This window comes from Lolium rigidum, chromosome 6 (assembly GCF_022539505.1).
Source record: "Lolium rigidum isolate FL_2022 chromosome 6, APGP_CSIRO_Lrig_0.1, whole genome shotgun sequence".
Lineage (NCBI taxonomy): Eukaryota > Viridiplantae > Streptophyta > Magnoliopsida > Poales > Poaceae > Lolium > Lolium rigidum.
Genome location: NC_061513.1, coordinates 156,349,484 through 156,421,572, shown reverse-complemented (window position 1 = coordinate 156,421,572; position 72,089 = coordinate 156,349,484). Strand labels below are relative to the sequence as shown.

Here is a 72,089-nt window from a genome sequence, read left to right as displayed (position 1 = left end):
TTGCCATGTCATGCATGCCATCTCGATCTTGCCGGTTCTTCATCCGTAGTAGTAAGATTTGCATCCGTTGTGTGTTCCAGCATTTGCTTCTTCCCGGATAGGATCGCGAAGTGGTGTTGTGAGATACGACAAGTCCGCCGGATGTTCCTCGGCAATCTTAACAGGCAAGCATTTCCTAAGCTCCTGTCTCTGCAGGAGTCACTCACCTATTTTATTTTGCCTTCTCTCTTATGCTAGCCTTGATTTGCATTCTTGTCACGTGTCTTACCCACTTGTTACCTCAAGCAGCCCATATTGCCTCCACCACCCTCCTACAGCTGTTGTTTGGTTATCGGGTCTGCCTTGCGAGTCGTAGTGCATGCTAGTTCTATTATATATCGTTCGTCATCGTTATCTTATCGGGTTATCTGTTGGGGAATCATGACCCTTGGTTTATGGATATATTTGTTGGACATACTCATGCTTTGCTTAATTGTTAACAACTAAAATTGTAAGTAGAGGCATCTGTGTGCCCCTTTGCGAAAGCATCAGAACTTTGACTCGCTAGTGTCCCCTATGACACGAGTTCTTGTTATCTGTTCCGAGATGGAGCGCTCTACCCGTACGTGGGGATTACTATTGGGACCCCGCTCACCCATTACCTTTTTTCAAGTCTGTTGAAAAGGGGGCCACAACCTTGGTTTTATTTGCTCTTATGCACGATTTACTTCATGTTGCCTTCGGGTGTTTATATTCTATATTGTACTGCATAATTGCTAGATGACTTATGTAGTGCATGGCTGTTAGTGCCCGCCTAGACGCCTACGCAACCCTGAGTCCGCTTCGGAGTACGGACGAACTTCGTTACAGATAGCTTAGTGGGGTGGCCCCCCTAGACTTTCTTGTTGAACTGAGAACGGTCTTGTTGTGAGACTCCGCCGTAATTAAGCAAGTTCGAGCATGCGTATGGTTACATTTGGGCAACCCCTGCAGGGTGTACATCTTATCGATAAGCCGTGTCTGCGATTATGGACGACTGGGAATTGTATAGCTCGATTATAGAATAACTGACACCTTTATGTTGCTGCTAATAATATGTTAATAACTTGCGTAGTAATTTAGCATTACTGTAAAGGTTACTTAATAAAACTTGTCCAACCGTGTGAGTGCCTTTGTCAGTACTTCCGTTGCGAAGGGGGTAACGCATCGGTTGGGTTATGTTTGCAGAGTATAGAACTGTTAGTTTATGCGCCCTCTCAACTCCTCTGATAGACGAATGTTGTAGAGTGTCTCTATAGGTTTTTAGTGCTTGGGCGCTGCCGCTTAACCCCACCATATTGCCTATGACGTTCCTCTTGCGTCCTCTAAGTCCCCAGCGTGCCTCAAGTATAAAGGACGACTGGTTGACGAATGCTTATACGTCTCGAAGTCTTGTTAAGTACGAACCCGTACTTATTAATGCTTTGGGACATAACCGGGAAAGTATGAAGACATGTTCGATGAAGACGACGTTAGCAATGTTACCCTTTCGGCTTGGCCTGGGCAGGGTTATGGATGCCACTGGTTATCTTCAGGACTCTTAGTCCAATTTGTATCTTGTCCGTACTCGAACGTATTTGATCTTCTGTATTGATTTGGACCTTTGTATTGTATATTTGTATTTTCACTCATTGGAGTCGTTGTTGTAATATATGTTTCTTGTGGGCTCTATTGTAATCCTGTTGTAATGTTACCGCTCGTGTTAATTCCTCTGGCATCACGTGTGTGATTCATCGCGCACGTCGTGTCGGAGGGTGTCTCAGAATCGATATCGTGCAGATTTCGGCGGGTTCGCTGGGATCCTCATGGTACCGGTTCCGGGGCGTCACACCTGGCATGTTATATAAAGTCCAGGAGAGGACCTGCCGAACAACAACACATGAAACCCCCGCAATCTAGCATACACAAACCCTAGAAACCTTGCCTCCCGGCGAGTTCACCATAGAAATCTATTGGCTGCCCCATTGTAACCTATTTTACTCGATCAAACAAGATAAGACAAGCAGGAAGTAAGGGTTTTACCCTCATCGAGGGCCCTGAACCTGGGTAAATCTCACTCCCTGTTCGTTTGGTGTCCGATGTCTCGTGTTAACCTGCAGGATTCCATCAACCCTAAGCCCCTTATGGTGGGCATTTCCGAGGAGCTCCCTCCTTAATTTGCGTCGTCTGTGAGAAACCTGCTGGTACAAGGCACTTCATCGTCTATTTCGATCGTGTCGGCTACATCTTCGCCGGCATCACCACCATCATCGTCTCCATCATCGCCAAACTCGGGGAACTCGATTTGTTTCGGGTCCTCCGAGTTCACTCGGCACACTGACGCGTCGTGTTCATCCTTCTCGGGACTGCACAGCGGGATGGACATGACGTTCGGGAGTGTCCACTTCCGCGTCGACTCTGGTGGCGTTCTTCGGCTCCCGGACCCGATCGCTTTTGGCGTGGCGAAAACCACGACTTCATCGACATCTACGTCTACTTCTTCATCATCAACCGCAGTTGATCCATCGACTGCACCATCGGTGAAGGCTCCGGCATCTCCATCATCATCATCATCACCGCGCCATACCATGCCCACCATGTCTGTCGTGTGTGATGACTCCAAAACATCGGATCTGACATCATATTACTGCCTTGACTATGACAACAGACACAAACTCGGTTCTGATGTTCCTCGCTTCATCTGCAGCATTGACAAGGAAAGCATCGGCAAGCACACCATCTCTCTATCCAGGACTCGACCGGTGCATTACCAGGTCTGCGTTGGTAACATTGCGCACGTAGAAAACGATCATCATCAGGATGGAAACGCTACTGATAGCGCCACCATTGAAGTCTCCCAAACAGAGTGGGATACAACTCAAAGGTGCGTTCGGCTAGTCAGAGAACAATCGGGTCTCAACCGACGACGATTGGTGGCTAATCGGTCAAAATCTATCACCAAACTAATGGAAACCACTAACAGCTGGGCTGATGGCGAATATCGCGCAAGAAAATCACGTCCGCTTAGTGACAACGATGAAAGCAATCGAAGGTACCCGCGTAACATCGGGAGCAGACATGAGCTCCAAAAAGGAGAAGAGATTTTAATGACGAAACAATTGATTGCACCGACAAAACCACCACCAGTCGCGCTTATCAGTGGAATGATCAGTATGACGAGCAATGTGGCGAGCGACGGGCTAGTAACCGTAATGGACCTGGGAGTAGCCGACATAATTTCTTCCCTCGGGTACCCAACCTACCAGCCATGGAGCAACTAAATGCCCCCTGTTATTTGCACGTTTACATCGATCCAAAAGATAACATCAAGAAACCAACTCACTTGCTCAAAGGTTGTCGACAATTCCTCGAGACCCAAAATATGTACGAAGAATTGAGGTCCTACTTCGACACATAGGAGCACCCGACAATACAGGGTACAACTGCCTCCAGTCAACCGCTCGAGCTACAGGAACATCCTCGCGTCCCAGCCGAAGTCTTTCCTCGAGATTCAAAAGGCTGGCATCTCTAAAAGGGAGTCTAAGAAGTTTACGCGCATCGAATGGTCAGAGCAAAGCATCTTATTTAGTAGGGCCGATCATCCGACGGTTGTACCCAGACCTGGTCACGCCGCCCTAGTACTCGAAGCACAGATTGGTGGGTTCAACATGAGTAAGGTGTTCATGGATGGTGGCAGCGGTTTAAACCTTTTGTTCGCAAACACAATGAAGGCAATGGGTATTACAGTCGATATGCTACAAGAATCTGACATAGGTTTTCACGGCATTATCCCGACCCTACCCGCATATCCCCTTGGCAAAATCTCATTGGATGTTGTTTTTGGTACACCCGACAACTTCAGGAAGAAGAGACTCAAGTTCGAGGTAGTGAATTGGGAATCACAGTACCACACTATTCTTGGCAGACCAACATTCGCTAAGTTCATGGCAGTTCCTCATTATGCGTACCTGAAACTCAAGATGCTTGGCAATAATGGGACCACTATAACTGTTCATGGAAGTTTCTCTCGTTCCGATAACTGCGACAAAGCCTTCCATAAGATCGCCTCCAAATTCGGAGTCAGCGAAGAGCTCAATGCACTAGACGTACTCACCGATCACAAGCAGCCACCTACCGACAATCGGAGTACAAAAGCCGACGAGTTTGACGCTGCCAAAGAAGCAAAGAAGCATCAAGTGCATCCCTGTGACCCGAAGAAAACAATCAACGCGTCGGCCGACCTCACTCTCGCATAGGAAGGCGCGCTCATTGAGTTCCTCCATGAGCACTGGGAAATATTTGCATGGGAGTCATCCGACATGCCAGGTATTCCCAGGGAACTCGCTGAGCACGCCCTCAATGTTGACCCTAAAGCTAAACTTGTCCAACAAACATTGCGTCATTTTTCGGAACCAAAGCGTAAAGTCGTCGGTGAAGAAGTTAATCAGCTCCAGAAAGCTGGGTTCATCCGAGAACTTAAGGAAGCCAAGTGGGTAGCTAACCTAGTAATGGTGCCGAAGAAGGATACAACAACTCTCCGCATGTGCATCGACTTCACGAGCCTCAACAAGCATTTCCCAAAGGATCACTTTCCGATGCCACGTATCGACCAAATAATCGACTCCACGGCGGGGTACGACTGCCTCTCTTTCCTCGATGCTTATTCTGGATACAACCAAATCAAACTCAAGGAAGAAGATCAAGAATTAACGGTGTTCATTACACCGCATGGTGTCTACTGTTACAACGTCATGACCTTCGGATTGAAAAATGCAGGCGCAACCTATCAACGAAGTATGCAAGCCTACCTCGGGGAACATATTGGCAGGAATATCGAGGTCTACATCGACAACATCGTCATCAAGACCAGAAACGCCGCCATGCTCATCGACGACCTCCGTGGACCTTCAACAATCTCGATCGTTACAAAATCAAGCTGAACCCGAAGAAATGTTTCTTCGGGGTACCCGGAGGCCAAGTACTCAGGTACTTTATATCTGCTCGGGGGATCGAAGCCAACCCCCTTCAAATTAAAGTTGTCCTTGACATGGAACCACCAAGAAACTTACAGCAGGTGCAGTAGCTGGCAGGACGGGTGGCAGCTCTCAACAGATTCATCGCTAAGTTGGGAGAAAAGGCGCTACCCTTCTATCAATTGATGAAGAAATCAGAAAAGTTCGAGTGGACCACAGAAGCACATGAAGCTTTCGATAACCTCAAGAAAGTTCTATCGACTTCCCTGATTCACGTCACCCCGCATGATAGGGAACCAATGCTACTCTCATCGCCGGAACAATTCGAGTGGTCAGCACCATGCTAGTAGTCGAACGTGAGGAAGAAGGGAAAGTCCACGGCGTATAGCATCCCGTCTATTATATCAGTGAAGTACTCACACCAGCTAAACATCGGTACCCACATTATCAGAAGTTGGCATATGCTGTATGGATGACAACACGAAAGCTGCATCACTACTTTGCGGAGCATCTGATTATCGTCGTCACCGAGGCTCCGCTAAAGAACATACTCACCAATACGAATGCTACATGTCGGGTATCTCAGTGCGCCATAGAGTTGGCACCACACGATATTTCCTATGTCAATCAAGCATCCACCAAATCCCAGGTCCACCCAGGTTTCTTCGTAGATTGGATTCAGTCACAAACGCTGGTTGCTCCCGATATGTTGGGTTCATGGACCATGTACTTCGGTTGGCTCAAAGCGAAACATGGGTGTTGGCGCAGGAGTAGTACTCATATCACCTCAAGGCGACAAGATGAAGTATGTATTAAGGATGGACTTCCCGATGCCAACAAACAACGAACCAGAATATGAGACATTGTTGCATGGCATGCGTATGGCCAAAGCATGCGGCGCCACACGCTTGGATATTTACGGAGATTCAAATCTCGTTGTCCAGCAGTCGATGAACTTATGTGATGCGGTCAGTGACAATATGATTGCTTACCGCCAAATGTAACAATCGATGAACCTATGCGATGCGGTCAGCGATAATATGATGCTTACCGCCAAATGTACCAGTCGATGGAAGCCAAGTTTGATGGTGGCGAACTGAAACATATCGGTAGAGCCAACAATGAAGAAGCCGACACTCTGGTAAACATCAGTTCCACCTGCTGCACGATTCCAGACGGAGTTTTCTACGAAGTAATCAATCAGCAATCTATCGAAGTTAAAACCTCGGCACCCCCCATACAGTCGGCTACCGACTCGGGGGTTGCGCTTCGAACAATCGATGAAAATATCACTACTGGCCCAATCTAGCAAGTTATGCTCCTTGAGCCTCTCTGGACCAAGATTTTCCTTGCATATTTACTTCGCCATGAACTGCCTGATGACCCGGCAGAGGCACGGCGTATTGTGTGCCGCTCTAAGGCGTATATAGTGGTAGCAGGCGAACTCTACAAACAAATTATATCTAGCATATTTCAACGGTGCATCGCGAGGATGGAAAGGCCTTATTGCGATAAATACACGAAGGCACGTGCGGCCATTATGCAAGAAGCTGGGCACTTATAGCTAAAGCCTTCAGAGCTGAGTTCTATTGGCCAACAGCAGCACCAGACGTCATGGAAGTGGTCATGAAATGTGATCCCTGTTAACGCTTCGCACCGAAACCGCATGCCCCAGCCACAGATCCTATGACAATACCTCTTGCGTGGCCCTTTGCGCAATTGGGACTCAATCAAGTCGGGCCAATGCCAAAATTTTGCCAGGAGGACATACTTACCTATTGTTTGCAGTCAACAAGTTCACCAAATGGATCGAAGCTATACCAGTCACCAATCAAATAGTCACGACAGTTGTCAAGTTCTTCGATGGTATCACTTGTCGTTTCGTTGTACCTCGCAACATCATCACAGACAACGGAAGCAACTTCGCCTCTGACGAGTTTCACAAATTTTGCAAAAAGCTCGGCATCAAACTCAGTTTTGCTTCGGTTTCGCATCCTCAAACCAATGGACATGTGGAGAGGATTAACGGTCTAATTTGTGATGGAATAAAAAAGCGTCTCACAAAGGCAGTTGGTGCATGGTTCGAAGAGTTACTATCGGTACTTTGGAGCCTGCCTACCAACACCAAACAGATCGACGCAATATACTCCTTTCTTTCTGGTACTTGGAGCTGAAGCTGTTCTGCCTGCTGATGTCCTTTTTAAAGCACCTCGGGTTGTTGCATACAACGAGAGTGCTTCTATTCAAGCACTTCAAGACGTTGTGGACCTAGTAAACAAAGCTCGAGACATTGCTTTTGCTAGGATAACTGTGTATCAACATGCGATACAAATCTATCACAGCCGAAGGGTACGCACCCGAAACTTTAACGTCGGGGATCTAGTACTGCGATTGAAACAAAAGGGAAATCTGAAGCTAGAATCTCCTTGAGAGGGACCTTACATCGTCACCGAAGTCATCCCAGGAGGCGCCTATCGTATCAAGAATACTTCAATAGGATTGGTGGAAGGCAACCCATGGGATATTGCGCAATTGCGACAATTATATGTTTAGGCCTTTTTTTGCCTTCCTTTATTTCATTCAAATAAGGCTTCTTAGCCATACTCAAGACAATGTATACCTCAGTTGCATATTATTTATAAAACTTCTAGTTCACACACTTATTACATCGATTACTATAGACATACCTGCAAAATTGTTCGGGAGTTAATGGAAAATCTTCGGCTACTAAGTTTACTCCCATCGGGAGCGCTGGAGTACAAAGAAAATACATCATCCACACGATGATGATCTCAAAATTTCTCTTACATATACTGTCAAATATGGTAAGCATACCCGAAAATACTCGGGGGCTGCAGACAATAGTTTTTATCTTATGATTTCCATCAAAGCCTCATGGAGCATTCGAGTGCTGCGATTGATGGAAATAGCATACATAAAAATATGAACGTTTCCACAAAGCCTCACGGAACATGCGAGTGCCGCAATTGATGGAAATTATACAAATCAAAAGGCGCACGCTGGTACATCGTACTTATGATACATAAGCTACAAAGCCAATCGTGCACATGCTTCCCTCGTTGACTCGGGGGTTGCTGCCGATATAAAATCAAAACACATACATACGGCTCAGCAAAACATATTTGCGATTACTACAGGACCGTCTAACGCACAAACTGACTTGATGACTCAGTTGCCTTCGACATCGTTCAAATAAAATTTCCATCTTCGAATCAAGTGGACTTACGGTCCCTTTGAATATTCACAAAAGTCATCGACTGCACCCGATGTTATAAAAGAACATCTTCAACATAAATTGATGTTATAAAAGAACATCATCGACGGTGGTGTTAAAAGAACATCTTCATTACAGTAGAAGATTATCTTTGATTGCAAGTATGACTTGTAAAGGTCAAAGACATTTGTAGTAATTACAATGCAAATATCGCACCAAGTGTGTAAGCATTCGACGTCTCCTTCAAATCATGACCCCTTGATCAGGTCGAGTCCACAAGCTTCTTTCAGTACCTGCCTCCATTCTGGCAAGTATAGTTGAAGATGGGTGCCTTGCGATAGGGTAATATTGTTGAAGTTCCACATCGGCTTTAGCAATTAATTCTAACTTAAGCGTTGGGTAATGAGCCAGCACAAAGGCAAATGCAAGCTCGGCTCCAGTGAGGATCTCCCTGCGTACCAAAGCCTGAACTCTAACAGGATTCTTGAATCTAGTCATCAAAGCCAATAGAGTTGAAGGGGACGGATCAAGAGGAAACATGGTTTTCCACACCATGGCCAGGTTTGCTTGACATTTGTCAAAGAAACCATGCACCTACTCCACCCGATACTTAAATTTGGCCACACTTGCAGCTTTTGATCTATTGGTCCATATTGTGCTCTGCGGTTGCGATAAGTCAGTCATGGCTTCAATCTTATCATGAACACGCTTATTTTCTTCCAGTGCGTTCAAAGCAATGACTGTCAAAGACAAAGGACAATCAAGTCATAAGAAGGCTAAGAGCATCAGAAGAATCTAAAGGACAAGAAAACATCGATTGCTTACAATTTAGGCTTTCGGTGGCTTTCTACAGCTCGGCTAAAGCATATTGCTCGACTTCTGCAGCTAGCTCACCTTTCTTTTTCACCACCGCTGCCATAGCGTGAATACCAACAAGGTCTTCTTCCATTTGGGATATTCTGCTGTGTAATTGATGCACAACTTCAGAGTCATTACCTGCAGCATAACTCAGAGAACTTTCGGCATGAAAAACAGTCGAAGTCACCTGCAAAAATTATTGGACATACATATTCAGAAAACCAGCAAAAAGTTCATCAATATCAATTCCCATCGGGAGCATCAAAAGCATTCCATTCAGAAATATGTTCACAAAAGTAGGTACTGGAAACAGAGCCAGCATGTTTCATTACATGATGATGGTTAAAATGGTATTCAGATTACAATTAAGGCATCATATAATTAAGGCGCCCGAGTTTGCACAGATGAGGTTGGGACAACTTCAGAAGCAAATTGTTTCTTCTAATATTCTACCAACTTGAGGAGCTGGCGTGCACATCTGCGTGCCAGATCACTATAAAGACCAAGGTCGACAGTTGAGCCATCCTCGTTCTTCGGGAGTGCCTTTGTCAAGCGCTCCTGTCGGCTTCAAAGTCATATCCCATTAAAAGTTGGAACGCAAGAAGCGCTCCATAGATACGTGAATGACGCTTCAGTACCTCGATACTGATGTCGGTGTCGATAAAGAAAGCGTTCACCAGCTCCTCCAAAGTTCTCTCCTGATCCAGCTTCCGGAATATCAATCAAAATAACTTTGACAGAGCTCCCTTGGCCTTCTTCAGAAGTTCTTGAATTTGGTCGCTGGAGTCCACGGCAAAAGAGATGGCGTCCAACATGGAATCCACCTGAATCCTGTTGGTGCGGTCGATAGGTATGTCGACAGCACCTAAAGCATTACGAAGAATAAGCATTATAAGATGAAGAGAATTTGGCGAAGAAAGGGGGATAAAGGAGTCGAAGAAATTTACCTAGCGGGCTATCGATAGATTTACGGAGATCGCCCTCCTTCTTGTCTGCTTGGGCTTGAGCCTCAATCTTCTACTGCTTCTCCTCCCTTATCTTCGCCTTCAGCAGATCTAGCTCTTTCTTCAAATTCGCGGCTTCTCCTTGAGCTTCAGTTGTCAGTTGTTTTGCTCTTTCAAGTTGATCAGTCGAAGACTTGGCAACCTCTCAGAGACGGGCATTTTGAGCTTCAAGGTGGATGAATTGGGCAGCAAAGTCCACCACCATATCTACTGCAGCCTGAATAGGCCGCAATAATGAAACAAAGTGTTTATCAAAACAAATTTCAAGATCATCAAAGCCAACACTCGGTTGCAACCAGCCAACTATAGGCTCGTGGACTACTCGAGTATGGATTGTTAGAAACAAAAGGGAATATGCAACAACACTTAGTTGTCCATCCGAAGACGATGGAATAGGGCCATCTGCTAAAGGAGTAATCGGAGGAGGGTTTTCTTTAACCTTCCTCACCGCCCTTCTCGGTGCAGGAGGAAGGATTGGCGCTTCCTCAGAAGACACCGACACTACATCCTTTGTCGACACCGTCCTTTCGGAAAAGATCTTCTCCTTTTTCGAGGGAGGAGGATCTATGTCTCCGTTAGAATTGATGAAAAGGCATTGATCAAATCAACTGTAGACTACTCAAAATTTCAACAAGACGTACTCAAAATTCCAACAAGACGTGAAGAAAAAAATACTTACGAGTCAGACATCAAATCATCTTCGTTGGCATAGAAACTCGATGATCTTTTGGATGCCGGAGCTGCCGAAGCTCCGGGAGCTGCCACATCAGGAAGATTATGATTAGCATCATCGTCATTTTCCCCGCTAGGGCTTGACTCCGTTGTATCAACTAATTCATTGACAGCCGCCTTTCGGCGCCTGGCAATAAAAGGCGCGTCATCATCTTCTTCTTCCTTTTCTCCTTCGGAGGCGTCACTATCCTCGACTACCTTGGTATTTTCTTCGATATCCTCAGAGAGGTCATGATCTTCGGGAGATGCTCCACTCTCGAGTGAAGGAGGAAAGCACCTCACGACAGTAGATGCCTGACAAGATAAGGAAAAATCATCAGTATCGAATGAATAATAAATCGCGTATGAAACAGTCAAGCAATGAAAGTCACCTCAGCAGGAAGATGACGAAACTCAAACGGGGACTGGATTGATGTTAGGGATATGGAGTCTTCTTGGTTGAAGTACTTCAAACGCCTAGCTTCGCCTAGAAGCTCTTTCTCTGTGAGATCTGTCAAGTTGATCCGTGTTACATCCTTGGGGCCAGTGTGTTGGAGATATGCCCAAGAGGCAATAATAAAGTGGTTATTATATATCTTTATGTTTATGATAAATGTTTGCATACTATGCTATAATTGTATTAATCGAAACATTGATACATGTGTGTTGTGTAAACAACCAGAGTCCCTAGTAAGCCGCTTGTATAACTAGCTTGTTGATTAATAGATGATCATGGTTTCGTGATCATGAACATTGGATGTTATTAATAACAAGGTTATGTCATTAGATGAATGATATAATGGACACACCCAATTAAGCGTAGCATAAGATCACTTCATTAAGTTCAATTTGCTATAAGCTTTCAATACATAGTTACCTAGTCCTTCGATCATGAGATCATGTAAATCACTTATACCGGAAGGGTACTTTGATTACATCAAACGCCACTGCGTAAATGGGTTGTTATAAAGGTGGGATTAAGTATTCGGAAAGTGTGAGTTGAGGAATATGGATCAAGAGTGGGATTTGTCCATCCTGATGACGAATATATATACTCTGGGCTCTCTCGGTGGAATATCGTCTAATTAGCTTGCAAGCATGTGAATGGTTCACAAGAGATGATATACCATAGTACGAGTAAAGAGTATTTGTCGGAGACGAGGTTGAACGAGGTATGGAGATACCGATGATCAAACCTCGGACAAGTAAAATATCGCGTGACAAAGGGAATCGGTATCGTATGTAAATGGTTCAATCGATCACTAAGTTATCGTTGAATGTGTGGGAGCCATTATGGATCTCCAGATCCCGCTATTGGTTATTGGTCGGAGAGGAGTCTCAACCATGTCTGCATAGTTCACGAACCGTAGGGTGACACACTTAAGGTTTGATGTCGTTTTAAATAGATATGGAATATGGAATGGAGTTCGAATGTTGTTCGGAGTCTCGGATGGGATCCGAGACATCACGAGGAGGTTCGGAATGGTCCGGAGAATAAGATTGATATATGGGAAGTCATTTTCCGGGGTTCGGAAAAAATCCGGTGTTTTGACCGAAGCTTCTAGAAGGTTTTGGAAGGACCGGAATAGTCCGGAATATTGTGGAAGGTTCCTGAAGTGTCCGGGACGACCCGGGCTGTCTAAGGAAGTCCGGAGGGTTCCATAATAGGTGTATCCATGTTTTCCTTAAGGGTTAAGAAGTTTCCCCTAAGGCAGATTCGGATTTTGCAAAAGAGTCCTAGTTCTAGTAGGTTTCGGCTGACAGAAACCTACCGGAACTCTCCCAAACTTTGGGGGCAGGTCTTGGACGACCCAAGGGCCCCACACCAGGCCTTGGCATGGCCTGGGCGGCAGCCGCGCCACCACATGGTATGGCCGGCAAGTGGGTCCCCCTGGGCTACCCAGGTGCCTCCCTACCCCTTTCATGCGTAAAATTTTTGTAGATATTTTCTTGAATTTTTTGAGAAACTTTATTTTTGGGCAATTTTCAGAATTTGAATAATGATTCTAACACAGGAAAACAATTATGGAATGATGAAAAACAAATTCAAAACCAAATCTACAGCAACTCTAAGATATTCTAATATAAAGTCAATCAATAGTACATAGGTGAATACATAGTTTCATTCATGCAAAATTACTTTTCTAACAAGGTTGTTCAAGTCTTGTTACCAAAACAATTTTATATGAATCAAAACTTTGCATTTCACTATATGATTATGTTACCTCGATCTTGACAGGCATAGTCCCAATCATGACAATATAATTTTCTTTCTTTGGCATTGGCAAAGGCAAATGAAATTTCTCAATTTGGATGGTATCAATATTAATAATTGAATTTAGACCATATTTGCTATCAATCTTCTTCGGAAAATAAACCATGTGCTCTTTTTCATCAACACTGAAAGTTAATTTTCCTTGGTCGCAATCAATAATAGCCCCTGCAGTGTTAAGAAAAGGTATCTCAAGAATAATAGACATATTATCATCTTCAGCATTTCCAGCACAACAAAGTCAGTTAATATGATACAATGATGAGCAACTTGAACATGAACATCCTCACATATACCAACATGAATAGTAGACTTATCAACCATTTGCAAGGATATATCAGTTGGTATTATTTTTTCCAGATCAAGTCTCTTATAGAGAGAAAAAGGCATAACACTAACTCCTGCTCCCAAGTCACATAGAGCAGTTCTAACATAATTATTTTTGATGGAGCATGGAATAGTGGGTATACCTGGATCACCAAGCTTCTTTGGAATCTTGCCATTAAAGGAATAATTAGCAAGCATAGTGGAGATATTCTCATTTGGAATCTTCCTTTTATTAGAGACAATATCTTTCATATACTTTGAATAAGGAGGCAATTTAATAGCATCAGTCAAAGGAATTTGCAAAAACAAAGGTTTCATCCATTCACATAACTTATTATAATGTTCTTCTTCCTTCGATTTATGTTTCTTATCAGGAAAAGGCATTGGTTTTTGCACCCAAGGTTCTTTCTCACTACCATGTTTAGTAGCAATGAAATCTTCCTTAGTGTATTTTGTATTTTTAGTATGCTTTTCAGGTTCTTCTTAAATTTCTTTTTTATCAGGAGCATCATTTTTATCATTACCACTTTCAATTTCAGCATCAGAGATAGATATACTATTAGGATCTTTAGCAGGTTTAGAGGATTCTACAACAATTTTCTTTTTCTTTTTATTTTTCTTAGACTTGGTCCTAACATCATTAGCTTGTTGAGAATCTTGTTCAATTCTCTTTGGATGTCCTTCAGGATATAAAGGATCCTGTGTAGAAATACCACTTCTAGTTCTTATTTCATAAGTATGTTTTTCCCTAGAAGCATTAACTAGCAAATATTTTTGCACTTCAGTGAGCTGATCAATTTGAGTTTGAACCATATGGAAATGTTTAACAAGCATTTTTAACATCATTAGAGGTTGCTCCCACAATATCATTCAAATAATTGATGGCTCTAGAATTTTCCATTAGATGATTTTCCACTTTCTTATTAAAATTATCTTGCTTAACAATATAATTATCAAATTCATCTAAGCATTGATCAGGAGGTTTGGAGTAGGGAATATCTCTACTATCAAAGCATTGGAGAGACTGTACCTCAATAATGGAAGAACGAGGGATTGGCTTACATAATTCTTCTACAGGTGGTAGATTCTTCACATCTTTACATTTAATACCCTTCTCCTTAAGAGATTTGTTTGCTTCTCTCATCACTTCATCATTTAATTCAATAATTGCCCTCTTCTTTGGTGTTGGTGTTGGCTCAGGTGTAGTCCAATCATAATATGTTTTGCTTATTTTAGCCAATAATTCTTCAGCTTCAGCAGGAATTTTTTTCCTGAAAACACAACCAACACAACTATCTATGTATGTCCTAGATTCAACAGTTAGTCCATTATAAAATATATCAAGGACTTAATTTTTAGCTAATGGATGTTTAGGTAGTGCTTTAATTAAAGAACAAAATCTTACCCAAGATTCAGGCAATTTCTCTCCTTCTATCTGCACAAAGTCAAACATTTTCTGCAAAGCGGCATGTTGGGCACTAACAGGGAAATATTTCTGAAAGAAATCATTAACCAAACCAATAGGACTATCAATAGATCTGGGAGACAAATTATCATACCAAATTTTAGCTGCTCCTTTCTGAGAGAAAGGGAAAATTATAGTGACAAAATAAGTGCGTATCTTAATATCATCAGAGAATAAATTGCTCAAAGTAGAGAGTTCATTCATATGTTTCATAGCAGTTTCATTTTCAGTACCACAAAAAGGTTCTTTCTCAACAATAGATATGTAAGATAAATCCAGAGAGAAATCATAATCCTTATCTCTAATGTTTATGGGAGATGTGGCAAACTTAGAATCAGGAGACAATTTATATCTAACAACTTGCCTTTCAAGAAGACTTTTAATAGCGCTTGCATCTCTAGTAGCATGACATTCTGCAATGAAGTCATCATCAAGTTCAATATAAGTTTCATCAAGATCATAACTAGGATCCCCCTAGCTTCAGGTGAACTAACATGTGTAATAATATTTTCAGCATTTTCAATTTGTTTAGCTCTAGCAATTGCCGTATCTAGGAAAGGACCTAACGAACTACTCTTATCAAGCACAGTAGAAGCATCATCAAAATCATCAGGAGCATTATCAGAATCAACAGAAGTAGCAGCATGTGGTGGAGTAAGAAGCTTATTCATAACAAATGGCGAATCAAGAGCAACAGAGGTGTTCAGAGTTGTACCTCTTCTTGTAGTGGATGGCAATATAGGGAACTTCGATTCAGGAGCTTGCCCCATATTAAATAAATTGCAGCGAATAATATCACCTTCAAGTTGGCTTGTAAATAAAGCTATGCTCCCCGGCGACGGTGCCAGAAAATAGTCTTGATGACCCACAAGTATAGGGGATCGCAACAGTCTTGGAGGGAAGTAAAACCCAAATTTATTGATTTGACACAAGGGGAGACAAAGAATATTTATAAGCTTTAATAGATGAGTTGTCAATTCACCTGCACCAGGAAATAGACTTGCTCGCAACAGTTTATCAGTAGTGACAGTTTTATAGCAGTGGTAGTAGTGAAGTAACAGTAGTAATGAAATAAAAATTGCAGTAGCGATGATTGCAGTAGATAACATGATTAAAATACTGTAGGCACATGGATGGATGAATGGGCGCTGGATGAATGATTTAGTTCATATAGTAAGAATTATATGGGCATTGCAAGTAATGACGATAAAAGCATCCTAGCATAAGATAACCATAGGCATGTGTTCCTATTTAGTCGTGCGTGCTCGCAATGAGAAACTTTCACGACATCTTTTGTCCTACTAGTCCGTTGCAGAGAGGCCTCAAGGGAAACTACTGGTAATTAAGGTACTCATTTTAATAGAGTACCGGAGAAAAGCATTAACACTCCGTGAACACACGTGATCCTCACATCTTAGCCATCCCCTCCGGTTATCCCAATTTCTGTCACTTTGGGGCCTCGGGTTCCGGACAACAACATGTGTATAAAACTTGCAGATATGATCAAAAACAATAATTATCGTCATGAATCAATAACATATTCAGATCTGAGATCATGACACTCGGGCCCAAAGTGACAAGCATTACACATAACAAGTTAGAACAATGTCAAAAATACTACCAACGGATACTAGGCACTATGGCCATAACATTCTTATAGCTATGACATGAACAATCTCATCCAATCCCTTCCATCCCCTACAACCTACATCGGGAAATTACTCACACATGGATGGGGGAATCATTGATGGTTGATGGAGAGGCGTCGGTGATGGTGATGATCTCCTCCAGTTCCCCATCCCGGCAGGGTGCTGATACGTCTCCGAGGTATCGATAATTTCTTATGTTCCATGCTACATTATTGATGATATCTACATGTTTTATACACATTATATGTCGTATTTATGCATTTTCCGGCACTAACCTATTAACAAGATGCCGAAGAGCCAGTTGCTGTTTTCTGCTGTTTTTGGTTTCAGAAATCCTACAAAGGAAATATTCTCGGAATTGGACGAAATCAACGCCCAGGGTCCTATTTTTGCACGAAGCTTCCACAAGACCGAAGGGGAAAGGAAGTGGGGCCACGAGGCGCCGCCACACTAGGGCGGCGCGGCCCAGGTCTTGGCCGCGCGGCCCTAGCGTGTGGGGCCCTTGTGTGCCCCCCCGCGTTGCCCTTCCGCCTACTTAAAGCCTTCGGCGCGAAACCCCCAGTACCGAGAGCCACGATACGGAAAACCTTACTGAGACGCCGCCGCCGCCAATCCCATCTCGGGGGATTCTGGAGATCATCTTCGGCACCCTGCCGGAGAGGGGAATCATCTCCCGGAGGACTCTTCATCGCCATGATCGCCTCCGGAGTGATGAGTGAGTAGTTCACCCCTGGACTATGGGTCCATAGCAGTAGTTAGATGGTTGTCTTCTCCTCTTGTGCTTCATTGTTGGATCTTGTGAGCTGCCTAACATGATCAAGATCATCTATCTGTAATACTATATGTTGTGTTTGTCGGGATCCGATGGATAGAGAATACTATGTTATGTTAATTATCAAGTTATTACCTATGTGTTGTTTATGATCTTGCATGCTCTCCGTTATTAGTAGAGGCTCGGCCAAGTTTTTGCTCTTAACTCCAAGAGGGAGTATTTATGCTCGATAGTGGGTTCATGCCTCCATTAAATCTGGGACGAGTGACGAGAAAGTTCTAAGGTTGTGGATGTGTTGTTGCCACTAGGGATAAAACATTGATGCTATGTCTAAGGATGTAGTTATTGATTACATTACGCACCATACTTAATGCAATTGTCTGTTGTTTTGCAACTTAATACCGGAAGGGGTTCGGATGATAACCTGAAGGTGGACTTTTTAGGCATAGATGCATGATGGATAGCGGTCTATGTACTTTGTCGTAATGCCCAATTAAATCTCACTATATTTATCATATCATGTATGTGCATTGTTATGCCCTCTCTATTTGTCAATTGCCCGACTGTAATTTGTTCACCCAACATGCTTTTATCTTATGGGAGAGACACCTCTAGTGAACTGTGGACCCCGGTCCTATTCTTTACATCGCATACAATCTACTGCAATTGTTCTTTACTTGTTTTCTGCAAACAATCATCTTCCACACAATACGGTTAATCCTTTGTTACAGCAAGCCGGTGAGATTGACAACCTCACTCGTTTCGTTGGGGCAAAGTACTTTGGTTGTGTTGTGCAGGTTCCACGTTGGCGCCGGAATCCCTGGTGTTGCGCCGCATTACATTCCGCCACCATCAACCTTCAACGTGCTTCTTGGCTCCTCCTGGTTCGATAAACCTTGGTTTCTTTCGGAGGGAAAACTTGCTACTGTCTGCATCACACCTTCCTCTTGGGGTTCCCAACGGACGTGTGTCAACTGCACGCATCAAGACCGTTTTCTGGCGCCGTTGCCGGGGAGATCAAGACACGCTGCAAGGGGAGTCTCCACTTCCCAATCTCTTTACTTTGTTTTTGTCTTGCTTTATTTTATTTACTACTTTGTTTGCTGCATTATATCAAAACACAAAAAAATTAGTTGCTAGCTTTACTTTATTTATTGTTTTGCACTCTATATCAAAAACAAAAAAAAAATTAGTTACTTGCATTTAGTTTACTTTTGTTATCATGTCTAGCTCTGTACCTGTTACTTCTTCACCTGAGGAATTAGTTTTTACTTTTAAACAAGGGGATGAGGAAAGTTTTAAAGATGCTTGGTCCAGGATTTTTACTTCTTATCGTAAAGCTGAACCTCAAATGACTCTAAGTTTGCTCCTTAGTAATTTTTATTTTGGTCTTATGATTCGCTATAGATATGCCTTGGATGCTCTAGTGGGAGGAGATTTCCTTCATTGCAATGGGGATCAAGCTTTTAATGCCATAAAGAAGTTGGTTGCATCACATGATTCAGCTAATAACTTTGATTCAGCCCTTATTAGCATTTATAATAGATTAAACACTCTTGAGACAAGTGCATCTCGCTTAAATGAAAATTATGGCTATATTCGTAACCGTCTTGATCAAGTTTTAGTGAACTCTGAACCTTCATTATGGGATCCTACTATTAAATTTGCTATCGGTGACCAAACTCTTCATGCTAATTGTGATATTATGTCTGAATTTTGCCTAATGCCCAAGAGAATTCATAAATCTTTGAAACTTTGGGGATTTGCTGAAGGGGGAGAAGGAATAACTCTTATTGATAACTCCGTTATAATTCCTAAAGGAATAGCTGCGGGTGTGCATACAACCATTCTTGGGAGAACAATATCCATTGATTATCTTGTCATTGAATGCGCAGGAACAGGACAAATCACACTCGGAAGATCCCTGCTGAAACTATTGGGAGCAAGTCATAGACATGAGAGAAGGCACCCTAAAATTCACCTCTACACCCAGGGGTAGCCATATATTCCCTAAGCCAAAGAGTAAGAAAAAGAACAAGAAAGGTAAGGGTAAAGCCCAAGGTAATGTCGATGCTTCATCTCTCGATAATACTTGATTTACACTTTCTGCGCCTAGCTGAAAGGCGTTAAAGAAAAGCGCTTATGGGAGACAACCCATGTTTTTACTACAATATTTTTGTTTTATATTTGAGTCTTGGAAGTTGTTTACTACTGTAGCAACCTCTCCTTATCTTAGTTTTGTGTTTTGTTGTGCCAAGTAAAGTCTTTGATAGTAAAGTTCATACTAGATTTGGATTACTGCGCAGTTTCAGATTTATTTGCTGTCACGAATTTCGACCTGCCTCCCTGTAGGTAGCTCAGAAAATTAAGCCAATTTACGTGCGTGATCCTCAGATATTTACGCAACTTTCATTCAATTTGGGCATTTTCATTTGAGCAAGTCTGGTGCCTCAATAAAATCCATCTTTACGGACTGTTCTGTTTTGACAGATTCTGCCTTTTATTTCGCATTGCCTCTTTTGCTATGTTGGATGAATTTCTTTGATCCATTAATATCCAGTAGCTTTATGCAATGTCCAGAAGTGTTAAGAATTATTGTGTCACCTCTGAACATGTTAATTTTTATTGTCCACTAACCCTTTAATGAGTTGTTTCGAGTTTGGTGTGGAGGAAGTTTTCAAGGATCAAGAGAGGAGTATGATACAATATGATCAAGGAGAGTGAAAGCTCTAAGCTTGGGGATGCCCCGGTGGTTCACTCCTGCATATTCTAAGAAGACTCAAGCGTCTAAGCTTGGGGATGCCCAAGGCATCCCCTTCTTCATCGACAACATTATCAGGTTCCTCCCCTGAAACTATATTTTTATTCAGTCACATCTTATGTACTTTACTTGGAGCATCTGTTTGTTTTTGTTTTTGTTTGAATAAAATGGATCCTAGCATTCATTGTGTGGGAGAGAGACACGCTCCGCTGTTGCATATGGACAAATATGTCCTTAGGCTTTACTCATAGTATTCATGGCGAAGGTTGAATCTTCTTCGTTAAATTGTTATATGGTTGGAATTGGGAAATGCTACATGTAGTAATTCTAAAATGTCTTGAATAATTTGATACTTGGCAATTGTTGTGCTCATGTTTAAGCTCTTGCATCATATACTTTGCACCCATTAATGAAGAAACACATAGATCTTGCTAATTTGGTTTGCATATTTGGTCTCTCTAAAGTCTAGATAATATCTAGTATTGAGTTTTGAACACAAGGAAGACGGTGTAGAGTCTTATAATGTTTACAATATGTCTTTTATGTAAGTTTTGCTGCACCGTTCATCCTTGTGTTTGTTTCAAAATAACCTTGCTAGCCTAAACCTTGTATCGAGAGGGAATACTTCTCATGCATCCAAAATCCTTGAGCCAACCACTATGCCATTTGTGTCCACCATACCTACCTACTACATGGTATTTCTCCGCCATTCCAAAGTAAATTGCTTGAGTGCTACCTTTAAAATTCCATTATTCGCCTTTACAATATATAGCTCATGGGACAAAATAGCCTAAAAACTATTGTGGTATTGAATATGTACTTATGCACTTTATCTCTTACTAAGTTGCTTGTTGTGCGATAACCATGTTTCTGGGGACGCCATCAACTATTCTTTGTTGAATATCATGTGAGTTGCTATGCATGTCCGTCTTGTCTGAAGTAAGAGAGATCTACCACCTTAATGGTTGGAGCATACATATTGTTAGAGAAGAACATTGGGCCGCTAACTAAAGCCATGAATCATGGTGGAAGTTTCAGTTTTGGACATATATCCTCAATCTCATATGAGAACACTAATTGTTGCCACATGCTTATGCATTAAAGAGGAGTCCATTATCTCGTTGTCCATGTTGTCCCGGTATGGATGTCTAAGTTGAGAATAATCAAAAGCGAGAAATCCAAAATGCGAGCTTTCTCCTTAGACCTTTGTACATGCGGCATGGAGGTACCCCATTGTGACACTTGGTTAAAACATGTGTATTGCGATGATCCGGTAGTCCAAGCTAATTAGGACAAGGTGCGGGCACTATTAGTATACTATGCATGAGGCTTGCAACTTGTAAGATATAATTTACATAACTCATATGCTTTATTACTACCGTTGACAAAATTGTTTCATATTTTCAAAATAAAAGCTCTAGCACAAATATAGCAATCGATGCTTTCCTCTTTGAAGGACCATTCTTTTACTTTTATGTTGAGTCAGTTCACCTATCTCTCTCCATCTCAAGAAGCAGACACTTGTGTGAACTGTGCATTGATTCCTACATACTTGCATATTGCACTTGTTATATTACTCTATGTTGACAATTATCCATGAGATATACATGTTATAAGTTGAAAGCAACCGCTGAAACTTAATCTTCTTTTGTGTTGCTTCAATACCTTTACTTTGATTTATTGCTTTATGAGTTAACTCTTATGCAAGACTTATTGATGCTTGTCTTGAAGTGCTATTCATGAAAAGTCTTTACTTTATGATTCAGTTGTTTACTCATGTCATTACCATTGTTTTGATCGCTGCATTCATTACATATGTTTACAATAGTATGATCAAGGTTATGATGGCATGTCACTCCAGAAATTATCTTTGTTATCGTTTACCCGCTCGGGACGAGCAGAACTAAGCTTGGGGATGCTGATACGTCTCCGACGTATCGATAATTTCTTATGTTCCATGCTACATTATTGATGATATCTACATGTTTTATACACATTATATGTCGTATTATGCATTTTCCGGCACTAACCTATTAACAAGATGCCGAAGAGCCAGTTGTTGTTTTCTGCTGTTTTTGGTTTCAGAAATCCTACAAAGGAAATATTCTCGGAATTGGACGAAATCAACGCCCAGGGTCCTATTTTTGCACGAAGCTTCCAGAAGACCGAAGGGGAAAGGAAGTGGGGCCACGAGGCGCCGCCACACTAGGGCGGCGCGGCCCAGGTCTTGGCCGCGCGGCCCTAGCGTGTGGGGCCCTCGTGTGGCCCCCCGCGTTGCCCTTCCGCCTACTTAAAGCCTTCGTCGCGAAACCCCCAGTACCGAGAGCCACGATACGGAAAACCTTACTGAGACGCCGCCGCCGCCAATCCCATCTCGGGGGATTCTGGAGATCATCTCCGGCACCCTGCCGGAGAGGGGAATCATCTCCCGGAGGACTCTTCATCGCCATGATCGCCTCCGGAGTGATGAGTGAGTAGTTCACCCCTGGACTATGGGTCCATAGCAGTAGCTAGATGGTTGTCTTCTCCTCTTGTGCTTCATTGTTGGATCTTGTGAGCTGCCTAACATGATCAAGATCATCTATCTGTAATACTATATGTTGTGTTTGTCGGGATCCGATGGATAGAGAATACTATGTTATGTTAATTATCAAGTTATTACCTATGTGTTGTTTATGATCTTGCATGCTCTCCGTTATTAGTAGAGGCTCGGCCAAGTTTTTGCTCTTAACTCCAAGAGGGAGTATTTATGCTCGATAGTGGGTTCATGCCTCCATTAAATCCGGGACGAGTGACGGAAAGTTCTAAGGTTGTGGATGTGTCTGTTGCCACTAGGGATAAAACATTGATGCTATGTCTAAGGATGTAGTTATTGATTACATTACGCACCATACTTAATGCAATTGTCCGTTGTTTTGCAACTTAATACCGGAAGGGGTTCGGATGATAACCTGAAGGTGGACTTTTTAGGCATAGGTGCATGTCTGGATAGCGGTCTATGTACTTTGTCGTAATGCCCAATTAAATCTCACTATATTTATCATATCATGTATGTGCATTGTTATGCCCTCTCTATTTGTCAATTGCCCGACTGTAATTTGTTCACCCAACATGCTTTTATCTTATGGGAGAGACACCTCTAGTGAATTGTGGACCCCGGTCCTATTCTTTACATCGCATACAATCTACTGCAATTGTTCTTTACTATTTTCTGCAAACAATCATCTTCCACACAATACGGTTAATCCTTTGTTACAGCAAGCCGGTGAGATTGACAACCTCACTCGTTTCGTTGGGGCAAAGTACTTTGGTTGTGTTGTGCAGGTTCCACGTTGGCGCCGGAATCCCTGGTGTTGCGCCGCATTACATTCCGCCACCATCAACCTTCAACGTGCTTCTTGGCTCCTCCTGGTTCGATAAACCTTGGTTTCTTTCTGAGGGAAAACTTGCTACTGTCTGCATCACACCTTCCTCTTGGGGTTCCCAACGGACGTGTGTCAACTGCACGCATCAGGTGCCAGAACGGAATTTCTGGTCCTGGATTGGGGTTTCTGCTGGCGGCAGAGCAACAAAACTCTTTCTGGAAAAGGTCAACCCCCCTCGGTTTTCAGGTCAAGAGGCTTAATATAGTCTGGAGGAGATGCCGAGGGGGTGGCCGAGGCGACCAGACCACCCCTAGGCGCGGCCAAGCCTGGCCCGCGCCTAGGGCAGGTGTGGGCCCCTCGTAGCCCCATTCATCTCGTCTTCTGGCTCCATGAGTCTTCGGGTGAAATAAGGATTTTGCGATATTTTCCGGGAATTTTCCTGAAAGTTGAATTTCTGCACAAAAAAAAGACACCAGAGCAATTCTGCTGAAAACAGCCTCAGTCCGTGTTAGTTGCATTCAAAACACACAAGATAGAGGGCAAACAACATCAAAAATATTTAGGAAAGTAGATACGTTTTGGACGTATCAGGGATCCTTGGCGCCAGCACCAGATTTGCGCGGGGCGATGGGCGCCCTTGAACCAACGGCACTCGCGGTGGCACCGAAAGATGCAAGCATCCTCTTCTTGCCCATGGTACAGGAGAATCCCCTTCTCGTAAGCTTCAAGGATTTGAGAGCGGTAGCAACGGCTAGTTGAAAGCAAGGAGTAAGATGAGCGATCAAGCATGGGTAAAACAGATTAAACTGTACACCTCCCCTTTTATAAAGGAAATGTCACTACAGATCGTGGCCGCCAAATCCACATCAAGGGGAATGGACGAGAGTCTAAGTCCACACGTGTCACAAGGGGAGAGAAACTAGCGGCCCACTATCCCCACTACGCACAAGAATCGAGGAAACGCTTCGGTCAACGCACAAGGACCGGTGTGACGCCCCGGAACCGGTACCATGAGGATTCCAGCGATCCCGCCGAAATCCGCACGATATCGATTCAGAGACGCCCTCCGACACGTCGTGCGCGACGAATCACACATGTGATGCCAGAGGAATTAACACGAGTGGTAACATTACAACAGGATTACAATAGAGCCCACAAGAAACATATATTACAACAAAGACTCCAACGAGTCAAGATACAAATATACAATACAAAGATCCAAATCATACAGAAGATCGAATACGTCCGAGTACGGACAAGATACAAATTGGACTAAGAGTCCCGAAGATAACCAATGGCGTCCATAACCCTGCCCAGTGCCAAGCCGGAAGGGTAACCTTGCTAACGTCGTCTTCATCAAGCATATCTTCATACCTGCCCGGTTATATCCCGTAGAAGCAGCAATAAGTACGGGTTCGTACTTAACAAGACTTCAAGACGTATAAGCATTCGTCAACCAGTCGTCCTTTGTACTTGAGGCACGCAGGGACTTAGAGGACGCAAGAGGAACGTCATAGGCAATATGGTGGAGTTAAGCGGCAACGCAAGCACTAAAAACCTATAGAGACACTCTACAACATTCGTCTAATCAGAGAAGATAAGAGAGCGCATAAGGTAACAGGTAAAATACTACACAAACATAACCCAGCCGATTACACATATCCCCTCCAACAATTGCGAAGAGGCAATGTAAAAGGCACTCAACGGTGGACAAGTTTTATTAGGTATCGGTTGTAGTAATGCTATATTACTACGCAAGTTATTATCAGATTATTAACAACAAGTATAAAGTGTAAGTTGTTCTATGATCAAGCTATACAATTCCAAGTCGTCCATAACCGCGGACACGGCTTATCGATAAGATGTACACCCTGCAGGGGTTGCCCAAATGTAACCATACGCATGCTCGACCCGCTTCTTACAGGCGATGTCTCACAACAAGACCGTTCCCAGTTCAACAAGAAAGTCTAGGGGGCCACCCAACTAAGCTACCCATGACGAAGTCCGGCCGTACTCCGAGACGGACCCGGAGGTTGCGTAGGCGTCTAGGTGGGCACTAACGGCCAAGCACTAGATAAGTCGTCTAGCAATTATGCAGTGCAGTACATAAATAAACCACCCGAAGGCAACAGGAAGTAAACACCCGAAGGCAACAGTAATAAATATGCGTGCACCAAATAAAACCAAGATTGTGGCCCCCTTTTCAACTAACTTGAGAAAAGGTAATGGGTGAGGGGGGTCCCAGTGAATCCCCACGCATGGGTAGAGCGCTCAATCTCGGAACAGATAACAAGAACTCGGGTCCTAGGGGACATTAGCAAGTCAAAGTTCCGATGCTTTCGCAAAGAGGCTCACAGATGCCTCTGCTTACAATTTTAATTGTTAACAAGTAAGTAAAGCATGTGTATCTCCAACAACTGATATAGCATGTGATAACCTTCCAACAACCCAACATATCCCGATATCGGATCGAGATAAACAACAGAGCCTAAACACGCCTACGACTCGCAAGGCTCAAACATCAAACAACGGCTATGGGTAAGGAAAGATACATATAGGATTATTAGGGTAAACAAGTGGAATAGGACACGTAACTCGATAAAGAAGCGCAACATATGGATAGCAATGCGAGGGAGAGAGTAAATAGGTGAAGAGAGGGGGCTCGCCTGTGAAAAGCTGCAGAAGAACTTGTCGGAGAACTCGACGTATCTCACAACACCACTTCGTGATCCTATCCGGGAAGAAGCAATTGCTGGAACACACATCGCATGCAAGTCTTACTACTACGGATAAAGAAGATCCAGCATGATCAAGATGATATGCATGACATGGCAACGATGGTGCAGTGCAATTTATTCAAATTAATCAGAGTCGAAACCCCGGACAAGCAAATTAGGTTGGAGTTGCATTTCTACCGACAAATTTAAGTGTTGGTTAGCATGGCATAGCATGGCAAGAGTGAGCTACTTCAAAGTTAAACGGAGCGGAGAAACCTTAGTCGGTGTTCCGAAATACTCCGCATATATGTGAGGTGAAAATGCATAACTATCACGACGCGTCATGATGCGAGATGCTACAAATGTATGGATGGCATATTCATGTTCAGCATATTTTTCTGATCAATTTTCATATACAACACTTTTAATTTCGAGTTACCAATTAAAAGTTATTAACAAAACAATTTTTATTATTTAAAATAGATAAACAGGTTATATTTTATTTGGGGAAGGACCCGAAAACAAATTACATAAGGGGGGAAGGACCCCGGGTTTATTAGCAAGAGATGCAGGGGGTTTTCATTAAATCAACAGCGGTAAGGACCGCGGGTTAGGAGATACAAAAAGGCAGGGGGCTTGATGCAAAAATGGCTGGATCCGGATCTGGATAGTTTTCTCACCGAGGTGGATTCTAGCCCGGGAGACTGACGGAGAGGGCCCACGGCCATGCTGGACGCCGACGTGGCTACCATGCGAGCACACGCCCGGCAGGTGTTCGATGCCGTGCGTGGCGCGGGCACGGCGGTGACCACGGCGGGACGGCATGGCGCGGCGCGGGCGTTGCCGAGGGTCCCCGGATGCGCGTGGTGGGGTGTCGAGGTCGCCTCGTCGGCGCGGACACGGAGGGCGGCGCCGCCGGATGGAGGGACGTCGGAGGGGCGCCGGCGGTGAGCATCTGCGTAGAACGGCGGCGGTCACCACGTGAATAGGAGGAAAACGGAAGAGAGGGTGGGGGAAAAGATGTCCAGAGGGTGCGCCGGGGTACCAGGAAGCTCGAGAAGGGGTCAGCTTGGTCGCGGGAGGTCGAGGTCGATCGGAATCGGCGAAGAACGGCGGCGGACGGCGCGTGGAATCCGCGAGCTTGGCGACGACACAAGACGCCCGGGCTCGATTCCTTCCACCGGGTTGACGAGGAGAGCGAGGTGGAGCCACCGGTGGTCTCGGTTTGATGCGGGGCGGCCGGAATGGATGGTTTGACGATGATCTGCGGGCGGAGGCTCACGGTGGTGGAAAACCCTCTCTGGTTTGGCTTGCAGGAGGGGAAAGGAGAGAAGAAAACGAGATGGTTCGGGTGGAGTAGTTGGCGAGATAAGGTTGTGAGCTGTCGTGGTCCAGGAAAGGTGAGGAGAGGGGAGGCTCACGCAGGGCAGGTGGAGCTGGGCGCGGTGATGGTGGAGGACCAGAGGGCTCACGCCCTTTGCGTGCCACAAGACGACGATGGGGATATCTGTCTCCCAGAACGAAGGGGTACGGGCTGAGATGGTGGGTTGGGCCAAAAGAGGGAGAGAGGGGAAGGTGGGCCGGTCGGTTGGGGAAAAGAAGAGGGAAGAAAAATGGGCCAGGGAAAGGTTGGCTGTTAGGATAGAGGTTAGGTTAGCCCAGGTTTTGTTTTCCTTTTTTTTTATTTTATTTTGCAAACTGTTTTGAAATTCAATTTGAAACAAGAACCAAAACAACACCACAAAGATGTTTGATGTTTGAAACATTTGAAAAATAGTTATTTAATATAGTTTGTGTTTAGGGTTTTGTGAAAAGAAGAGGGAGGGGAGGTTTAATAATAAAACCATATCAGAGAGAAAGGAAATACTTAGGGTTTATAAAATAAAATAAATATTATTTTGTAAAAGCATGGATGAGATGCAAATGCCATGATGATGCATGAAAAGAAAAGAACAGACAAAAACTATTAGGGGTGCTACCCGGGGCCGTTACAATCGACACCACTAACAAGGAACCTCGCCCCGAGGTTCCACGTCAAGCCAAGGGGGAGTTGGTTAAACTATCGAGTCTTGTACCATGTTGACAATCACCCGACCTTGAGGTGGAACCTTCTTCTGGCGAAGTGTTGATCTTCTCGACACCACTAACAAGAATTCTTGCTCCATGCTAATCGGTCGACACCACTAACAAGAAGTCGTTGTTCCGCTGTTGATGATGCACTTCTATCGGAACCTCCGAAGATCGGACCTAATAGGTGAGGGGCAAAGATCGTCCAACCCGCGTAGAAGCTTAAGACTCAGAGAACTCAGATAAGAGAGAAGATTCAATACTCGCATAGGTAAGAGGAGAAAGAATATAGGTAAGGAGAAAAATCAGAACTAATTAGAACTATCCAACGAATTTTAGAAAAATAGTTTTGAGACTAGACACAACAACGTCCGTTGGCAAGGTTATCCTACAGGCTGGACCAGTGGGGTACCGCAACCTGAGCTCTGATACCAACTTGTGACGCCCCGGAACCGGTACCATGAGGATTCCAGCGATCCCGCCGAAATCCGCACGATATCGATTCAGAGACGCCCTCCGACACGACGTGCGCGACGAATCACACACGTGATGCCAGAGGAATTAACACGAGTGGTAACATTACAACAGGATTACAATAGAGCCCACAAGAAACATATATTACAACAAAGACTCCAACGAGTCAAGATACAAATATACAATACAAAGATCCAAATCATACAGAAGATCGAATACGTCCGAGTACGGACAAGATACAAATTGGACTAAGAGTCCTGAAGATAACCAGTGGCGTCCATTACCCTGCCCAGGCCAAGCCGGAAGGGTAACCTTGCTAACGTCGTCTTCATCAAGCATATCTTCATACCTGCCCGGTTATATCCCGTAGAAGCAGCAATAAGTACGGGTTCGTACTTAACAAGACTTCAAGACGTATAAGCATTCGTCAACCAGTCGTCCTTTGTACTTGAGGCACGCAGGGGACTTAGAGGACGCAAGAGGAACGTCATAGGCAATATGGTGGAGTTAAGCGGCAGCGCAAGCACTAAAAACCTATAGAGACACTCTACAACATTCGTCTAATCAGAGAAGATAAGAGAGCGCATAAGGTAACAGGTAAAATACTACACAAACATAACCCAGCCGATTACACATATCCCCTCCAACAATTGCGAAGAGGCAATGTAAAAGGCACTCAACGGTGGACAAGTTTTATTAGGTATCGGTTGTAGTAATGCTATATTACTACGCAAGTTATTATCACATTATTAACAACAAGTATAAAGTGTAAGTTGTTCTATGATCAAGCTATACAATTCCAAGTCGTCCATAACCGCGGACACGGCTTATCGATAAGATGTACACCCTGCAGGGGTTGCCCAAATGTAACCATACGCATGCTCGACCCGCTTCTTACGGGCGATGTCTCACAACAAGACCGTTCCCGAGTTCAACAAGAAAGTCTAGGGGGCCACCCAACTAAGCTACCCGTGACGAAGTCCGGCCGTACTCCGAGACGGACCCGGAGGTTGCGTAGGCGTCTAGGCGGGCACTAACGGCCAAGCACTAGATAAGTCGTCTAGCAATTATGCGATGCGAGTACGTAAATAAACCACCCGAAGGCAACGAGGAAGTAAACATCCGAAGGCAACGGTAATAAATATGCGTGCACCAAATAAAACCAAGATTGTGGCCCCCTTTTCAACTAACTTGAGAAAAGGTAATGGGTGAGGGGGTCCCAGTGAATCCCCACGCATGGGTAGAGCGCTCAATCTCGGAACAGATAACAAGAACTCGGGTCCTAGGGGACATTAGCAAGTCAAAGTTCCGATGCTTTCGCAAAGGGGCTCACAGATGCCTCTGCTTACAATTTTAATTGTTAACAAGTAAGTAAAGCATGTGTATCTCCAACAACTGATATAGCATGTGATAACCTTCCAACAACCCAACATATCCCGATATCAGATCGAGATAAACAACAGAGCCTAAACACGCCTACGACTCGCAAGGCTCAAACATCAAACAACGGCTATGGGTAAGGAAAGATACATATAGGATTATTAGGGTAAACAAGTGGAATAGGACACGTAACTCGATAAAGAAGCGCAACATATGGATAGCAATGCGAGGGAGAGAGTAAATAGGTGAAGAGAGGGGCTCGCCTGTGAAAAGCTGCGAGAAGAACTTGTCGGAGAACTCGACGTATCTCACAACACCACTTCGTGATCCTATCCGGGAAGAAGCAATTGCTGGAACACACATCGCATGCAAGTCTTACTACTACGGATAAAGAAGATCCAGCATGATCAAGATGATATGCATGACATGGCAACGATGGTGCAGTGCAATTTATTCAAATTAATCGGAGTCGAAACCCCGGACAAGCAAATTAGGTTGGAGTTGCATTTCTACCGACAAATTTAAGTGTTGGTTAGCATGGCATAGCATGGCAAGAGTGAGCTACTTCAAAGTTAAACGGAGCGGAGAAACCTTAGTCGGTGTTCGAAATACTCCGCATATATGTGAGGTGAAAATGCATAACTATCACGACGCGTCATGATGCGAGATGCTACAAATGTATGGATGGCATATTCATGTTCAGCATATTTTTCTGATCAATTTTCATATACAACACTTTTAATTTCGAGTTACCAATTAAAAGTTATTAACAAAACAATTTTTATTATTTAAAATAGATAAACAGGTTATATTTTATTTGGGGAAGGACCCGAAAACAAATTACATAAGGGGGGAAGGACCCCGGGTTTATTAGCAAGAGATGCAGGGGGTTTTCATTAAATCAACAGCGGTAAGGACCGCGGGTTAGGAGATACAGAAAGGCAGGGGGCTTGATGCAAAAATGGCTGGATCCGGATCTGGATAGTTTTCTCACCGAGGTGGATTCTAGCCCGGGAGACTGACGGAGAGGGCCCACGGCCATGCTGGACGCCGACGTGGCTACCATGCGAGCACACGCCCGGCAGGTGTTCGATGCCGTGCGTGGCGCGGGCACGGCGGTGACCACGGCGGGACGGCATGGCGCGGCGCGGCCGTTGCCGAGGGTCCCCGGATGCGCGTGGTGGGGTGTCGAGGTCGCCTCGTCGGCGCGGACACGGAGGGGCGGCGCCGCCAGATGGAGGACGTCGGAGGGGCGCCGGCGGTGAGCATCTGCGTAGAACGGCGACGGTCACCACGTGAATAGGAGGAAAACGGAAGAGAGGGTGGGGGAAAAGATGTTCAGAGGGTGCGCCGGGGTACCAGGAAGCTCGAGAAGGGGTCAGCTTGGTCGCGGGAGGTCGAGGTCGATCGGAATCGGCGAAGAACGGCGGCGGACGGCGCGTGGAATCCGCGAGCTTGGCGACGACACAAGACGCCCGGGCTCGATTCCTTCCACCGGGTTGACGAGGAGAGCGAGGCGGAGCCACCGGTGGTCTCGGTTTGATGCGGGGCGGCCGGAATCGATGGTTTGACGATGATCTGCGGGCGAAGGCTCACGGTGGTGGAAAACCCTCTCTGGTTTGGCTTGCAGGAGGGGAAAGGAGAGAAGAAAACGAGATGGTTCGGGTGGAGTAGTTGGCGAGATAAGGTTGTGAGCTGTCGTGGTCCAGGAAAGGTGAGGAGAGGGGAGGCTCACGCGGAGGCGAGGTGAAGCCGGGCGCGGTGATGGTGGAGGACCGAGAGGGCTCACGCCCTTTGCGTGCCACAAGACGACGATGGGGATATCTGTCTCCCAGAACGAAGGGGTACGGGCTGAGATGGTGGGTTGGGCCAAAAGAGGGAGAGAGGGGAAGGTGGGCCGGTCGGTTGGGGAAAGAAGAGGGAAGAAAAATGGGCCAGGGAAAGGTTGGCTGTTAGGATAGAGGTTAGGTTAGCCCAGGTTTTGTTTTCCTTTTTTTTATTTTATTTTGCAAACTGTTTTGAAATTCAATTTGAAACAAGAACCAAAACAACACCACAAAGATGTTTGATGTTTGAAACATTTGAAAAATAGTTATTTAATATAGTTTGTGTTTAGGGTTTTGTGAAAAGAAGAGGGAGGGGAGGTTTAATAATAAAACCATATAGAGAGAAAGGAAATACTTAGGGTTTATAAAATAAAATAAATATTATTTTGTAAAAGCATGGATGAGATGCAAATGCCATGATGATGCATGAAAAGAAAAGAACAGACAAAAACTATTAGGGGTGCTACCCGGGGCCGTTACAACCGGTCATAGAGATGCCACATCATTGCTGATGTCATCAAAGTTATCAGCTCTCTATGACGGAGCACTCGAATGGAAGTAACATCCAAAGGAATTTACAACTTTCGGCTACTCGACTTGAGTCTACGCATGGTTCCAAACATCCATTTCTAGACTCGGGGGCTACTCCCATCGGGAGCGCTAGACGCGCACCTGATAAAAAAAGAATCCAAAGAAGAATGGATCCGAAAGTTCCAGCGAATCCAGGTTCGGGCCCGGGGACCCGAACCTGTGCAGGGTAACGTTGTTTTGCCTTCGACATTTAACCTGTATCGGCTTGCCGAGTAAAAATGGGCTCGTTACTTATATCCCTTACGTAGAATCAATTGCTCGGCTTCACCCGAAGTTTTGGATGATTAAAAAGGTTCAAAAAACACATCGACAACAAGGTCTTTGAGTATTACAACTTGAGTCTACGCACGGTTGCAAACATCCGTCCCTAGACACGTGGGCTACTCCTTTCGGGAGCGCTGGACACGCACCCGATACCAAGCAACTTCAACTTTACGTCGAGCATGAAGAATCAATCTTCTTCGAATTATCAAGATGTTCGGATGAAGATAACTTTAGTCCCTGCCCAAAACTTTGCTTTGGCCAGTCACTCGGGGGCTACTGATGTGGAAATTACTCTTCGGGTACCTGACATTAGTCCACCTCCCTTGGCCCAACTAGGGGCCCATGAAGATTGCCCTGATCCAAGGTGGGTTCATAATCGGTTACAACGGAGTAAACTTACAAGAATATGGATTCTTGACGAACAAGGCAAGAAGATGTCAATAAAGCAAAGAGTAGATCAGATCTTGATGTAACCTAGTCGAGTTCGGACATGACTCTCGGGACCTAACTTGTTATATAAAGGCCAGGAGTGGACCTGCCGAACAACAACACATGAAACCCCCGCAATCTAGTATACACAAACCCTAGAGACCTTGCCTCCCGGCGAGTTCACCATAGCAGTCTATCGGCTACCCCATTGTAACCTATTTTACTCGATAAATCAAGATCATGCAAGGAAGAAGTAAGGGTTTTACCTCATCGAGGCCCCCGAACCTAGGTAAATCTCGCTCCCTGTTTGTTTGGTATCCGATGTCTCGTGTTAACCTGCAGGATTCCGTCAACGCTAAGCCCCTTATGGTGGGCATTGCCGAGGAGCTCCCTCGTCGCAAGGTCTACTAAAAACGGTTAGATTTTAGGATAGTTTGAGAAAGGGTCTATGTTGTGCTAATGTTTGGCTTAGGGGTCATTTTTATTGTTTTTGACCCACAACTTGATCTCATCGTTCATGGCGGATTCAAGCACCCACATCTACACATTTCCTCCATACAAGAGTGGAAATTTGGGGTTTTCAAGACAAATTAAGAATTTTGCATCAAGAATGTGATGCCCACCATCTCTCTTTTTAAATTTCCTCACCTCTAATGAGTTAAGTGCATGTTAAAGCTGAGAAAATAACATGCTACATGTTATTGGGCTTGATTCCTGTGTAATGGGAAAGAACCCATTTTTCAACCGTAAAGTGCTCGAAATGAGAGAAAGCTAATGTTCACTTATTTATAAACAGATTACACATTTACATTAGACTAGCCACATGTTACTACTTTATGTTACTACCTTCATAGTGGGTAATATCATAGGTGTAGTACCATAGAATGCCACATTTATTATTTTGTAGAGTCATTTTCATTGAAACGTGTGATCTGATGGTGACTAGTCATAGTGGTGAGTAACATTAGGTAGTAACATACACATGTTACTACTATATGTTACTAGCTTCATAGTGGTTAATATCATAAATGTAGTAACATAAAATGCTAATTTATTAAGTTGTAGACTTATATTGCCTTGGATTGTGTGGATTGAGTAACATAGGTAGTAACATCACACACTTTAAGATATTTTGGTGACAAACATGCCAATAAATAAAAAAAAGAGTAAGATGGTAACTAGCTATGTTACCATAAGAGCAAGTACAATAGATCCTACTCAACAGGCTATAAGCAAATTCACATCATGAAAATCCTAGTTAGAGGGAAGAGAAAGCAAGAGAGAGAGAGTGCTTCATCTGTCGTCGGCGCTAGCACATAAAACAACAAGATGTAGTGAGGATGCAGTCCGGTGTAAACGCTAGAGTTGGCTGCATGCATTGAATGCAAGCATGATGAGTCTTGCATGCAAACATAGAATAGAAATCATTTAAATATTAAAATATTCATCACATCTACTCTAATAGCCAGCTTGTTGTATGAATTTGATTTTTACGTGACCTGGCGTCATACCTGGCCATATGTCGGGCCAGAGGAAAGCCCGATGCTCAAAATTCAGGCCCAAGCCCAGCCCGTACTGACCAAATACCCATGGTACCCATCGGGTCGTCGGGCTGCAGACCAGGTCGTAGTGTTAAATGGACTTTTCGGACTACCCAGGCCCGGCCCGGGTGTCGGGCCAACATTTTTAGGCCCAGGCCCGAGTTGAATTCGCGAGGTATTAAATCCAGAGTGAATGACCAGGTCAGACGGCTGAAAGCATCAAATTGCTGTGACCCTATCGAGGCGAGTTTAGTTATATTAATACGGAAGATGCTACACGGTGCTATAGCACCGGTTAGTCTACCGGAGTGCTCCCCTTGTCTGAATCTAAAAGTTTCCTAAAATAGCAAGTTGACAGTTACGGGCGAGGGCTTTCCGGCCTGAAAGCGACGTCTCCCAGAAAACACCACTAATCGCATGCAGTGGTCCCCACGTCTCCCAAAATAAGAATAATTCTAGCCCTTCTAGTTCATTCTTCAATTTTGCCAAAAATTTATCCACCGTGGGAAAATATTATATTCTCAAAAACAATATATAACAGCTAGTTTGTGATCTAATTGGGATGTAAAAATTGGAGCGATGCATGTATAAAAGAGATTAAAAATACATCCAGATGCACCAAAGCTGGGATCACAAAACATAGGAGTAGTAGTGTTTGACACCGTGATCCATACAACAGTTTGGATGTAGAAAAATGATACAAATTACATTCAGAAGCGTAAGTCTCAACTATAATTGAGGGAAAAAATACATCTCGAACCTTTCATCATTTCAGAATGTAAGAAATGTAGGAAAAGTACATCCAATTGCAAAAAATTACAGCAAAAATTCGGAAAACAATTCCTATTGTTACATCCAATTACAATATTGTATGTAGAATTGAGGGAAAAAGGTAGAAAAGTACACGGTCACGTTACAAAATATTACATTCAGGATGATAGCTCACCAATTTGTAGCTCAAATACTGCCCAAAATCGAGGGGATCTGGAGGCACCTAATCCGGCCGATGCGGTCGAGATCCGCCGCAAGGAAGGCGGCGACGGGAAGGCGAGTCGCTGGCGAAGGTCGGGCGCGCCGGACCGGGCGGGTGAGTCGCTGAGGAAGGTCGAGTGCGGCGTGGCCGAGCGGGGAGTCGCCGGCGAAGATCGAGTGCGGCGTGGCCGAGCGGGTGAGTCGCCGGCGAAGGTCGAGCGCGGCGTGGTCAAGCCGGTGATTCGCCGGCGGAGGTCGAGTGCGCCGGGGCGTGCAGGCGTCGTCGGATGCACACCACTACCACGTCTAGTTCCTAGCGTTCGGAGACGGGAGATGCAGATGAGAGCAGGTTGAGACGATGAAGAAGATAAGGGAATTTATTGCATGACAGCCTGGCCACGTGATCCACAAACTGCCAAAAAAGTCACCGTTTCTTGTACACCGTTAGATGGAGATCGTGGGGCCCGAGCGGGGAGCACCCTGTAACACAACAGAGTGCCCCGGCAGTAAATAGAATTTGGGTATTAATACCTCGCGAATCACAAGACAAATGCCGAGGTGCTGCGCTCCTATAATTCAAATCCCCTCGCTGGCAATCGATCGTTGGAGCGATCACTTTCCTTGGCGCGGCAGCGCTCGCGTCATGCGCGAAATCAATTCCCTTTTTGTCTTGTAGTGTTTAATTATGTTCACATGAAGCTTTGTATTCACACTAACAGCTCACGTTCCCACTTGCAAGTTGCATATAGGCAAGAGCGTTCACACTACATGCATGCATAAAGTATCTCATGGGTTTGCATTTAATGACCCAACTTTTCAGCACGAGGCAAGCTCTCACAAGTTGATGCATTCATGCACAGAGCATCTCGCTCTTTTTTCAGCACGACGTATACTTTCAATTCTCTTTATTTGCAATTCCCTTTTGACAATTCTCTTTTTTTGCAATTTCCTTTATGTTATTATTTCGTACGGTAATTCATATTTAATGGGGTCATTTTGCAATTTCCTTTTTCGGGCCAGTGGTATTTAAGGGGGAAAATAACGGGTGGGAAGATCCACTTGCAACTCAAATGAACTACCACTTGCTACTCAAATTAAGTACTATTTTAAGTTGTAAGCTAACAAAAGTTGCTAAAAAAATTCTAAATGAAATTTAGATTTTTGGGTTGCTAGGTATTTATATTTACCGTTGATAAATAACGGGGCACCGGGTTGATAACTTGTAAACAAAAAAAGAGTCGCTACATATTTTAAATTAAATTAAATTTTTAGGGTTGATATTTATTTTATATTTACCATTGATAAATTGCGGCCCACCGGGTTGATAGCTTGTAAACTAAAAGAGAGTCACTAAAATATTCTAAATGAAATACTTTTTAGGGTTATTATTTATTTTATATTTACAGTTGATAAATAACGAGGCACCAGGTTGATAGCTTGTAAAATAAAAAAAAATATTCGCTTAAATATTCTAAATGAAATACTTTTTTATGGTTGGTAGTTATTTATAATTACCATTAATAAATAACGGAGCACCGGGTTGATAACTTGTAAACTAAAAAGAGTCGTCAAAATATTCGAAATGAAGCTAGATTTTTAGGATTGGTAGTTATTTATATTTACTCGTTGATAAATAATAGGACACCGGGTTGATAGCTTCTAAACTAAAAAAATCGCTAAAACGTTTAAAATAAAATTAACTTTGGGGTCGATAATTTTATACATTTACCGTTGATCACTCAAGTACGGATGGGTTGATTATTCAAACAGAGAGGATTGATAACTTTTAGCCCGAAAAAAAGTTTCTCGAAACATATCAACATGGGTGCTAGTTTTGAAGATCTCGTCGTGACGGATTTATTGGTGAAAGCGAATTTTAATTTGGAGTTGTCGTTTGAAAGTTAAAACGTTTTGAATTTTCAAATTTGGAAAAGATTCCGCTGACATCCGCAGATTCGTCTATTTTATGCATGCATGCAGAATTTTTTCTCAATAGCCTGCATCAGGTTGATAATTTTATACATTTACCGTTGATCACTCAAGTACGGAGGGGTTGAGTTATTCAGATAGAGAGGGTTGATAACTTTTAGCCCGAAAAAAGTTTCTCGAAACATATCAACATGGGTGCTAGTTTTGAAGATCTCATCGAGATGGATTTATTGGTGAAAGCGAATCTTAATTTGGAGTTGTCGTTTGAAAGTTAAAACGTTTTGAATTTACAAATTTAGAAAAGATTTCGCTGACATCGCAGATTCGTCTATTTGTCAGCATGTACGTAGAACTTTCCTTCAATAGCTCGCACTGGGTTGATAATTTTATACATTTACCGTTGATCACTCAAGTACGGAGGGGTTGATTATTCAGATAGAGAGGGTTGATAACTTTTAGCCCGAAAAAAAGTTTCTCGAAACATATCAATATGGGTGCTAGTTTTGAAGATCTCGTCGGGACCAACGCATAGGTGAAAACAGATCTTAATTTGGAGTTGTCGTTTGTGAGATAAAACGTTTTGAATTTTCAAATTTGGAAAAGATTCCGCCGACATCGCAGATTCGTCTATTTTATGCATATACGCAGTAACTTTCCTCAATAAATTCGCACCATGTTGATAATTTTATATATTCACCGTCGATCACTCAAGCATGGAGGGTTGATTATTCAAGATAGAGAGAGTTGATAACTTTTAGTCGAAAAAAAGTTTGTCGAAACATATAAACATGGGTGCTAGTTTTGAAGATCTCGACGAGACCGACTCATAGGTGAAAACAGATCTTAAATCGGAGTTGTCGTTTGTGAGATACAATGTTTTGAATTTTCGAATTGAGAAAGATTCTCGCTTTACGTCATCGATTTGTTCTCTCTACATGCATGCTGTAACTTTTCCTGAAATAGGATATACTACAGTCCAAAATATTCCTAAAATGAAAAAAAAATTATGTCCTAAACCGATCGCTCAATTTGCTTTCAGCAAACGATCGCTAGCTAGGGTTGCCCCCTATAATTACACACGTCTCGTGGAACGCAGCCACCCCACAGACGACACACTTGCAAACCTATCTCCCATACCAGGCATAGCTCGAGAGACCTCCACTGCCGCACGCAGACGCAGCGCCATATCGAGCAGCGCGCGGCCGGCATGGGCGTCCTGCGGAGCACGCACAGCATGCAGGCCGAGTTGGCGGAGATGCGCTCCGCGCTGTTCCACGGGGTCGCGCCCGGGTGGCGGCCCACCGGCGACGCGAGGGCCGTTAAGCGCGCGGGCGGCTGGCCGGAGGCCGGCGCCGGCGGCCGCACCGTGTGCGTGACCGGCGGCATATCGTTCGTCGGGTTCGCCGTCGTCGACCGACTCCTCCGCAACGGCTACACCGTGCGCCTCGCCCTCGAGACACAAGGTGAGTCCGTTAGTCATCCCTGAGTTGAGCCTTCCCGGCTGACCGGCCATTGCTAGCTAGCTGCTTTTTTTCTTAGCCGTCCGTTTCTCGTGGTTGTTTTGGTTTTTTCGGACTCTGGCATGTGGATCCAGCCTCCCAGTCGACGCAGAACATAGTTAGTTACATGCGAGATGCGAGTTCATCTATCCATATTCTTGCGTCCATATCACTTTTTCTTTTTGAGAATTCTTGCGTCCATATCACTGATTGTGCGTCTACCCATATTGCATCTACCCTGTTGCATCTATCAGGGTTTATGGACTGCAGGATCCATAAACGAATTATGAAATTGCGGCTAGTAGTACACAGATGTAGACATCAATTGTCCTGTAGTATATCAGACGATATATACCGTACTCTCTGAGTCTCTGTCCACATCTAGGCGATGTCACCGTGCCACCTACCAATGCACTGGGTTTGGTCTTCTGCATCGCATCATTGCTAAAAGTAGCTAGAGTGCACGGTTCTACCTCATTTCGTTAACATCCGGAATAACCAATTTCAGTTGCAAGTCAAATCGACGCCCTTTGGACGACGGTTAGGTAGCATAGAAAGGTTAGCCATGACGTCTAATAGCTTTCAGCCTTCCCTTTCCACCGGCCTGGAGATTCTACATCCTAGTACACAACTACAAGTCCAACTAACTTACCTCCAGGCTACTACATACCGGAAGAAAACTGGTAAAGAGTCGAGGAAGCAATGGAAGATGATAAACCCCACTAATTAACTCGTGTAGGTAACCATGCATTTCTATCAGCTGAACGTTGAACGTTGACTAGGTGATGATACTCTTCGGTGCTGTTATAGTCGCAACTCGCGCACCACCGGTTGTTAGTTTCTGGCTGTGTCCGGTTTGATAATTTCGCCGTCTTTTGCAAGATGAGATGCATAAGGCGTTTCCCGCAAAATTCTCCCCTGCCTTCCGCTTTGCATCTTCCACACCCGGTCCATCGGTTTCTTCGAGGTTGGAAGCCGATCGATATTTTTTTCGTGAGTCTATATTTTTTGATTCGTCTGGTTGGTGATGAACAGAGTTACCAAACAAAAATTATTCAAACTCACGTCAAACAAAAATAGTCAGTCACACTGCTTAGTACTAAATATACTGTATTTTCAACGGCCATGTTGTATTTGTTTTTGACGTGATGATGGAAATTCCCTGGACAACTACAACATATACGTCACGATTGGTAGTAGATGTGCTCTAATGCCGCTACTTCCGGGCATAACTGTATCCACTTTGTGGACGTTTCATTCTTTTATGATCAAGTTGTGTGTTATTTTCTCTAAATATTGAAGCGGGCTCACATAAAGCACATATTAAGTACGAGAAGCTAGTAATTGGTCAACTCTGCTTCCATTGGCTGAACAAAGGTGCAGCGGTTTGATCTGCCCTAAGACCGACTTAAAAATTGTGATGCACCGATCAATAGCCTTACTTTTAAACATTTGGAGAAATTATTAGGACTTGACAATTGTGAAATAATTCCCGGTTTAGCTACTGACCAAAGCACGTTGGGCTTGGGCCGGGTCGAACCGAAATGACCCAAGTCCCACCGGTACTCTGCGCACCAGTAGTGGCGTGTTAAAAAGCTTGCGCTGTTTACTTGGTTAGGACAGCTAAGAAACTAGGAAGGCGAAATAAGAATGTTCCATGATCTCTAGGAACAGGCTTTGCTATCATAGATTTGACTTGTATGGCTCTATTCTAATTGCAGAGGACCTTGACAAGCTGAGGGAGATGGAGATGTTCGGCGAGGACGGGAGGGATGGGGTGTGGACGGTGATGGCAAACATGATGGAACCCGGAAGCTTGAACCAGGCATTCGACGGATGCGCTGGCGTGTTCCACACCTCGGCTTTTGTGGATCCGGGGGGCATGTCCGGCTACACGGTGAGTGGAACACACTGTCCCTCACCACTTCGATAAAAAAAATCAAAGCTCATGAGATCAATACCGTGTATTTATTATTATTTAGTTAGTTTTTTATGCAAATGAAAGAGAATGAACAGGTGCGCCACAAGCTTGCACTTGCACATATGACCGTGTAGTTTTGAATAGTTAAAGAATCTCTAAATAAGTGTGATTAAATAATATTGGATAAATAGACGGATCAAAACTTGGTTCAAAAAAAAAAAGATAGGATGAAACTTGTTTCAACAAAATAGATGGGAGGAAAAAAAATCTAGACAAGACCAAGATGTAGTGGTGGATGGAAGTATAGAAGAATGCACGCTGTATCTAACTCAAGACCCAACTACCCAAGTATATAGCAAAACGTCATTAGATTCTGGTCTTACTGAATGGTTGTTGGAGGTTGGAAGAGATTATGTGACCAGGTCTCGGTACAACGTGGTTACATCAAAAAGTAACAAGTAAACTGATCCAGTGAACAATGAGTTTGACCTTTGGTGAAACCATCGAGGGCAGCATAGATGGGTCGTTGTCGGTACTAATGCCTGCAACGAAGATTAGGTATATATGGGGAACAAAACATTTAAGCCCACTACACCTTGCGTCGTGGAGACCTCTTGTCAGGTTCTCTTAGAGACACGGCAACATGTGCATCACATAATCGGTGCCTTTCTTTCATTATGGATGTGCGTCACTTGAATGTAGAGGCTGGGTATCTTTCTTGCGCAATGTGATATCTATACGTTGTCATATTCCATCATGAGGGCTGCTCCGGTGCTCCCCCAAAACGAAGTTGAAGGGTCACAGTTGGTTATTTTTTTCTATGTTAGGTCCACCGAAACACGTATCCAGCCCATGTATACCGTCTGTATTAATACGGTATGTGTACGTCGCGTAAGAAAAAAAAGAGATCACGTAACCAGTTAACGATTTCATCCGCCTAAGTACCACCCCACATCATACACGCACGTGACCGTAGATACATATAAAAAAGAGCTACAACACAACGTGAGCCATATGTGTCTTACGAACGGTAAACCTACACTGAAATTACGAACTTGCCTCCGCTTACGAACATGTATTGAAAGATCTACACCATTGTTGTGTTTAACGCGCCCAAAAAATTTCCTGGGGAGGAGCACCGGAGCAGAAGTGTTCCATCATAGAATCATTGGCCAGCTTGGTGTACCTTTGTATCTTCTTTTATTTTTTACATGAAAAAGAAATCGAAGCACACATTTTTTGTTGTAGGAACTAGGAAGGACAGGTAAAGCACTAGGTGCCAAAAGTTAGTAATACTTCTTCTGAAAACTGAAAAGTACACCTTATTCAAGACGTATCGTACAGTTGACATTTTGAAATATGAGGGTAGTACGGCTAGGTGCGTGCTATCAGTTTAGTCAGGTCTTAACCTATCTACTATCTAATCGTTCAAGCCAAAATAATACTAGCATCCATAGACCATAGGTGCCCGTCTACTCAGCCACCAAATTCAGAGATATTAATTCACTTGCCTTGTTGCCCACGGAACAACATCAGATATTTTACTACCACGCATGTGACTGAAACACAAATTATGTTAGAAACAAAATGAACTTATGTTTTTCATTTTCGACCTTGCTCCTAACAGAAACATATGGCGGCCTTGGAAGCCCAAGCGGCGGAGCGGGTGATCGAAGCGTGCGTGAGGACGGAGTCCGTCAGGAAGTGCGTGTTCACCTCGTCGCTGCTAGCATGCGTGTGGAGGGAAAACCACCCTCATGACACACGGGGTCCTAGCATCATCGACGAGAACTGCTGGAGCGACGAGACCTTCTGCCGCGACAATAAGGTGGGTGATCAGTCCATATGCATGGAATCTAGATGCAAACTTGAAAATATGACATTGAAATGATGTTGGTATGAATCTTTTTCAGTTGTGGTTCGCATATGGCAAGACGGCTGCGGAGAAGGCGGCCTGGAGGGCGGCCCGGGGAAGAGACCTCAAGCTCGTCACCGTCTGCCCCGCGCTGGTCACCGGGCCGGGGTTCCGCCGTCGCAACTCCACCGCATCCATCGCGTACCTCAAAGGTCCGGGCCTGATCATGGAACGGTAGGAGCACTGAACAACCTGAGCATCTCAGCGAACTGACATACGTGCATCGTTTTACGCGTCTGCAGGATCTCAAGCCATGCTCGCCGAAGGCGTCCTGGCGACGGCGAACGTAGAGACCGTCGCCGAGGCCCACCTCCGGGCGTACGAGGCCATGGGCGACAACGTGGCCGGCGGGCGCTACATCTGCTACGACCGCGTGATCCGGCGAGCCGAGGAGTTCGCGGAGCTAGAGCGGCAGCTGGGGATGCCTGGCAGAGCAGCGACCGTGCAGAACGTCGACGACAGGCCGGCGAGGTTCGAGCTCTGCAAACGGAAGCTGGGGAGGCTGATGTCGTCCAGGAGGAGGTGCACATACGAGGACTATTACCCTATGATCAGGTTCGAGTAGGTTGCTATAACAAGGCTGGCTGATGCATGGGGGATTAATTTGAAGGCAGTTCAGTCACTTCAGTGGGTTCGACTAAGTTCTACTTCTACCGCTGCACATAACATCGCGCAAGGAACAAAGAATGAAGAACGGACTGCCCCGAGTGGTGCATGCTGCTTCATGCGGTCAAAGACAGAATCGAAGGGATGGGAAGGAGAGTAGTGCTAGTTTGTGGATGGAAGGAGCACATACCTTGAGTGTGGTCGAGTGCCATCATGTTGTGGATAGTGCTAGTGCGATCTTGTAGGTTATTTGAGCTTCATTAAAGTTGGGCCATGTTTCTTCTGTTATTCCGTTCTCCAGCAATCCAAACACGATTCCCAGGGAAGCAAATCCATTCTGTTTTTCCTTTGTCAGATGAACATTAACATGTACATAAAGTTCAACAAAGATCCGCATGCCCTCTGCTCCGGTGGCACACGGTTAGAACATCTCCAGTGCTTGTGTAAATTTGGATTCAAAAAAAAAAAACGGAGGCAAAAGCTTTATATAATTCATTAATAAAAATAAAAGTGTCCAGTTCTTAGGAGACAAAACTGGGGGAAAACCTATAACAACAAGACTAAGTCCACACAAATAGCACATCAACGCACACTCACATCCAAGCCTAACGGAGATCCAAACAACAGGTTCACACCCACTCTAGCCAACACAAAAGATCACAAAGTGATACAAACTAAACACTCCAAACACGACCCTCCAAGCCACACATAGAAAAACAGGCCAAGACAAAGGGGTGCACCAATCACTCTGTGGGGATCCTGCGTACGCAGCAGCCGAGGTGGCGAGAAAATCGAAAACCTATGTAACGACGATAGTTGCGGGCATCGTTGCTAAGAGGCCTGACTTAGCAACCCGTCACCAAAAGGAACCACATGCTTGCGGGACGCATACTAGGCAGAGACTGCAGCGTCAAGAACACCACTCTTCTCAAAGCCAAGTGTCTGACTCGGCGGAAAAGCCACAGCCAAGATCTCAAGCGAGTCTTTCCTCACTTCCTTGACGGAAGGAGGCATAGCCACACCACCACGTAACTCCTCTGGCATGATCTGCATGACCGGAGCCATGAACGCCGAGCAAGCCCTAGCACGAGGAGTGAAACAACCATAAAGGCCCGCTCCGTTCGCGCCCACTTTGCCAACACCAGGCAAAATCAAAGGATCGTCACACGTCCAGGAGAGCCTACCCAACACAGCTTCCGCTCGCTCCAGAAAGTCCCCATTTGCTAGCATCCAGCCATGCAAGGAGTCAACAAGCTCCATCCTATATTAGGTGGCGTTGAGGAAGAGAAAGGGCGGACGGAGGAGAGGCATCGACGAGATCATCCGCTCGCGGAGAGGAGGAATCGGAAGGCGATTGGTGGAGGAGTGTGAAGGAAGGGGATTGGGGAGGACGAAGTGTGCGAGTCGATTGGGGGCCGGCTCCTAGGGTTTCCTCCATGAGATGACTCTTTTATACCGCCTCCGTAAGAAATGAACGGCCTAGATTAGCTAGAGGTGAAATCTACGATGGGTATAATTGGATTTACTTGGAGAGGCTGGCCGGATCTCCTGCGTTTATCACTTTAGATCTTACTACCTTTAGTAAACTAGAGTTTTATATTTTCTGAAGATTATTATGATGGCTACACATTTGATCTGTAAATGGTGCTTGTGATGACGTGAATTTCTATGGTTTGTGGGAACATCCACTTGGAGATGATTGTTTTTTCGACAAAGGAAATATATTAATATCGAGAGATACCAATTACACCCTGTCTCTGCAACAACGCAATACCCTAATGTAGTACGGATGCACACAACCAAAAAACAAAAAAAAAACTAAGAAATAAAAAGTCCCGCTACGGTATTCTAGTCCTAGCAGCAACAATACATCCACCACCAGGATAACGCATCAACTTCAGACTCTCCAAAAGAAACGCCTCCAAGAAGGGAATAGTGCGCAAGCACCGTCGTCGTCCAATCAAAAGATCTTAGGTTTTCACCTTGAAGATAGTCCACGCTCTCAAAACAATGCCTTCAACCGGGTCATTGCTAGGAACAACCAATTAAGACCAGACCTTGGATTTTCACCCTGAGAGGTCAGACTGTGAACTTCACCTGTGTTGCCGCCCCGACATTCATACTGCTGCTGCGAAGTCCGAAACACCAAGCTAGTCCCTCAACAACGCAGAGACTTGAACCTCCATTGCTAGTCCTTTAATCCGGCCTTCATGATATTCTCCACCTCTTATTTCACCATGGACCAGAAAGTCACCTGATGGCAAGAAAGAACAGAGCTTGATGCCACTCTCTCCAGAACCAAACGGTCGGAACAAAAGCATGGGTGCGCACGACCGAATACCACCTGATCCAGCAAACTCCATGAAAGAGATGCACTGTTACATTCGCCGGTGGAGCTTTCCGGAACTCAACACTCTGGCAGGATCAAGAAGGACATGCCTCAGGAGGTCTTCATCTTCGCACAAGAGAAACCCAAGGACCGCTGCCTTTATTCAGCTCGGGCCCCAACGCCACTGATCATCCCATGTGGAAATGGAAGCGCAGCAATCTCCACCCATGTAGGCCGACAGGCATACTGACGCGCCACCATGGACCTCCGGGCCCCGACGGGACCAGAGTAGGCCTAGCACTGGGCTGCCTCCGCCCACCCGCCGCCGTTATAGCAGATGAGCCACCGCTGCCACTAACCACTGCCACCGTCGTAGAAGAATGGGCGCCACCCTCCAACCCCAACACCGCGCCTGTCCGGGACCCCATCGCCGCCGTGCCGCACGGGCCTTGCCCAGCCACACCTTCGGCGGCGGAGGAGAGAGCGATTGAGGAAGAGGAGGGGGCTGAGCGGCGGAGAGATGTTGCCCCGGGGCGGGGCGGCACCGCCGCCCAGGGGTTAGGGTTGGGGAGCTTAGGAGGCCAGCTGCTTGGATAATTAAGGAAACATACCAAACCGCATCGAAGTTCAGTACAAACACACCGATTTTTTTTTAGATAAAAGGCATAGATATGCCCGACTTTAAATTAATAAAGCCTGGAGAGGTTCACGAAACAAAGTAGCTTACAACTCGCTGCGGCATACAACTTAGCCAAAATAAAACACAAAAGAGATAAAAAACCAACAGCCACGAGCACACACATACTCGGAACCGACACTAGCAAAGAGGGAGAGCACACGGCAACCACGGCCCAAATGGTAAAGCTTGAGAATGGAGCATCAGGGGGTCATCCTGGATGAGGCGTAGATATCCCGGAGCGCATTCAACATCCAGCAGATGTCGGCCTGGTCGCTAGTCTTGGAGTTTATACTCCACAGCTGCAAGAAAATCGTGGTTTTATATACTCCCTCTCTCACAGTTTATTAGGCGTGCGCGTACCCCTAGGTCGCAAATTTGATCAATTTAACATTAGTTATATGTTATAAAAATTATATCATTAGAAAATATAGATGTTTTATTTTCTAATGATATAATTTTTGCATTATACAATTTAAATTATATAGGTTAAATTGACGACCTAGTGATACGGAGAAGACTAGTAAACTGATACGAAGGGAGTATTATAACAGAAGGGTGGTTAATGAGTTTCTTCTCGATAGCGAGCTTATTTCTAATCTGACACAAGGTTCAAGATTGGGCCAGAAACAACACCCATAACAAACGACGCGAAGACCCTGCCAGGCTAGATAGAATATAGTGAAATTGAACAAAATTCGCCCGGTCGCCAATTGGGGAAGCACACTCCAAGCGAATTCAGCCATGGAACATCCGAAAAGATATGGGCGTCTTCTAACGCCCCACACAAGGCACAAGAGTCATCTGAGGGACCGTGGCGAATCACAATCTGACTGTCGGAGGGAAGCGTATCTAAAACCAACTGCTAAGAGAAAATTTTAATTTTTAAGGGCACCGCAGCTTCCCAAACACACCGATCCCACCGACCATAGAGAGTTTACACGCCAAATAGAGGTATTATAGTACAACACAGGGGAGCTAAGCCCATCTTGCTACATGATTTGTGATGCTCGACTTGTAACATGTAAACAATTCCTGTTTGGTCGGCGCATTCTTATAAAGTTCGTACAACAAAGATGCAAATATTCATCAAACGATGGAAAAAATCGAAATCCTTTGCTTGCATCACATTCTTCCATTCGGATGAACTAAAAGTTGTACACTGCATCTCTCAAACCACACAATCTCACGTCGTCGATTGCAGCAAAGTCTGTACAAACACAAAACGGGGACACGCACGGCGCACAAACTCGGTCACCGACCAGCACCAGCACGTGAACTGCCATCCTCCTCGGGATCACTTCTGACGACCTGCGCTGCCGCGGCGTCTCCGGCCACCGAGAAGGAGAGCCGGCCGAACCCCCAATGCCCGACCTCGTACATCTCGATCCATGCCTTCTCCGTCACGCTCACCCTCATCCTGCCCTCTCTGGCCACACTCTCATCGATCGTGCTGCTCCACCACCGCGGGACGGCGGCCCCGCCCGGCTCGCCCCAGCTCTCCTTGCTCGCCCGCTCGGTGCCATTGCACTGGCCGCCGCCGCCGAGCCCCTCCACGTGGTCTAGCTGGTCATCCAGGTTCCGGACGCGCTTCGTCTTCCGCCGCCGCGTCTTGGCCACCCTGACCCACCGTCGGCCGGCCACGTAAGGGGCCTTGACGAGTGCCAGCGTGAAGCAGCTCACCACGGCGCACGGGCAGCAGCACAGCGCCACGCAGTTCGCCACCGCCGCGGCGCCGCACGTCCCGCACGACTGCCTGGCGCTGGTTCGTCGCGCGGGCTCGTCTTCGCATAGAGCGGGGAACCGGTACGGACGGGACGACGCCATTGCTGCCGGCCAAGCGCACCGTTGAACTTGGCGATTGGCACGTTGCCTGTGATCAACAAAAAGCCAGAACCCGTATGAGACCAGAATGTACGGAAATGAATGCAATCAGGGCGATGAAACAATACATCATCATCAAATAGTTTTGGGACTGATGTTCGTGTCCTTCATTTTTCTGTATCTATGCATACTGTGTATGTGATCGGAAGATAGCTGATCAGGAATAACCTGGTCAGAATCAGAATCCATTTTCACAAACTACTAGTACTCCATTATCTTCTAGGAAGTGGTAACTATAATTTAAGAACTTCTTACGAATATAGACTGAAACATTGGACATGGTCATCCAATATCGTTATCGATGAGTTGGAGAGACTAAGCTATGATTCTGTAGAATAGCACGCCAGCCTGATATTCTAATCTTTGACGCAGACTGGAGACCGCGTATGATGGATTGATGGTTAGTTTTAGTTTTGAACAGCACAGCGTTGGCTGTATAACCGCGTGTTTTTAGAATGCAGTTGCTACAACGTACCCAAATATATATAACTATAAAAAATATATTATTTCAGCAGAAGAATAGAAGATTGATCCTTGATCTAATGGAGATCAATCCAAATACTTGGATAAAATTTCTCGAAGAAGATGATTCCTCTTGATATGGCAAGCACGTCTTTGAACTCTCGTTTTCGCTTCTGAAAACACGTCCGTGACGACGACCACTACGATCGAACTGTTTCCTCTTCTCTCCCCTCCACCCTCAAACAAACAGACGGCAGACGTATGCATGCATAAAATTTGATTGAATCGATGATACGTTCGGCTTCAGGGAAGGTAGAAAAACGAAGAAATCGATCCTTACAGTATTACCGGCCAGTTTGATCGCAAGAAAGCTAAACCCGGGGACTAACGTCGTGATAAGAGAAATTAGAACCACGCATGGGCTGTCAAATTCAGCATAGAGAAAATAATTCGCACTCACCGGCGAACGAAGCGAGATGAACACCTCCGGATCTCCGATCTCCGGCGCCCCCCTACGATATACCGCGCCCTGCAACCCAGGCCCCAGAGGGCGATGGGTATGGAGTCTTCGAAAGGGGCAGCAGTCACCGCGACGATTGAGCAATAACAATGGAGAGTTGGAGTAGGAGAGCAAAAACAAATGTGGTACTAGGGACAGATGTCTTGCAGGGGGGATAGAACGGAATGATACGCGATTTAATGGAGCCGGGGGCAGGGGGGTAGACCGTGTGGAAATTGCAAATGGAGAAGAAGGGTTTTAGGCAGGCTGGAGAATAAAAGACGACGTGGGATAAACTAAGAATGAACTGTTGCAAGTAATAATAAATAAAATTGTTGAACTGTCACCTTCCGTCAGACTCCTGCCATGTACTATAGTATGGGACTGGTTTTCTTTTCTTTGGCGAACTAGTAGGGACTGACTGTTGCCTTCTGTCAGCAGGAGTGTTCTACTATTTTCTAAACCGTGCCTTCAAGAGAGAGAGGTAGACTGTTTCATATCAATTGATCCAGGCTTAAAAGATCACCAATCTATGGCGAGGTCAAACTAACCCTCTGGTGAAAAGAGACCATGGGAGAAACGGAGAACAAAATACCTGAAACTGAATGTCTGATCCAGCGCTCAATGTCCATGATCTAGTAACTAGAACAGCTAGGTCAATTATCCGGGAAAATCAAGGTGACTTTATTGCTGCCTCGGTCAAATATATTGCACACGTCTCATCTGTCAACGGAAGAAGCTTTATGCAATGCAAGCTGGTCTAGAACTAGCAAATCTGATTACTCCGGTGAAAAACAGATGCTTCTTGGAGGCGTCGTTTATGGAGAAGCTGATCTTCTAGTTGCTGTTTCAAGTTATGGATCTCGCTAGTGGGACGTTTTTTTTCTAATTCTTTTCTTTTTTTGGTTGTGCATCATTTATTATGTCATTATTAATTCAACGGAAGCTCAATCTGACTGTGTTGAAGCAATATAGTATTGCTCCGGTGAAAAACTGATGCGGAATGATGCCCCTGCAATTTATGTGGATGGGAATATCAATGAAGATATGCTAGCGAAACCTTTTCAGTCTCAATTTTCGTGGGGTGGGAAAATGGAAGGTGAAGGAGTATAGAAACAGAGTGCTCAAGGTCAAATTTTAGTCGTTTGCTAGGTTACAGGAGCTCTTTGAGTTTCCCCAATTTGGCTTGAAAAGGACTAGCGTGATTGTCAAGCTGGTGAAGTGGTACACATCTGGTCTCGATAAATTCAAATTGTTCTCTATGTGGGTGCGAATTGCTGGTATTCCACCTACTATGCTACATAAAGACGGTTTCTCAAATGTTGCTTTAATGTTAGTGACAGTTCAAGCAGTATATATGGAAGGATTTAGGCAGAATGATACTGTCATAGTCAAAGTTGGTGTTAGAAACCCCAAGAAAATCTAGAAGTGGTGGAGTTGACTGAAGATCCCTTTATGAAGTGGAAGAGACAGTCGAACAGGGAGCGTTCGTGTGGTATGGTCTGTGTTCGAAGCTGTGCTAGCTGTTAATATTATGGAGCTCATTTTCTTTCCATGGTGCTAACGGAGAAGGTCATCAAGCCGAGATCGGTGGAATAACTATGATGATCGGATCTTGGTGCTGAGGTGGAATTGGCTTGGCGATTCATGACTTGTAACAATGACTGGTATGTGGGGGCGACTGCACAGGAGATGTTCAGAGTTTTATCTTTCAGGGTGAAAATCCAAGGTATGACCTTAATTGGTTGTGCCTGGCAATGTTCTTGTTGAAGGCATTGTTTTGAGAGAAATGACTTTCTTCAGGGCGAAAACCTGAGATCTATGATCGGGCGACGACAATGTTTGTGCACTATTTCCTTCTTGGAGGCGTCGCTTATGGAGAAGCTGAGCTTCTGGTGTTGTCTAGGTGGTGTCAGTGTTGCTGTTTCAAGTTATGGATCTCTCTAGTGGGACCTTTTTTTGTAATTCTTTTTTTTGGCTGTGTGCATCATTTATTATGTCATTAGTGCATGATGTTGTTGCAGAGGCTGGGTGTAATTGGTATCTCCGCGATATTAATATATGCTCTTTATCGGAAAAAAAATTGACGAAGCTGATCAAGGCTATAGGATACCTGTGAAGAGCGATTAAGAAGGGGAAGTTAAGAGGTTAAAGAACTTGACAGTGCATGGTGGACAACAAAGTAATAAGGCACAACGATGGAAGATGAATCTCGGCAGAATGGTACTGATGCTGCTACGAGAGAGAAGAATTTAAGGGAAGAAGCTAATTTTAGGATAATTATGTTGGCTAAGGAATTGCAAGAAGAGAAAGGACTGAATAAAAATCAACATAGTGTTGTAGAAAATATTAACTAAATGTACGCAAAAGATGCTTCTATGATGGATAAAAATACAGAGCAAATAGAAGTGGGAGATTCATAGGAAGATGGTTTGTATATTCCAAATGCAACTTTTCAAGATGCTTGTGAAGCAATATAGGTGATGAGGGACCGGGTTCAGAGAGAATATAAGGAGGAACTTTCTGATGATGAAAGTTCCCAAGCTGATTATGAGAAGGAAAGGAGTGAAGCTGATACAATACTTGGCAATTCTAAAGTTTTCCACAACAAAAATCGGGTTGGGGTACTGGAATATATTGGGAATGAAAAGGCCAAATATACTATTGTAGATGAACAATAAGAACTTTAGGAATGTTAGAGAAAATCATGTCATGGACAAATATGCAGATAGGGCTATGGTTATGAATTCGGAGGTGTTACGAGGTAATGAAAATATTCATACAGTTCATAATACCACACATTTAACTTTACATAATATTTCTGCTAATGTAGGAGTAAAGCTATGAGATAATGAAGAGGGCAGTAGAGTAATTATCCAAGTTACATATAGGATTTAGAGGAAGCTATATTTAAAGAGTTTCGAGCTAGTTATAGAAAAATGGTCAGGTGGAGTTTGGTAATGTATCAAATAAAAATTTCTACAAGATGATTATGTCAAGGATCTGTCATATGATGGTGAGGATGTTGACATGGTAAGATGTATAGCTAGATGATTGTCTCAAAGGTTTGGCTGGTACTTTTAATAAGATAACTCTTAGTGGTATTTCATACATATGAACAGAGATAATTTTTACGAAAGTTTTAGTTTGCCCGGGGTACAAATGGAATGGTATTAAATTATTTAGTTGATTATGCAGATAGTTTTTTTCCTGAATCCTAGAGGTGTGGGTGAGGATGTAAAGATTTTTTAGGAATGCAATTAATGATAAGAAACTACAATTTGTTGGCATGCAGGAAACTAAGAATATTAGTTTTTTATTCATGATTTAAACAGAATGAGTGGTAGACATAGCTTTTCTTGGGTATGTGTTCCTTCTATTGATCAAGGTGGTGGTATATTATTACATCCAACTTTAATGTTCAAAACCTAGATGATGCTTTATAGATGTTATTTTCCTTTTTTTTATGTACCACTCCGGTGTCTAGCCTAGCCCCTGAGATATTATCCAAGATGTGTGATCCCATTCTGTCAATTTCTTGACATGTGTGCTACCTGAATCACCAAAGGCACATTCAATAGCAACCATCTCATAAAAATCATAATGTCGATAATTCAAAAGGAAAGTGCGTTTTCTTCTGATGTGATCTTAGTCCCCCAAATCAATGAGTAGTGGCATGTGATCTGACCACACATGGCTTAGAGCATGAACCATTACTAATGGTAAGATTTGTTCCTACTCAATCGTAGTGAGAAGCTTGGTTAGCTTCTCGTAAGTGGAAACATCTCTAAGAAAGACCCATTGCCCCTGAAAGAAGTATTTCTCTCATGTCGAGACTTTCAGTAATAGAATCCAAATAAAGGTCATCATGCATAAATTTGCAATTATTATTTTCATCCCCCCACTGTACGATAGGTTCCGGAGCGTTCTAGTGTATGAAATCACGAGAGCATGCCTAACTAGTTCTGAAAATCTGTTGTAGATGGCTACGTTGTTGCATGCAATGGTGCAGTCATAACTTTCAGAGTAATAAGCGGATGGCGTGGACAACCATCGAGAAGCTTTATCTTGGTGTACGAGTCATCTACAATCCATTACACCGTTGATACCCCAAACAATGATCGTAGGGTGTTTAATGGGGAATTAGTCAAAGAAAAGTGAGGTCCAATGTTGCAGAAACAGACAAAACATGCTAGGGCTTTCTCTAACCTTAGGCGACCATGGGAGATGCCCAAGGTCCCATGTGTATGGAGGGGGGACATGATCGCATCCTCCTCTATAGTACCAGCTATTGTTTTCTAAAATAAATTTGGTTAAAAATGTACAGTCGCAAATAAACAGAATTTCTTGGATGGTAGTAATCGACGAAAATCTTGCACTATTTTGCAAAAGCTTTTACTCATAACAAATGTTCTAATGTTGATCTTGATGATATCTTTCTCTAAGTTAAAAGTGTTGAAGTAACTTTGCTAGATGATTTGATGACAGCGTCTAAATATCTTCTATTTGTTACAGTTGTAGATTGCTATTTAAATGTATCAATTGCTTATCAGATCCTCTTGACTATACCTATAACTATGGTCTTAGCTTAAAGAAGTTTCTCTAGACAAAATAAAAATTGTTTGAGGTTAACTATGTTATAAGACAGATTGAACGGCTTGGTTACGTGTTGTATTAGGAAGGATATATTGGATAACATTGGTTTTGAAATTATTTCTATGATTATTTTTACCATGGAACCGTAGGGGAAGCCCCTACAGTGTAATTTTAATATTAATAAAAGCCAAAAAGGCTATCAAAGTTTAGAAGAGATTACATCTAGGTGGGAGAAAAATGGAAAAGAGACATTGTCTGTACAAAGTTGGAAGCTACCCAACCAACCAAAGGTTGAACCAAGGCCGTTTTGACTCTAAACTGATGCAACATAAGATCACTTTGGACTCTAACCCTCCAGCGCCCAATTGAAGGCAAGATACCCCTAAAGATATAATTATTATGTTCCTTTCACATATTCCATGCAACATAGGCAACCATCTCCATAAAGCAAGGGCCAGCAAAAGTCGATCCGGCTGCAGTATAGCGAACATCAATGTCCAAGTCCATGTCCCAAACGATATGGCAAGTATTCCAGCAATTTTTTACAAATGAGCATCCGAAGGACAAATGATCTCAGGTTTCCAAAACCTGATCTTGGCAAAGGACACACGTACATCCTGGATCTAAATGCCACTGCCGACGAAGCATCATATCTCTGGTATTGATTCTATGCTTGAATAACAGCCAAACGAAAACTTTTAGTTTCGGCAATCATCTTGATTTCTAGATTGCACGCAAGGCTCTGTCACATGGAACCGCCGAGAAGATATACTGGTAAAAGTGAGCTGAAGTGTAAGACATGCTTCCCCAAATGAATCTCCGTGTATCCAGATGACCCGTGATATTAGCATCAACAAGCAAGTGTTGAACTTGCTCGTATTCAGCATGAGCTTCCATAGAGAGAGGGAGGGCAAATAAAGTTCTGATGTCTGCAGTCAAAGCAAGCTCAGCAACAGTAGTGTCTTCAGATCGAGCAAACGAGAAAAGCCGCGGATACTGATTGCATTGCACCATTTGTCCAAAAATCATTCCAGAATAAAGTGACTCTCCATTACCTATCTGGGAGATAGTGATACTCCTGCAAATACCAACAAGGCTGAAAATATCTCGCCACCAAAAAGAACCCGAGAACTCTGAGCATGTGGTGCACCATGACCATACCGCCGCCAGACAAGCTTCACCCGGGGTGTATCCTCTTTGCAAAAAAACTTGTGAAGTTTCTTGAGGAGGAGAGCTTTATTCCGGAGTTCAATATTTTTAATTCCAAGTCCACCATGATTCTTTGGCCGACATACAGCAGGCCGCAAGAGAGTGACTAGACGATGTATCCTCATCCTTTTTTGCCCACAAAAAATGACGTCTAGACCTATCATTTTTTTTTAATGATAGTCTTATGAACCTTAAGGGAGCAGATGAAGTGATTGGGCAAAGAGGAAATCACAGAATTTATCAGTTCCAAGCGTCCACCATAACCGAGAAAACGAGCACTTGCGTTCAATCTTCTTTCGACCTGATCAACAATAGGAGATAAATCTTGTACTAAAGGTCTTGTGGTTCCAAGTGGAAGCCCTATGTAACTGAATGGCAAATTGTAGCACAACCAAAAACATTTGCCAAATGCACAAGAATCTGGTCATCAATGTAGGCATCATACTAGACTTAGAGTAGTTCACACGTAAGCCAGTAGCTCTGGAGAAATCATGAAGAAGTTGTTTGAGTGCTAGGAGCTGTTGTGGGCAAGCTTGCATAATCAATAACGTGTCATCGGCGTATTGAACAATCGGAAAATCCGTTTTTGGAATAGGAAGAGGGGCATCAAGAATACCATCTCGAAAAAGAACATTAACCATAGACTGAAGAAGGTTAGCGCCACTGACAAAAAGCAACGGTGAGAAGGAATCGCCATGTCGTGTCATCGGCGTATTTGAATGATTTTTCATCTAATACCCGAAGAAGCTTTTTTGAGGCACCGAAGCATTATTTTGATGAGATCATTGGAATCTATTTTCATTTGAAGTAATAAAACTAGCAAGAAATATTAGTTTTATTTTTCTACTTTCCTGTCGTTAAGTTGACATTTCTTAATTACTTAGCAATTTTTATAGACATTTCAGGCTAAGGATGTATGGTTGAATGTTTTTCTTTTGTGTGTTCCAATTTTGACAGATGTCCCTGAAGGGACATGGTTGAATGTTAATTTTGACAGTTTGCAAGTGGAAATAAACTCATATATCTCTATATATCTAGAGATAGGTACATATATATATTAAAGCCTTAGAGATACATAAAATACAGAGCTGGCACTAAGCGTGCCATGGATCAAAGTCCATTACTTGTCTTCTCCAACCTTCACACCGCTCCGTCGCGCCATCAACTCGTCCATCAGCCTTCCAACATCGTTGTAGGAAGATCCGCCGTTCTCTACTGCCCTCCTTGCCTCGACACCAAGATCTTTAGCCATCTTCTGTATCTCGCTGTTATCCATCAATTTCTCGATGGATTCAGCGATTACCTCACCGCTGATCACCTGGTGGGTCGCCGATCTGAAGTGCTTCGCACCGATGCTGACACCCACCTTGAGTACCTCCACCACGAGCTTCTCGTTGTAGAACTGATCTGCGAACCGTGGCCAGGTGACCATCGGAACACCCGCACTCACGGACTCCAGGGTGGAGTTCCAACCGCAGTGCGTGACGAACCCGCCGAGGGCCGGGTGGTTGAGGATGAGTATCTGCGGCGCCCAGCCTCGGATGATGAAGCCGCGGCCACCGGGCGCAACCAGGTCAGCGAATCCTTGAGGCATCCACTCTGAAGAGCTTGGGCCTGCGCTGCCGACCACCCACATGAAATTCTTGCCTGAGAGGTCGAGGCCGCGAGCGAGCTCGTGCAGCTCCGCCGGTGAGAAACTGACCATCGAGCCGAAGGAGACGTACACCACGGAGCCAGGCTGCTTGGTGTCCAGCCACTGCAGGCTGCTGTCCGCGTCCGGCGAGAGCACGCTGGCCCCTCTTCCAGCCATGTCCTTGTTGGCGAGTGCGACCGGGCCGACGAGCCACGCGCGGCAACCGAGGGTCGTCCGGTAGTGCTCGGCGTAGCCCGGCTCCAGCTTGTGGAAGCTATTGAACACCTCGCCGAAGTTCTTCTCGTCCGCAGCGTTGACGCGCTTGGACACTGTCGAGTTTTCCGGCGGACGCCTCCCGGTCCCGGGGCTGCTCATTTGGCTCCGCCTCATCTCGACATGGTGCGGCAGCCCCGGCAGGGAAACCAGGGCGTCGGGGTCGTCGGGGGCAGTCTCCAACGGGTTGTACCGCTGGATGCTGTCGGTGCAGGCCCCGGCGAACAGGCTGGTGCCGAGGAAGCCCACGCGCGGTACACCGTGCTCCGCGGCGGCGTCCGCGGACCAGTAGTAGAAGCTGTCCGACACCACCGCGTCGGGGTGGTGGTCAGACAGGAACTGGTCGAATGGCTCCCGGAGCTGTGTCACCGCTTGAGAGAGCCTGTGGCGGTCGCCCCGGGCTGTAAGGTGCGTGCCGTTCTCGACACCGGCCGGTAGCCCGACGTCGGGGAAAGGCACGACGGAGATGACAATGGGTGGGCAGTCGGTGCCGCGGAATGCGTCGTTGGCATTATCGACGGCCGAGCGGATACTGGTGGCGTTGACGGGCGTGGTGATGATAGTGCACCTGACGCCGCGCGAGGCGAAGAGCACGGCCATGTCGGCCATCGGAATGATGTGGCCGGGGTCCAGGTAGGGGAAGAAGAGGATGTGCAGCGGTGGCTGCTGCTCATCGTTGTCAGCCATGGCTAGCCGGTCGTCTAAAGTGCGGAGGAGGAGAGTGCAAAGCAGAGCCGCGACTTTCAAGAAGTGAGGCGTGTACTCTTTTCGTTTTGGATGGCAAGAGAGCAGTGTATGTATATTTGTACAGGTCTGAAAGCCACTTGTTTTTTACTAGTATGTCATCTCCGTCTTCCAGATCCAGATTGATTCCGTGATGAGTCAAGTTGCATTCATTGGCACCATTTTATTAGCTGAATTATTAGACGAGGCCCAAGAAAATCATCGAGCGCCACGTACTACCGTACTGTTTTGCAGTTTAAAGAATCACGAAATGATATAGTTGACCAGAAGGACGTGTACAGAGGCAATACAGTATGATTTTCCATGTGATCCCAATGCGTGCTTGCACGGTGGATCTGGAGTCACATCTGGACATGGAAAACATCTGTATCTGGACATGGAATCAGTGAGTACTCCGTGTGTATGTATCTGGAGTAGGGTGGAAGCAAGAACATTGCGTTCCGTCAGATCAATGACACGCATGGGACACGTATAGCATGGCACATGGAAAATACTGTATCTGAATCAGTACAGCTGCATGGGACACGCGTAGCATCGACGCGCACATATTGCTCGGCCCATTTTCAGATAACCACGCAACTATTTGTTTGCATAGTGCGATCCTCCGCTTCGTGTCCCTCCACGTGGGAGGCAGAGGAAGGGGCAGAGTCCACCGCACCGACATTTATAGCAAGCAGATTGTATTCGATTATGCCCACGCGACGTAAGAGCATCTCCACTCGTTGGCGCTTCCCACGTCCAAATTACCGCCGGATTGAACGAAATTAAGTCGTGGGGAGTACCGTATTTCCAGTCGTCCACCCGGAGTTCGGCGGACATAGTTTAAATTTAAACAAAGCGCCGTCCCGCGTTACAAGTACGGCCAGTTGATCGGCAAAAGGAGCAAAAGGATCAGCTACAGATCGCGATCGGAGGGAAATTACACGGAAACAGGCTCATCGGCAGTCCCGGCCAGCACGGCGGTGTCCGACGGACCAGTTTCCTCACACGCTATGGCCGAAGCGGCTGCGGCAGTCGACGATGAAGCAGCGGCAGTGGACGTCGAAGCAGCCGCAGTCGACGAGGTAGATGGTGAGGAAGCCGAGGTAGGAGCCGGCGGAGACGACGAAGGACTGGCCGGAGTGGCTCGGAGGATGTCGCTGCGGTGGACTCGGTACCAATTCCTCGTCTCCTCGTCCATCGGTTCCATGTTGCCGCCGCCCATCAGGAACGCCAAGTCTGTGTTCCTCTTCTTCGTCGCCGCCGTCGTCTTCAGCAGGGCGATCCGGACGCCTTGGTTGGCGAGCATCTCCCGCCACCTGCCGTCGAACTTGTCGTTCCTCCCGTCGGTGTGCGACCTCAAGTCGGCCCAGCACTTGTCGATCGACGCCCGCATCCCGTCGGCGGGATTGCTTGTCTTTTGAGCTCTTTGAGCTTCTTCGGCCGAGTTCGGGCGCCCTTCCGCCGCGCAAGCCGCCGGAGCGTCGGGGTTGTACTGCTCGGTCTTGCTCTTCGAGAGGGTCGTGCGGGTTTCCTTCCACTTCTCGCAGTTCTCGAGGCGGGTGTAGACGTTCGGGAACTTGAACCGCAGGCCGGTGTCGTCCGTGTACATGTCCAAAGCACGGCGCAGCTCGGGGAAAAAGAGCACGGCGATACGGGTCAGCTCACGACGATGTACCTCGGTGATGCAGGTCGACGGAGCATACCTTTTGCTCCAAGTCGTGGCCGCCGATCGGCCGTTTTCGACCTCCTCCTGTATGACGTGCCATTTGTTGCACGCCGTCTGCATGATCCCCCAATGGGTGGCAATTGCCTTGTCTCCCCGGTACACGTTCATGTTCGTCTTGTTGAAGTAGGGATCGACGATTTGGCTCTTCTTCTTCTTCGTCTTCTTCTTCGATGGCTTGGCTTCCGTCGGCAACATCCTCCCGATGCTCGTTGCGCGCCGCCACAGCTGCCGTCGCCCTCGCCTCCTCTTGCGTGAAGAACCCCGGGCTCGCGGCGGCGGCGACCATGAAGAACCCCGGGCTCGCAGCGGCGACCATGGAGCCGGAGGTGATCATCTCGTGGATCTCCTCTTCGTTCGGCGCCGCCATCGCGCCGAACGGGAGCGGCCCTCGTCGCATGACCGGCGAGCTGCCCTCGAACTGGCCGCCGATGCCGACATCAAGCTCGGGCGGCGACGGCGTGAACCTGGACGGTTGGACGTAGGCGCCCTCTTGGAACATGGCAGGCGGCGACGGCGAGTACATCGAAGGGGAGAAGGACGACGGGGAACTACTTGTACCTTGCGCCGGCCATTGGCCGGGGAACATGGCGCCGCCGCCGCCGCTCATGGCCATGCTGATCTTCCTCGCTTGTTCGTCCTGGGCCGCCGCTGCCGCCCTCTTGGCGGCGGCTTTTTTCACCCTCTCCGCCCTGCCGCATGTTTCCACCTCGCGCCGTTTCTCGTCCGCCGCCCACTCTGCGTTCGTCATGCCCGGTGGCCGCTCCTTCTTCGCCCGCGGCTTCCTCGTCGTCGCCTTCGGCGGCATTGTGGTGGACGAGAAGACGAGGAGGAGAGCGGTGGTGGACGAGAAGACGCCGCCGGGAACTGGAACTGGAAGACGAGGAGAATGGACAAATTCGGCGGGAGAGAATGGGGATATGCAAGCAAATTGGAGGGAATGGGGATATGCAAGCAAATTGGAGGGAAAATCGACAGGATTTGGTTTTCCTGTCGCCGACTACGCGGGTCCACACGACGTTTCGCGCCAAAATCTTTCGTCCGGAGTCCCCGAGCGCGCCCCGGGGGACCGGGGATGGCGTGGGCTCGCCGGATGAATGAAGGGCCAAATCCGGACGAAAACGAGGAACCGGGGGCGCGACTGGGCCGATTTACGCCGTCCGGATGTAAAAATGGCTCGCCGGGGGCCTGTTCGGGGGGACGAGTGGAGATGGTCTAACAGTGAGACTAGTCATAGTGGGAAGCACATAGAGTAGTAACATGCACATGTTACTACTCTATGTTACTATCTTTCATAGTGGTTAGTAATATCAAAGTAGTACTCCTCCGTTTCTAGATACCAGCCATATAATTTTTTGCGAAAAATTCCAGAATATAAGGTTTACTGTGTTGCTCCACTTGTATGAACAATATTTTGATAGATTTTATTAGGTTTTCTTAGCTTATGCAAAGTCTTCTATTAGCTCACGTCAATTGCCTAGGGTTAATCCCAGCCAACATGGTGTAAGTTTTCCTAAATGTGTGTTTCTTAATTTCCGTGCCAGAAATTATATGCCTTATATTTAGGAACGGAGGGAGTATCATATATATCGTCATTAATTAGCTTATAGACTCATTATATCTTGAGAAGTGTGATGTTACAGTAACTAGCTATGTTACTCCATCCCCCTCTCTCATCATTAACTCACTGCCACATAAGCAAATTTGCTGAGTTAGACCCTTAGTTACTAGTGAAGTTACTCCCACTATGAGTAGTCTGAGGTCCAACCATGAACCGTAATAAACGATCGTGTCCGGTGAAATGGTCTAATTTGGCGTAGCCTAAATTTAGGATGACTTTGTGGTTTAAGGGCTGCCCGTAATTCCGCATTAAGCTACTATTTGTCTGTCCTAGAGTCGCACGGCAAAATATGTTCAATTACATTGAACTTTACAGGCATTAAGCGTTCAAAATCATTTAATGGACATGAGGCATAGTTGGACATCATCACACCCAATATACATCACTTTAAAATTCAGGTAGCAACATTTAACACATTTAACTAGCATACAATAAACCACACGGCCCTAACAGCACATCTTTTACACAATAGATTTAACATTAACATTAAAATGAAGCACTGAGTTGTCTCTCCTACTGTAACATTTGATAAACTATAACATGTACTTAAAGATACATGTTTTTGTTATTACTTACATGGCAAGTAAGTACATAACAAAAAAACGGCACAATTCTAAAACAGATATAGCAATCTACATCTATATATAAGATTTAAATCAGAAATTTCTCCTTCCTATATTTATTTGGAATTTTGTCGATGCTTAGGGAGTAATGCTACAGCAAACTGTGTGTCACAAGAGCTACTGAATTCTGATCGAATAAAGAACACACTAAGAAGTTTGGTGCGCTGCCGCCGTGCCCGTGGTGCTAATCTTTTAGCACGAGTGCTTAATGGTAACTATTTTAGAGTGTGTGTTTTCCCGGTCTGTGAAGTGGTATGTGTGTTTGCTAAAAGTCAATCTAAGCAGGCGATGTAAGAGGCAAGAATGATAGAATTATCGATATAAGAGGCAATAATGACAGAATTATATAGCGGTAGCATACTATTGTATACCTGAACATATGGATGCGACAGTTAGAGAAAATTCTGTAAAAAAATTTGTTTTGAGAAAACCAAAAGCAACAATTATGCATGCTCAATTCGCAGGTCCACACGACAATGGCGATATTGTGGTATTTTGTCCATCGGTCAACACCGACGGCCTGGGCCTATGTAAAATCACATCCAGATATCTAAGCAAAATGATGAAGGAAAGGAAGGAAAGAACCGTTCCATGGACATAATAATGAAATTAGAGTTCGCAAAATGTCAACCAAAATGAAGAAAGAAGGGAGCTATGCTCATTGGAAAAAAGGTGTTTTTGAAAAAGAAGTTGTGCTCTATGGGAGCACAGAGAAATAAACTTCGGATACCAGTTGGGATCCATTTTCCAGGAGGGGAAGGTCGATCACAAAAGGCAGAAACAAAGTTTCGCTTCAGGCATGCCACAACCACCATGACGAGCTTCGTCGCTAGTCTTGAGGATACTCATTAGTGGAAAACACCGCGGTTCACCCGGGGGATAACTGTCTAGCGATCATCCGCCTCCCTAGAGTGATGTGTGTCTTTGATGTGGCAAAAAAAGGTGGGGGCCACCATGTGCGTACCGTTCTCTTCTTCTCCACATTATCCTCTTCACGGTGATGTGGTCGTGTTCCTCCTCTGACACCTCTGCGCCGCAGCCACCCGGCGCCGACGCCGAGCTTCCGCGCGACTAACTCGAGCTCGTCCTTCTCCTGTCCCGCAACCTCCGCGCGGCCCTTGTACAGCAGCCACAGCTGGAGCGCCGCCCGCTTGACCTCCTTGACATAGATCGTGACGGCACCCTTGGCTGCTTGCCTCAACAGTAGCGGCCGGTGCTCCGTCTGCATGGGATACTAGGAGTTCTTTAGGAGCATTTTTACATGGAAAAGCAAAGTGACATCAGCCATACAATGTTCACATAATATTTGATATGAATCACAAAATAATGGTGCATACTCATCCAAATGAGTCCACATGGAAACCATATCCATACCATTGGTTGTAGTAAGTTCTCTACGGTGTGCATCCTCACCTTCTTCTTTCTTTGAGTCTGCAAAATGTTAGGTTCTTCCACGGCAACTAAGACTCGCTCATGAACAGTTTTTTATCAATGCATTCTGATGAAAGTGATCCTGGTGACAATAATATATAGGATGCACTTCACCATAGATCATGTTAAGTGCTTTATCTTCTTATATATCTCGAATACGGGCTAGTAACTTACAAACACCGGTATAAAGTACAAACTATAAAAGCTCCATACTAGCATAGCATTTATCACTACTATTATAAGTTGCTAGTACGGTATCAACATTATACTCACATTGATGGTTAAGGTGATCTTTGGATTTGCAGTCTTCACATTATAATTGGTGAGAGGCCCACATCATGGATGAATAATTGTTCATCCAAATCATTAGTACTTTCATAATTCCATGCCTCTTCATCAGACTTGAAATACTCTTGTCCCTTGCCTCATCCATTGCAAGCTTCATTTTTTCAAACAAAGTAATCCGAGAAGACATGGTTAGCACCAAAAGTTTTTATAGGTTTTTTGTTTTATATTTTTTTGTTCTTTTAAATATATAAATAAAAACTGTAAGATAATAGCAATAAACGGAAATAAACTATGTGCGAGTGGGTAGGTAATAACCAACCGCTATGCTTCCCAGCAACGGTGCCAATTTGACGACTAGATTCCTACACCAACAACATGGTTATTGCAGTACTTGTAGCAGCAAATATTATTTATAAAGTTCGTCCCTTGAAAGCTTCGCAAATGTAAATAACATAACGCCGCAGTAACGTTAAATGTGTGGCTACGTTCGCACACATAACAATGTTGAGAAATAGCCTACTATATAGGTTGCTAGGATAATGGTAATTGAGAGGTTTAATGTAACTAAGAACAAATTAAATAATGAAAGTAATGAAAGAGCATGTGAGTATGGTTGTGGGAGTTGCGATATGGTAAAGTTCTCAAGAGTGTACGATCCACCACTAGCATTGGTATATTTTTTATTAGGATAAATCTATACCATCTTTCAGTTGCATGTATGGAAAGAGCTCCATAATAAGATGACCACATAAAGCCATATGTCATTTCATCTTAAATAACCATTGCAATGATCGTAACCAAGCCACTTTAATCCCTCACAGTTAAGGGTTTTCCCATAGATATTGATACGAGATTTGTGGATTCCTTTTAATCCTCGTTAACCACATGAATAGCACACCGGCGTGTTTTATCACTTAGCACCGTAGGTACTACGATATGACCAACGTAGTTTCCTCTCTAGTCCCGTGTGCAAAATTACATGGTGCAGTTCACATAATATCTATAGAGAAAAATAATACATGTTCATGAACTTAAATACATTATAGATCATCTTTATTTCACATCATAATGTTGGTAGGGTTTCTCCGTCTCTCCCAAGAGCAAAAGAAATACTCACATATGAAGGCAATCAACATCATGGCAATGATATCACTAGTAGAAACAAGGGCTTTTATCCTGTCCTCCAAAGATCTTTTGCACCGGATTTGGCACGAACCGGTGCTAAAGGGATCATTAGCACCGGTTCGTGCGGTCTGGACGTCCAGGGGGCATTAGCACCGGTTCGTGCGGGACCTTTAGCACCGGTTCGTAACACGAACCGGTGCTAAAGGGTTGGCGTCAGCCGCCAACCCTTTTGCACCGGTTCGTGTTACGAACCGGTGCAAAAGGGAGGGTTCGCGGCTGACCACGCACCTCCACCCCCACCCCCCGTGGATCGCCTTTTTTAACACTGTAAAATAGAAAAGAAAATGATAGAAAATTCAAAAAATAAAATATTTTGAGAATCCTGTATGTTACACAACTTACTATTCGGGAAAATTAACAAATTTCAATTTCAATTTTTTTTTCAAAAAAAGTTTGAAGAATGGTAAAACCGCATTAACTTTTGCATACGACGTCGAAAAAAAAGGTATAATATATCAAAATCATCGTAGGAAAAAGTTACATCCGAATTCACCGGGGTTTACCCGGTTAGCCAATTTTTAGATTCTCAAAATTCCAAATTAAAAAATGAAAGCAGGAAGATTTTAGTTTTTTCTAGAAATTTAGGATTTTATATATTTTTTTTATTTTTCAAAATTAAAATTAATAATTGCATCATGCATAAAGATTACACTCTGCAAATTATAAGTTTTTCAAATTTTCAGGTTTTAGTTTTGGCAAAAAAAATTAAAAATTGAAAATAATTAAAAATAATACAAATTATAAAGTTAATGTTTATTTATTTATTCAAGATTATTATTATATCATTACTTTTGTTTACTAAAATAATTATTTGAAATTCGAACAATAAAGAAATATGACATCGACCGATATGTTAATAGGATTGATATGATACTACTATCACATACATGCGCGTGAAGCACTTGGATACGGGATGGAAAGGAACTTGGAAGTTAAGCGTGCTAGTGCTAGAGTAGTGGGAGGATGGGTGACCGAGCGGGAAGTCTAAGCACGAATAAGTATTTAGACTAGAGATAAGGGTAGTTAGAGACTAAACTTGTGAAATAACTAAAATAATAGAAATTCTGAAAAAAGGAAAAAAGAGGGAGTGAAAAATAATTCGAAAAAAAATACGGTACCGGGGTTCTACCGCGGCAGCGTTTTGGGACATTTTCCTGCCGCGGCAGACACGGGTTTGTAATACGAACCGGTGCTAAAGGTCCTCTCGCTCGGGCGCCCGACAGCAATTGAACCGGTGCAAAAGGGGGGGCCTTTTGCACCGGATGCTTTGCACCGGTTGGGCATCCGGTGCATATGGCTCTTACCAACCGGTGCAAAAGCACCATTTTCCACTAGTGTATGAATGGGATATGGATGTATGAATGTATACAAGTGCAAATCCACAATATGATATGGATGGGTGATGGAGACGATGTTGATGATAATGTCTATAGAGATCGAGGTAGGCCTTCAAGATCCAAGTCACTTCTCCTTGTGTGTGGTCGTGATGGTGGACATATGTGTGGAGGTGGCCGGCTATGGAGGCACAAGGCAGCATGGCTCAACCGGTGTAGCGACCTCACCATTTAAGGTGTCGATCTCTATGTGTATCTTTGCTAGTTCCTGGATCAATCGCTAGCACACACAGTACAAGATGTAATAAAAATAAACAAATGTCTTTACTACATCCTATGATCCAGAATTTACATAAAGAATTACAAATTGCATAGCACAAGGCTAGCATATCATCTAGTATTACAACGACCAAACATAGGCATCATGGAGTCATTTGTCTTCATGTGCCACAAGCGAGCATGTTGATGATAGACTCGTAACCCTAACCATAGTAACTCACCCGTCTTTCAAAACATCTTCAACATGAAAAGATACAGCCACGAATGGTCAATTCATTTGAACTGTATTGGCAAGAGACTTTTGGTGGACACAAGTCGAACTTAACAACTACATGAATATTTGGCTGGTGGAGTTTAGGCTGGTTTGCATAAAGGAGGTTTTCACCTACCATTTCTCAAAACTTTTTCTTTTCTATTAAGTGAAACCACCGGTAAAACCCCTAGGAATACCTACCCTTGTTCACCCATCAAAATTTTAATTTAAGAAATTGAAATGGGGAGATTCTTGAACAAATACCTTAACAAGTTGCTTATAATTGTCCGTAACCGGGGACACGGCTAAGTACTTAGTTTAGATTGTGCAGAGATTGTACATTTTACCCACATGACTCAGTCAACCCACTCCTACCATGAAGGTCATTCTGCTCAAATGGTCGGTTCGACATACTCACCCTACATCTTCATGTCACGTCGGTATTTGGTAGTCTATCGAGCTAGAGCCCATATGACATGTGATTGTACAAGAAGCTAATCGACAAGGATAGTCTCTAATATCTTTGTTCCTGGATGGCCATCCACAAGTGAGATACACACGGCGGTTCATAGACATGACCCCGGTGTATTCACTCAACATAAACCATAGCAAGTCCCATTTCCACCCAGGTGGTTCATTAAACTTAGTTGTTTTCCTTATATCGCAACAAAAATCATTTTCATAGCATAGACAAACATCCTACTGAGTTTAATGGCGACAAATGATACACCGTAAGAACAAGTACCTATTCTACTTGGTATGAATAGCAAAGCATATAATTCTACACATGCATACTACCCAAATAGCTAGATGCATAGATAAAAACTAGGACATTTATGCTCGGAGTATCACTTGTCTCAATAAAAACATGTAGCTCTTTGTTCAAGCTATATGATAATAGTAACACAACATAAACACACATACTAACAACAACAACATTAAGAAAGGTAAACAAAGAGTTGTTATTCGTTGTATGTTCTGATATTTTTATTGGATCAATAGGTTAAGGATTGTGGCATGGGGTTGGCTTGCAGGATATGGTTTTGATAGAATGAATGGCAAGGTCAAATACATCAAAATAAAATATACCATCTAGGATATGTTTGGAACTGATTGATTGGCTAAGTCAAATACTTAATAAGAAAATTTCCATCGAAGACATATTGGAAAAGGTAGATTGGTTACCAAAGAAAGTACAAAATTTTAATGGCCCATGTGATAAGAATCACATAGCTCCAAATGGTGATAACTCAAATGCTATTAAGTTGAAGAGTGACAACACTGATCACAATAGCTAAAGTTACACAAAGGCTTTGGTGTGAACTAATCTACACTACTTAAAAAGGAGGAACATGTTCCTTATTCTGCCAATACGTCAAACCCCTTCGTCGTTTCTTTCGTCGCTCTCATCTCCGCTTTGCCCGCACGCGCACAAATGGGCCAAGCCCAGTCTCGCGTGACTTCCTCCGGAAAACCGCAAACCCTCGCGCTCATCCCTCCTCCAAAGAGCTTGGGTCGGTGATTCTCAAACGTATCTATAATTTCTTATGTTCCATGCTACTTTTATGATGATACTCACATGTTTTATACACACTTTACATCATTTATATGCATTTTCCGGCACTAACCTATTGACGAGATGCCGAAGAGCCAGCTGCTGTTTTCTGCTGTTTTTGGTTTCAGAAATCCTACAAAGGAAATATTCTCGGAATTGGACGAAATGAACGCCTAGGGTCTTATTTTTTCACGGAGCTTCCAGAAGACCGAAGAGCATACGAAGTGGGGCCACGAGGTGGCCAGACCATAAGGCGGCGCGGCCAAGGAGGGACCCGCACCGCCCTATGGTGTGGGTCCCTCGTCAGCCCTCCGACTCTGCCCTTCCGCCTACTTAAACTCTCCGTCGCGAAAAACCTATTACCGAGAGCCACGATACGGAAATACTTCCAGAGACGCAGCCGCCGCCAATCCCATCTCGGGGGATTCAGGAGATCGCCTCCGGCACCTCGCCGGAGAGGGGAATCATCTCCCGGAGGACTCTTCATCACCATGATCGCCTCCGGATTGATGTGTGAGTAGTTCACCCTTGGACTATGAGTCCATAACAGTAGCTAGATGGTTGTCTTCTCCTCATTGTGCTATCATGTTAGATCTTGTGAGCTGCCTATCATGATCAAGATCATCTATTTGTAATGCTACATGTTGTGTTTGTTGAGATCCGATGAATATGGAATACTATGTCAAGTTGATTATCAATCTATCATATATGTGTTGTTTATGTTCTTGCATGCTCTCTCGTTGCTAGTAGAGGCTCTGGCCAAGTTGATACTTGTAACTCCAAGAGGGAGTATTTATGCTCGATAGTGGGTTCATGCCTCCATTGAATGCAGGACGAGTGACGAGAAAGTTCTAAGGTTGTGGATGTGCTGTTGCCACTAGGGATAAAACATCAATGCTTTGTCTAAGGATATTTGTGTTGATTACATTACGCACCATACTTAATGCAATTGTCTCGTTGTTTGCAACTTAATACTTGGAAGGGGTGCGGATGCTAACCCGAAGGTGGACTTTTTAGGCATAGATGCATGCTTGGATAGCGGTCTATGTACTTTGTCGTAATGCCCCGATTAAATCTCATAGTAGTCATCATGATATGTATGTGCATTGTTATGCCCTCTCTATTTGTCAATTGCCCAAGCTGTAATTTGTTCACCCAACATGCTATTTTCTTATCGGAGAGACACCACTAGTGAACTGTGGACCCCGGTCCATCCTTTTACATCTGAAATACAATCTACCGCAAACATCTGTTCTCTATCGTTCTTCGCAAACAAACATCATTTTCCACACCATACGTTTAATCCTTTGTTTACAGCAAGCCGGTGAGATTGGCAACCTCACTGTTAAGTTGGGGCAAAGTATTGTGATTGTGTTGTGCAGGTTCCACGTTGGCGCCGTAATCCCTGGTGTTGCGCCGCACTACACTCCTCCACCAACAACCTTCACGTGGCCCTTGACTCCTACTGGTTCGATAACCTTGGTTTCTTACTGAGGGAAAACTTGCTGCTGTACGCATCACACTTTCCTCTTGGGGTTCCCAATAGACGTGTGTCAACTACACGCCAGCAAGATATTTTCTGGCCCCGTTGCCGGGGAGATCAAGACACGCTGCAAGGGGAGTCTCCCACATCCAATCTCTTTACTTTGTTTTCTGTCGTGCTTTACTTTATTTTATTTACTGCTTTGTTTGTTCTCTATATCAAAAATACAAAAAAATTAGTTACTAGCTTTACTTTATTTACTGTCTTGTTTGCACTCCTTATATTAAAAACACAAAAAAATTAGTTACTCGCATTTACTTTATTTTTTATTATCATGACTAGTCCTGTAGTTGTTACTCTATCACCTGAGGAATCGATCTTTACTTTTAAACAAGGTGGTGAAGAGAGTTTTAAAGAAGCTTGGTCTAGCATTTTTGATTCTTATAGTAAAACTGAACCTAAAATGACTCTAAGTTTGCTTCTTAGTAACTTTTATTTTGAGCTTATTCTTCGCTATAGATATGCCTTAGATGCTGTAGTAGGAGGAGATTTCCTTCACTGTGATGGGGATCAAGCTTTTAATGCCATAAGAAAAGTGGTTACATCATCTAGCTCCGCTAATAATTTTTATTCATCTCTTGCTAGCATTCATAATAGATTAAACACCCTCGAGACAAATATATCTTGTTTAAAAGAAGGGTACAACCGGATTCGCGAATATTATGATTATGTTCCGAAGTAAGTTTTGAACCTTCAATGTGGGTGCCTACTATTAAAGTTGCTATTTGTGGTGAAACTTTTCATGCCCGTTGTGATATTATGTCTGAGTTTTGCCTTATGCCTAAAAGAATTTACGAATCTTTGACACTTTGGGAACTTACTGAAGAAGGAGAAGGAATAACTCTTACTGATAACTCTGTTATAATTCCTAAGGGTATAGCTGAAGGTGTGTTCACAACCTTTCTTGGAAGAACGGTATCCACTGATTATGTCGTTGTTGAATGTGTAGGGACATGACAAATCACACTTGGAAGGTCCCTGCTGAAACTCGTGGGAGCAATCATAGATGTGGGGAAAGGCACTATAAATTTTACCTCTACGCCCGGATGCGGTCATATATTCCCTAAACCAAAGAGTAAGAATAAGAGTAAGAAGGGTAGGCGCAAGGCTCCTGGTAATAATGCTAATGCTTCATCTCTTGATAATACTTGATTCACACTTTCTGCGCCTAGCTGAAAGGCGTTAAAGAAAAGCGCTTATGGGAGACAACCCATTATTTTACTTCTGCACTTTTGTTTTATATTTGAGTCTTGGAAGTTGTTACTACTGTAGCAACCTCTCCTTATCTTTATTTTATTGCATTGTTGTGCCAAGTAAAGTCTTTGATAGTAGGGTTGATACTAGATTTGGATTACTCGCGTAGAAACAGATTTCTTACTGTCACGAAATTGAGCAGCCCCTGTCTGTAGGTAACTCAGAAAAATCTGCCAATTTACGTGTGTGATCCTCAGATATGTGCGCAACTTTCATTCAATTTGAGCTTTTTCATCCGAGCAAGTTAAGTGCCCCAGAAAAATTCGTCTTTACGGACTGTTCTGTTTTTGACAGATTCTGCCTTTTATTTCGCATTGCCTGTTTTGCTATGTTTGATGGATTTCTTTGTTCCATTAACTTTCAGTAGCCTTGTGCAATGTCCATAAGTGTTAAGAATGATTATTTCACCTCTGAATATGTGAATTTTTGATTATGCACTAACCCTCTAATGAGTTTGTTTTGAGTTTGGTGTGGAGGAAGTTTTCAAGGGTCAAGAGAGGAGGATGATACAATATGATCAAGAAGAGTGAAAAGTCTAAGCTAGGAGATGCCCCCGTGGTTCATCCCTGCATATTTCAAGAAGACTCAAGCATCTAAGCTTGGGGATGCCCAAGGCATCCCTTCTTCATCGACAACTTATCAGGTCACCTCTAGTGAAACTATATTTTTATTCCGTCACATCTTATGTGCTTTACTTGGAGCGTCCGTTTGTTTTTGTTTTTGTTTTTGTTTGAATAAAATCGGATCCTAGCATTCTTTGTTTGGGAGAGAGGCACGCTCCGCTGTTGCATATGAACACATGTGTTCTTAGCTTTACTTTTAATGTTCATGGCGAAGGTTGAAACTACTTCGTTCATCCGAGAGGGGTATTGAAGTTGATAGAGCTAAAGTTGAAGCAATTGAGAAGATGCCCTATCCTAGGGATGCTAAAGGTATTCGTAGTGTTCTTGGTCATGCTGGGTTTTATAGGAGATTTATTAAAGATTTTTCTAAAATTTCAAAGCCTCTTACTAATCTTCTTCAAAAAGATGTACCTTTTGTTTTTGATGATGATTGTAAGGAAGCTTTTGAAACTCTAAAGAAAGCCTTAACAACTGCTCCTGTAGTTGAACCTCCTGATTGGAATTTGCCTTTTGAAATTATGTGTGATGCTAGTGATTTTGTTGTAGGCGTCTGTTCTTGGACAGCGAGTA

At 44.4% G+C, this 72,089-nt stretch overlaps 3 protein-coding genes across 3 annotated transcripts; 1 reads left to right on the top strand and 2 right to left on the bottom strand.

The window, feature by feature from the left end:
• Positions 1-38,786: 38,786 nt before the first annotated feature.
• LOC124668601 (cinnamoyl-CoA reductase-like SNL6) lies at positions 38,787-43,498 on the top strand. Its single transcript, XM_047205713.1, has 5 exons — positions 38,787-39,042; positions 40,800-40,975; positions 42,627-42,827; positions 42,913-43,066; positions 43,157-43,498. The coding sequence occupies exons 1-5, from the start codon at positions 38,787-38,789 to the stop codon at positions 43,477-43,479; spliced, it is 1,110 nt and encodes a 369-aa protein (XP_047061669.1). The 3' UTR covers positions 43,480-43,498.
• A 4,281-nt stretch (positions 43,499-47,779) lies between these two features.
• On the bottom strand, positions 47,780-48,352 carry LOC124663443. Its single transcript, XM_047201142.1, has one exon. It carries the CDS (start codon positions 48,350-48,352, stop codon positions 47,780-47,782), a length of 573 nt encoding a protein of 190 aa, XP_047057098.1.
• Positions 48,353-56,186: 7,834 nt separating this feature from the next.
• Positions 56,187-57,838, bottom strand: LOC124665969 (scopoletin glucosyltransferase-like). The gene has a single exon (XM_047203328.1). The coding sequence runs from the start codon at positions 57,766-57,768 to the stop codon at positions 56,296-56,298; it is 1,473 nt and encodes a 490-aa protein (XP_047059284.1). The 5' UTR covers positions 57,769-57,838; the 3' UTR covers positions 56,187-56,295.
• Between the last annotated feature and the right edge of the window lie 14,251 nt (positions 57,839-72,089).

Bases quoted from the DNA above. Each gene is read 5' to 3' on its own strand.
- LOC124668601 (XM_047205713.1), top strand. From the start codon at position 38,787: ATGGGCGTCCTGCGGAGCACGCACAGCATGCAGGCCGAGTTGGCGGAG. The intron at 40,976-42,626 runs GTGAGTGGAACA...TGCTCCTAACAG, and splicing joins GGGGCATGTCCGGCTACACG to AAACATATGGCGGCCTTGGA. The intron at 42,828-42,912 runs GTGGGTGATCAG...AATCTTTTTCAG, and splicing joins CCTTCTGCCGCGACAATAAG to TTGTGGTTCGCATATGGCAA.
- LOC124663443 (XM_047201142.1), bottom strand. From the start codon at position 48,352: ATGGCGTCGTCCCGTCCGTACCGGTTCCCCGCTCTATGCGAAGACGAG.
- LOC124665969 (XM_047203328.1), bottom strand. From the start codon at position 57,768: ATGGCTGACAACGATGAGCAGCAGCCACCGCTGCACATCCTCTTCTTC.